Source organism: Ochotona princeps, chromosome 14 (genome assembly GCF_030435755.1).
Source record: "Ochotona princeps isolate mOchPri1 chromosome 14, mOchPri1.hap1, whole genome shotgun sequence".
In the NCBI taxonomy this organism is placed as follows: Eukaryota; Metazoa; Chordata; class Mammalia; order Lagomorpha; family Ochotonidae; genus Ochotona; species Ochotona princeps.
This window is the reverse complement of record NC_080845.1, coordinates 43,347,850-43,406,868: the sequence shown is the minus strand read 5'-3', so window position 1 is coordinate 43,406,868 and position 59,019 is coordinate 43,347,850. Positions and strand designations below refer to the sequence as shown.

Below are 59,019 nucleotides of genomic sequence, written 5' to 3'. Positions count from 1 at the left end.
GTGGGAGACCTGGAAGAGGTCCTGGTTCCTGGCTTTGGATCAGCTCAGCTCTGTCCATTGTGGCCGCTTGGGGAGTGAATCATTGGATGGAAGATCTTCCTCTCTGTCTCTCCTCCTCTCTGTATATCCTACTTCGTAATAAAAATAAATAAATCTTACCAAAAAAACCCCACAATAAACGTGGGCTTAGCACGTACATTTTGCCAGTACTGGGCTAGAGGCAAGAGATATAGGGATGAAAAGTGATGTCTTTGTTTTCAGGGAGGTTTTTATCTAATTGAGAAGGAAAGATATATTACAGCTACAGTAACAGGGGTCTGTGTGGTAGAGTAGTACACTAAGCTTTCACTGGATGCTGGTTATGATCCCAGCTGCCCCACTTCAGGTCCAACTCTCTGCTGATGACCTGAGAAAGCAGCGGAAGATGGTTCAAGGCCTTACACCTTTTCAGTCACAGGAAAGCAAAAAGAAACTCCTTGCTCCCGGCTTCACACCAGCCCAGCTCTGGCTGATGAGTCATTTGGACTGTGGGCCAGCAAATGGAAGATCTTTGTCTGTCTTTCTCTTACTCTTTCAAGTAAAATAAGTAAATTTTGATTTAAAAAAATGCAGTAACAGAAGAAGGCAGGAAGCAGGCAGCATATTGTGCAGCAGTGAAGACACTGCTTAGGACACTGTCCCACGTCAGCATGCCTGCGCGGGAGTTCTGGTTCTGCCTCTGATTTCATCTGCCTGCTGATGGACACCCTGGAGACAGCATAAAGGCTGGCCTGGTTAGGTTCCTGTCACCTACATGGAAAAGCTGGATTGAGTTCCTGATTTTCATTGGAAAATCAGATTTGCAGAGAGAAGGAGAGAAAGATCTTCCATCCGCTAGTTCACTTCCCAAGTGGCCACAACAGCCGGAGCTGAGCTGATCCGAAGCCAGGAGCCAGGGGCCTCTTCCAGATCTCCCATATGAGTACAGGGTCCCAAGGCTCTGGGCCATCCTTGACTGCTTTCCCAGGCCACTAGCAGGGAGCTGGATGGGAAGTGGAGCAGCCGGGATATGAATCAATGCCCAAATGGGATCCCGGTGCTTGCAAGGTGAGAACTTTAGCCACTAGGCTATCGCAGTGGGCCCTTGGTCCACTTCTTATCCAGCTTCCTGTTAACTTACCCAGGAAAACAGCTGAAGAAGTACTTGGGCTCCTACCCCCAATCTGAGAGACCAGGTTCCTGGCTTTAGTCTGGGCCAAGCCCAGATGTTGCAGACATTTAGGAATTGAATCAGCAGATAAAAGATCTCTCTCTCTCTCCCCTCCCCCGCCATCACTCTTACCTTTGAAATAAATAGAAGAGGCTTCAAAAACATTCCCTTGACCCCGCAGCTTCCTCTGGCTACCATTTCTGACTGAATCCTCCCCACTTCCCTTTTACTAAGACTAAAAAAAGAATGCTCTATTTATTATTTCCACTTTCTCACTTGTCACTTTGTCTTCTAAATAATTTCAAATTTTAAAAACAATGAAAAGACATGTAGTTTTTCTTATTTCACCTTCCAGTTTTCACCTCTCTGTTTGCGGTTAGCTAGTCTTATTAGGTTTTTTTATATATCTGAAAAAAACAGAAATGTTTTTCTACTCTTTTAATATAAGAAACTTAAAAAAGTTTGAGAAGATAAATTATGAAAAAATCTATACATGGATTTCAAAATTTTCTGTGTTAAAATAACTTGGTGTTTCACTCCATTTTCCAGGAACATTTGAAATGCATTGGCATCCATGGCACCGTATTTTCCTATACTTGTTATACTGCTCCTTAGGTAGATTGCATGGAGGTCTTAAATACAGGAAGATCATTGCCGTGTGTTGGTCTCCCCCTAGTGGGCATTTGGGTTATTTCCAGTCATTCACTGTTGGAAAGCTACTGTTACAGGAATAACCTTGCCTGAAGCTCATTTCCTATGTCTGGAAGTATGAATGCAAGATCATTGCTAGAAGTAGAATTACCTAATCAAAGTGCAAATATATGTGTGATTTTGATGATAAAAACACATAGTACTAAATTGTGCTTAAATAATCCTGTAACTATTAAGGAAATTGAATTAGTAATTAAAAAAAAAACCCTAGATGTATTTTCATCCATTTTCCATGCCTATAACAGAATACCCAAGACTGGGTAAGTTATTAGGAAAGGAGATTTCACAATACAGTTTTGCACAGTTGCGGGAGCTTGGCAGTTCTGTGTGAAGGTGTCAACGTCTGATTAAGGCCTTCTTGTGTCATCCCATGGTGACAAGTGCAAGGACAAGGCAGCATGAGAGAGCAAGTGTGCAACGGGGCAATGAAGAAGCTTTTTATAATAAGCCACTCTCTCTTTTGTCTTATTGCTGTAGATTTAAAAAATTTTTTTGAGATGATATATTTTGCTCTTATGGTCCACGGCATGATAATTTACTAAATAAAGAGTTCACCAAACAAAAAAGCCAAAAGATTGTAGTGCAGCAGGAGCAGAGCAAGGGCCATAAACAATGCTATGAGGTGGCAGCTCACTACTACAGCAGGAAGCCAGCAAGCCTGCTGCTTGGTGACTCCTTGGTGTGATGAGGACCCTAACCCTTTCACGGTGGCAGCTGGGTTCTCATGGCTGAATCACCTCTCCATTTCCAACACCTGCACTGGGGACTACTTTTCTAAATTATGAAATTTGGTTTTGCTAGAGAAACAGGCTAGATATTTGAACAGAAAATAATAGCAATTCTGCATCCTGTCTTCCAGAAAACAGCAGAGGAGAGAACATTTCACTAAACACATAAACTTAATTTTACAAAGCTAATATCAAAAGCAGAGAATGACAGCACAAAAAAGAAAACTACAGACAACACTCTTCATGAATATAGATTTTCAGAATCTTTAACAAAACATTGGTATGTATAATTGCTCTATAAGTGTAATCAATTACATAGCATGCCCGTGTGAATTTCACTGTAGAGATGCAAAGTTATTTAAATTGTTTAAAGACATTTATTTTTATTGGAAAGGCAGATATAGAGAGAGGAGGAGAGACAGAAAGAAAGACTTTGTATCCACTGATTCACTCCCTGAGTGGCCACAACGGCTAGAAAAAATTTAAACATATGCAAAGTAGAGAGACTAGTTTAATGTGTCTACCAACCAATTTCAACAATTATTCATTTGGGGCCATCTATATTCTCAATCATTCTCCCCCATTGTTTCAAGCATTGTATTTCATTTGTAAATATTTCAGGAAGTTAACAATAATCCTCCTTTTCAATTTTTTTCCTATGAGTCAGGTTTGTAGTAAAACACCCTCTGAGATTACCCCTCTGAGATTCAGTCATGGAACCTTTTTGATCAGGATATAGAGGAGTTCTGTCATCTCCCACACTTCCCCATCCTCTCCGCAGTCTCTTCTCTTATCCCCAAGCAACTACAAATCTGATTTTCATTCTAACAATTTTATCTTTACCAGAACATCATTAAAACGAGATTGTCCAGTATGTTTTTCAAACACCATAATTTAAAAATATTTATTTATTTTTAAAAGATTTATTTATTTTTTCAGGCCCAGCAGCATGGCCTAGCGGCTAAAGTCCTCACCTTGAACGCCCCGGGATTCCATATGGGCACTGGTTCTAATCCTGGCAGCTCCACTTCCCATCCAGTTCCCTGCTTGTGGCCTGGGAAAGCAGTCGAGGACAGCCCAAAGCATTGGGACCCTGCACCCGTGTGGGAGACCTGGAAGAGGTTCCTGGTTCCTGGCTTTGGATCGGCGCAGCACCTGCTACTGCGGTCACTTGGGTAGTGAAACATTGGACGGAAGATCTTCCTCTCTGTCTCTCCTCCTCCTCTGTATATCTGACTTTCCAATAAAAATATTACAAATTCAGATATACAGAGAGGAGGAGAGACAGAGAGGAAGATCTTCCATCCGATGATTCACTCCCCAAAAGACTGCAATGACCAGTGCAGCACTAATCTGAAGCCAGGAGCCAGAACTATATCTCTCAAGTCTTTAATCTATTGGATCGTTCCTTCTTTTGTTGTGTGTAAAACCTGTTGAGTTATAATTTCCTATAATCTGAATGTTATTGATTGTGTTCTGCATGTTCTATTTCTATGGAATTATGGCCTTGTTGCTAAATAAAATATGGTCCTGGAATCAGTAGGATCACCTGGAAATTTATTAGAAATGAAGAATCTTGAACTCCACCTAAGACCTACTGAATCAATATGTGGATTTTTTTGTTTTTTAAGATTTATTTGTTTTTATTGGAAAGGCAGATCTATAGAGAGAAGGAGAGACAAAGATGCCCCACCTACTGGTTTACTCCTCAGCTGGCTACAATGGCCAGAGCTGACCTCTGGTCTAACGTCTGGGTCTCTCACGGTGTACAGGCAGTCCCAAAGCTTTGAACCGTTCTCTACTGCTTTCCCAGGGAGATGGAAGGGAAGTAGAACAATCAGGATTCAAACCAGTGTGCATATGGGATCCTGGTAGATACAAGGTGAGGATTTAGTCTCTAGGCTGTTTCCCAGGGCCAAAATGTGCATTTTTAAAACTTAACAACATTCCCCAGGAGATTCCACCCCAGTAAATTAGTGATGAGAATTAGTCTTTTCTCTCTCTTTTTAAAATGCATTTTACTTATTTGAAAGAGTGATGGAGTAGGGAAGAGGGGAAAGAGAGAGAGACAGAGACAGATTTAGAGATTTTCTATCTGCTTTCTCACTCCCCAAATGGCAGCAAAGGTCAGGATTGGACCAGTTCAAAGCCAGGAGCCTGGAACTCCATCTGGGTCTCCCACATGGATGGCAGGGGCCCAAGTACGTGGCCATTCAAACAGTGGATAGAAGATGTTTCTGTCTGTCTCTCCTCTCTATAAATCTGTCTCTCCATTAAAAACAATTAAATCTCAAAGCCTACAACAGCTGGAGCTAGGCCTGGACCAAAATCAGAAGCTGGAAATACAATCCAGGTGTTGCATGTGCGTGCCTGGAATGCAATTACCTGAGCTGTCCCTGCTGCCTCCCGGGGTGTACTTCAGCAGGAAACTGGAGTGGGAGCCAGAGCTGGAAATCACAGTCTAATACAGGATTGGGTGTGCTTTCACTTTTTTTATTTTTGGCAATCCTTATTTTTCAGGCCTGGCCACCTGTTCTCTGGCTGCTTCTGTAGCCAGGATTATGTCTCCTCATAACCCTGAAGCCCCTGGAAAAGCTAAGCAAGGGAGATGTTGTTTGCTTTGGCCTCCTCCCACTTGCACCCACACTGTTTTCCTGGCACTACTTTTGGTTATCTTATCTACCATAATGATTCAAACTTCATCCCAGTCACTCAAAGCCTGAGTATTTTGCCTCTTATATTTTCTTTTGGGTTGGTGCCCTCTTTTCTGATTACTCAGGCTTGACTGAAGTTGTCTTCTATTTTTTCAATCACTGTTTCATGCCCCATCTTTTAATTAGTAGCTTAGCTTCATTAATTCTCCTTCTGTATTTGCCAACATTAAAAATATTTTATTTTTTTAATTAGAAAGATTTACAGAGAGAAGGAGAGACAGAGAGGAAGATCTACCTTCCGCTGGTTCATTCCCCAAGGGCCGCAATAACTAGAGCTGAACCAATCCAACGCCAGGAGCTTCTTCTTGGTCTCCCACGCAGGTGCAGGGTCCCAAGGCTATTGGCCATCCTCTAGTGCTTTCCCAGGCCACAAGCATGGAGACGGAGGGGAAGTGCAGCAGCTGGGATATTAACCCGCACCCATATGGGATCCCAGCAGATGCAAGGTGAGTATTTAGCTGCTAGGCTATCGCGCTGGGCCTCTATTTGCCAGGATTTTGTGTTAGTGTAAGAAACAATGCCCTCAGATCTCAGTGGTTTACAACAACTTTTTTAAAAATTATTTTAAAGATTTATCCATTTTCATTGGAAAGACAGATTTACAGAGACAAGGAGAGACAAAGGTCTATCTACTGATAGACCTATCAGCTGATCCAAAGCTGGGAGCCTTTTCCAGGTCTCCGATGTGGGAGCAGAATCTCAAGGACTTGGCCATCTTACACTGTTTCCCAAGACACAAACAGGGAGTTTGTTGAGAGGTGGAACAGCCAGGACACGAACTGACACCATATGAGAAGCCAATGCGTGCAGGTAGCGGATCAGCCAATCAAGACATTGTGTCAGCCCCTACAACAGCAAGTTTTATTTTTTGTTCATGTTATATATTGGCTGTGGATTGAAGGCAGCTCTGATCCACTCCATAGCTCATATTTATTGCAGGATCCAGGCTGAAGAACAGTCCTGATTTTGGGATTTAGCAAAAGGGAAAAAGGAACAGGAAAGCTAGGAAGAGCTCTCAAAGTCTCTGCTCAATCCTGGTGCGAATCCATTGCATACACATTCTTGTATGGCAAGGTAAACCCCATGTCAGTGGGTTGGGAAAGTGTGTTCCATAGTACTCATCAACAGTACAATCTATCACAACTCCCATCTACACCTCGATATTTCAATTTCCCTTAACCCATGACCCTTCACATGGACTTGAGCTGTATGTTTTATGCATATGCCTCCATTTTAGCAACTATCATTGTGTTGTTCTCTGTTTCTTTGTGTGTCTCTAGTAAAAGGTGAACGATTTATACAATCTGCAGAGCAACCAGAGCATTCTCTGTGTGTCTCTAATAGACTAAGCTCCATCAGGCCCAGAACAGTATCTTACTAGTTTTTACATTATTTAACACTTAATATGGAAATTTGTATGAAGCAGATGTTTCACTTTGCTTGTTATACCTTCTTTACAGGTTACAGTCAGCTCATCAAAGGACATGTCCTCTTTCTAGAAGCACCAGTCAAAATATACTTCACCTATTCCATGCTCTTCAGGCACAGGCAAAGCTGTCCGTTTCCTGTCAGAACCCACTTAACTTGATCATACTCCTAGTCGTAACCCTGTTTGTGGTTTTGTGGTGCAGGTTAGAGAAAGCAGACAGACACTTGTACGTTGAGGTTTAGTGGCAACACCAGGCAGTGTGCTGGCTCTGGAGGGCCTGTCAGTAAGCAAGAAGGCACCTGATCCGGTAAACATAGGTACCTGCTCATAATGTTAGTAATACTGTTTTCTTGGTGGGAATTTATTTTGCACGGGCCTCTCCTGCATTTCTGAGCCCTGAGACTGCTTTGCATTTAAAAAACAAACAAATAAACAAAGAAAAGCCACAAACACATCCTTGCTGTCTTACAGCACCTTTGTAGCTGAAGGAGTGCAGGCAGACACAGAACCCCTGGTTCCTTTCAATTGGGCTGTTCTTTTCTCCCTCTCCTTGGTGGTAGCAGCAGTCTTGGCATGGATTTGTTATTTGGGGAAAGCAAAGTGTACAATTCATGGTACATTTTTTGCCCTGTCACATGTGGACTAAAACAGTAGTTCTCCAACTTCACATTATTCATAATCACCTGAGGACTTGTTAAACTGGATCACTGGGCTCTGCCCAAGATCTTTTTATGACGCTGGCATCCCTATTGGGTGCTGATTCTAGTCCTGGTTGTTCCATTTCTGATCCAGCTCCCTGCAATCGGCCTTGGAAGGCAATGAATGATGTGTCAAGGCTTTTTGGTCTCTACACCCACTTGGGAGATCTGGAAGACATTCCTGGCTCCCAACTTCAGACCCGTTGAACCTGAACACTGCAGCTTTTTGGGGAGTGAACCAGCCGAGGGAAGATCTCTCGGTTTCTTCCTTTCTCTCTGAAACTCTGATTTTCAAGGAAAGTACATGAATCTTAAAAAAAAAAAAAAAAAAAAAAAGGAAGTTTCCAGATGATATTGATGTTTCTGGTCTGGGTTTCATAATGGACCCCCAAAGACCACAGTGTTCCACTCTGGACAGACAGAAACTTACAGAAAATTTCATCTTTGATCAGGCAGGGTTAGTTTCATTTACTCGGTGCCTGTATTTGTTGTTTTGTTTTGTTTTGTTTTTTTCCAGTGAAGACTTTGTGACTTATTAACTCCCACCTGGGAAACCAGTTGAGCTGGATATTTCTTATCAGGTATTTAGTCATGCCAAGCAAACATTGTTAAACAAAGTGTAAAAATGGAAGATGCTGGCATTCTTCCTTCTCTCCAAGGCTGCTCTCCAAGGCTGCTCCCCTAAAGGTGCTTTCTCATGTTCTCCGTCATTGACTGCTATCAAACTCAGATCCAAAACGCCAGAGGCGCACACCTCTTGAGGCTCGGCTGTGCACTGTCTCCTGCTGCCACAGCACCCCACTCCTTCACTAACAAACTCTGTTTACAATAAATATCAGAATTTCCTACTGAACACTTGGAGTAGTAGCCCAGGTGTCATAGAAACCAGTTTCAAAATTAACTACTCAACAATAGACCCTCATGTTAAATTACAAAGGTTATATTGAACCTAAACTGCTAGCAGTGGGGGGTTGGTGAAAACATCAGAAAAATGTCTGCAGGCAGAAGGGCCAGGATGATGGCTTTGGAGGAACCTAACTTGCTTCTCCTTAGCTTCAGCACTCTCTCTGTGCAGTTATAGTTGGAAAAAACCAAGATAGTGAACCTTGACATTGAACCAGAGTTGCTACTAACCACAATAGTTTCCTGTGGAGGATGGGAAAAAAAAAAAACCCACTAATCAAGATTGGAGAGAAGGATGAATTACAACCAGTCCATTTCATGTTCTCACTGACCCAAACTAAAGGTTTTGCATCTAACAGCTCCAAAATCCCGATGCATCTGCCAAGGGGTGGCTTTTTTTTTTTAAAGATTTATTTATTTTTATTGAAAAGTCAGATATACAGAGGAGGAGGAGAGACAGAGAGGAAGATCTTCCGTCCGATGATTCACTCCCCAAGTGACCGCAACGGCCGGTGCTGCGCCGATCCAAAGCCAGGAACCAGGAACTTCTTCCAGCTCTCCCATGCGGATGCAGGGTCACAAAGCTTTGGGCTGCCCTGACTGCTTTCCCAGGCCACAAGCAGGGAGGTGGATGGGAAGTGGAGCTGCCGGGATTAGAACTGGTGCCCATACGGAATCCCGGGGCGTTCAAGGCAAGGACTTTAACCCCCAGACCTTGCGCCGGGCTCCAAGGGGTGGCTTTATGATCACATTTGACCCAACATTGGTTGTGAGGTGCTGTCACTGCCTGTACAAGCACCAAATCGAAGGTTGTTTTTGGTGGGAATTCTGTAGCTAAAATTCTCAATGGTTTTCTCCATCAATTGTTTAAGGACCGCCTGGGAAAGAACACGCTGCCTGCTGTTCGATACCTTTCACTGATACCTTTGGATGAGACCAAGGAAATCTTGGTATCAAAATGTGAAGATGTCAGTCACATGCAAGAAAACATCTGTGATGTGCTCTTAGGAAATGTAACTGATCAGTATGTGGTAATTAAAGAGACAGGACACTGCTGAGTGGAACGCACCGGCACCAGTAGCTATGAGTTGAAAAATGATTTGGAACAAGATCTTGAATGTGAAAATTTAGTAATTCCTGAATCAATTTGTGCCTATGTTCGTTCGTTCTTTCTTTCTTTCTTTCTTTCTTTCTTTCTTTCTTTCTTTCTTTCTTTCTTTCTTTGTAAATACACAAGACAGAGACTATATGTCTAAGTCTGAGAGCACCAACTTGGGGCGAACATTGTGGCATACTGGATTAGGCTACCTCCTGCAATGCCAGCATCCCATTTGGGCACTGGTTCATGTCCTGGCTGTTCCATTTCTGATAGATCCAGTACCTTGTTGATGCACTTGGGAAGGCAGTGGAAGATGACCTGAGTATATGGACTCCTGTCACGAATGAGGGGGACCCAGATGTCATTCCAAGCTCCTGGCTTTGGAGCCATTTAGTGAGTCAACAAACAATGGAAGATCTCTCTGTGTAACTCTGCCTTTCATTTACATACATAGGTTTTTTAAAAAAGTACTCATACTTAATTTGAACTGTAATACTACAACAACGTGGAGGAATCCACCATGGGGGGAGGGCACAGGAATCCCAGAGCCTATGAAATTGTGTCACATAATACAACGTAATTAATTTTAAAAAAAGCACTCATTCAATGAGGATTTTAAAATTCCAAGTACAAAGCATTATAAATAGGATCCAGCACAATGGCTTAGTGAATAAATTCTTGTCTTTCAACGCTGGGATCCCATATAGGTGCCAGTTCATGTCCGAGTTGCTCCATTTCCCATCCAACTCCTTGCTTGTGGCCTAAGAAAGCAGTAGAGGATGCTTCAAAACCTTGGGACACTGCACCTGCATTGGAGACCTGAAAGAAGCTCCTGGTTCCTGGCTTTGGTTCAGGTCAGCTCTGGAAATGCAGCCACTTCAGGAGTGAACCAACTGATCGAAGATCTTCCTCTCTGTAAATACTCTTTCTGTAAACATGCCTCTCCAATAAATAAATAAATCTTAAAAAAAAAACCCACCCAGAAGTCTAAGGTGAGATTTTTAATGCTGACTTATACACAAGCACATATTCCATTAGCTGTTACAGTTCAAGTCCCATAGCTTTGGAAAAATCACTGTACCTTGGTAGATCATCACATCGCTAACAGGGAAAAGAGTTTTGGCCTTGCAAACCCCCCACCAAGGCGGACAGGCCTGAGCAAGGATATCCTCAGGACAGCCAACCACTGTCCAAGGCCTTTTCTGCCACTGTCCTCATCACCTGCCAAGGAGATGCTCTTCATGGCCATGTTCCTGTTCACTCTGGATGACCTGGAGACGTTTCACCTGCCACCGCATGCGTCCTCTGGAGGCTGGCTGAAGTTTGTCGCTGTGCTTGAGCTCCTACACCGAAGACTCGATGTAAGTCTAATACCAGGTGAGTGAGGGTTGGCAGTGAGTGGGGAATGGGTGGTCCAGACCTTGTGGTGGGATGTGGGGAGAGGGAGCTTGCTGAGTCTGCCTTTGCAGCCCAAAAGGCCTTTCTGCCCTAGCGACTGAGTTGAGTCACTATTGGGTCAAACCATCCCTCCTTGCCTCGGAGAAACCCAAATCATTTCCTTGGCGTGAACACCTGTGTCCCATGTGTGGCAAAGCCCAATCGGTGTCACCTCTCAGAGTCTGGTTTCTCCTTTTACATTTTTGCCACGGGAGGGCTCTGGTGGTTTTCACATCATCTGGGGGACGCCTGTGAGTTGGAGCCAGAAGGTAAGTGCGAGCCGGACCTAAGGTCTTGGGCTGGTGCCCCAGGGTGGGCGTGACTCCTGGGGGCGGGGCCGGGGAGGGGTCCGCGGGCGGGTCACGTCCAGCAGACGGGGCGGAGCGCTGGGACGGCCAACGGGGGAGGCGCCACATCCGGAGGCTGGCCCGTACTGCATAAAGCCGCCGCGGCCGCGGGTTGCCTCTGACGGCAGCTCTGGGTTTTTCTCGCTTGCAGGAGCAGCTGCTCCAATGCCCCAGAGCTACCATGGGCGCCCCGCACTGGTGGGACCAGCTGCGGGCTGGCAGCTCGGAGGTGGACTGGTGCGAAGACAACTACACCATCGTGCCTGCCATCGCCGAGTTCTACAACACGGTGCGGGTCGCGGGAGCGGGCCGCCGGGAGGGGCAGCCCCCGTGCGTCGCGGCGGCAGGGGGCTGGACGTGGGTCTCTGCGTGAGTGTGCGGGCGTTCTCGCTCCAGGGCCAGAGGGGACCCACGCCACTCCTCTGTGCGTCCTTTCTTTCTCCACCTGCCCTTTCCTGTCCCTGTTTCAGACGTTTGCGCTCATCCTCCTCTGCCTGTCAATTCCTTCTTGATGGCCCTATTGTCTTGTTTGGTCCCTACCGGTTCTGAAGCCTGGGTTCCAGGTCAGCGTATTCTCTCGGTAGGGTCAGTTGGGGATGGTTGAGCAGCCGGGACAACTCCCTTCCTCGCCAGGATGCCTGTGGCGTGACGCACTTGGGGCACATTGTGCGTTTTTGCCTTGAATACCTGTTCCCGGAGTGTGGGGAAATGTGGGAGGGCCCTGGCAAATCTCAGGGGGCGGGGCGCACTCCCACTAGGCTAATTTGCCCTCTCCCAAGAATACCGCAGTAATACAAGTTCTTTTTGTTCAGAGTCAAGTTAGTTACTACTGGTCCTTTTCTTCTTCTTACCTTTGTTTTCCAGTCTCCCACCTGCTCTGCACACAGTTCCTCAGGCTGTGTTCTCTCTAATTCTGAAACCTGTCGGAATGCAGGGCAAGCGTGGGAATGACGATGTATAAGTTTTCTGGACTTGCCCAGGCCCTTGCAAACGAGCAAGCGCAAACTTCTCTGCTGGAGACTCCTTCGTACTTTCCGCCTTTATGGGAGGGAAAAGTTCGTTTGGGGGAGAGGAAATGCCTTTTTTTCCCCTGTGAGGGGAACTCACTGTTCTGGAACCCAGTGTAGTACTTCACTGGGACATTTCCGTGGCTTATCTTTTCACTGCCCAAACACGGAAAACAGGAACTTCTGGTTTGTGTCATTGTTTGAGGTTGTTTTTGAGGATTTTCCTCCCTTGGATTTGCAGGAGAGAATGTTCTTGGAAGGAGTCAGGTGCTTGTTGTCTAGAAGGATCTGGGATTGTCTGCCTCCCGGTCTTTAATGCACTCAGGGAGAAACTGAGGGTCTTGAAGAATAAAGTCAGACCTGGTTTCTGGCATGACTGAGGTTCTTACTATCCTTCCCGCTCGGAACTCCATTGGCTGCCCTCCTGTTTCTGTTTTAGGACCAGGTTAGTTCCTGGAGAAAAGCTGGCCCTGTGCGGTCTGTGGTTAGGGGAAAGATGCAGATGGTGGCGGCCCAGCTTCACCTGCTGTAGGGCCTCTGAGGGCAGCCCATCAGGTGTAGACAGCTACACACAGAGGGCTGGGAACTTTCCACAAGGAGCAACACCAGTGCTGCCTCACTTTCTCCATCTGTAACTGGCAGGTGCCCTGGGATACTAAGGACTTCATCCGAGTTAGAGAAGGGAGGACAGCTGGAGTGACAAGTTCTTGTATCTGAGGAGTCTGAAGCCTTGCAGAAGGCCCAGCCCTCGCTGCTAGGGACCAGATCTACTAGAAGGCGCTGCTCTCAGCCTGCCTTGACAAACTTCAGAGTGCTGAGTGAAGGGAAGATTGGGTCTTTAGTTTTAATCTGGTCCCATTGGAACACTTTCGTAGTAAATGTCAAGCCTGTTTTAGATATGAACTGCTCTTCTTCAGTTGCAGTATTTGTGCTCCGAGCCTGGCGGGTCCGTCTGACAACCGTGTCTTTGGGAATTGCCAGGGCCGTGTTGACAGCATAAGGTCTCGGAGCCATGCTTGGGGGAGGGAGGCTCTCTTTGAGTGTAGATCCAGAGATTTCCTCCTCTCCATTCCCAGGACCTTTCTGATCTTCTGATGCTTATCACAGGACATGCCAGTGTTTGTCTTACTGCTCTGTTGAGGAAGAGGCTGAACTGTTGCTTGGTGATATCCATCACCTTCGCGCCTATAGCAAGACCTCAGTGTAAATTATCTGTGATGTAAGAAATTGATAGTCAATATTCATCTGGAGAGAAAATGAAAGGAATTGACTGTGTTGGATTGAGAAATAATGGGGACAATGATCTAGAACTTTCTTATTGGATTTCAGGGGAACACATCAGTGCTGGAACTTGGGTTGCATCTGGTTGCTCTCTAGGGTGTGCTGTGAGTTGAAGCTTGGCTGGGTGTTTTGTTCTTACTCAGACAGTAGCTGTTGTTTCCTATGTCCATTCATTAAAGGAGGAAATTGGGGCTTGGGTGGCTTTATAACTTGCTGAGGTCAAGAAAATGACAGAACTTGAATTGGAGCTTGGTCTTTTTAAAAATTTACTAAGATAGCTGTCTTCAATACACTTGAAATGCCACCAACTACGTCAAGTATATTTGGTATAGTATAGGTGTGTATTATTCAGTAATCCTTTTTTTAAAAAAAAGATTTATTGTATTTTTATTGGAAAGTAGGATATACAGAGAGGAGGAAAGACAGAGAGAGAGAGAGAGAGAGAGAGAGAGAGAGAGAGAGATCTTCCATCTGATGATTCACTCCCCAAGGGACCACAATGGCCGGAGCTGAGCTGATCCAAAGCCAGGAGCCAGGAATTTCTTCCAGGTCTCCCAAATGGGTGCAGGGCCCCAAGGCTTTGGGCTGTCCTCAACTGCTTTCCCAGGCCACAAGCAGGGAGCTGGATGGGAAGTGGAGCCGCCGGGATTAGAACCGGTGCCCCTGTGGGATCCTGGCACGTTCAAGGCGAGGACTTTAGCTGCTTGGCCACGGTGCTGGGCCCAATTATTCAGTAATTATTTCTTTCTTTTTTTTTTTTTTTTAAAGATTTATTCATTTTATTACAGCCAGATATACACAGAGGAGGAGAGACAGAGAGGAAGATCTTCCATCCGATGATTCACTCCCCAAGTGAGCCGCAACGGGCCGATGTGCGCCAATCCGAAGCCAGGAACCTGGAACCTCTTCCAGGTCTCCCACGCGGGTGCAGTGTCCCAATGCATTGGGCCGTCCTCAACTGCTTTCCCAGGCCACCAGCAGGGAGCTGGATGGGAAGTGGAGCCGCCGGGATTAGAACCGGCGCTCATATGGGATCCCGGGGCTTTCAAGGCGAGGACTTTAGCCACTAGGCCATGCCGCCGGGCCCTCTTTTTTTTTTTTTTTAAGATTTATTTATTTTTATTGCAAAGTCAGAGATACAGAGAGGAGGAGAAACAGGAAAATCTTCCATCTGATGGTTCACTTCCCAAGTGAGCGCAATGGCTGGAACTGAGCCAATCCGAAGCCAGGAGCCAGGAGCTCTTCTAGGTCTCCTGCATGGGTGCAGGGTCCCAAAGCTTTGGGCCATCCCCATCCGCACTCCCAGGCCACAAGTAGGGAGCTGGATGGGAAGCAGAGCTGCTGGGCTTAGAAGCGGCGATCATATGGGATCCCGGTGCGTGCAAGGCGAGGACTTTAACCATTACACTATGGAGCCAGGCCCAGTAATTCTTGAGCTCAGTAATTCATGTGCTCAAAGTTCCTGTATTGGGATAATTTGTCTATAGGATAAAGCCCATGATGTTTGCTATAAAAAAAGCTTGTTTAGTTTTTGTGGTTGTTATTGTTATTGGTCAAACAAGTAATAACATGATCTTGTTTTAAAAAGTTTGGAGCATGGTAATTATAAAATATGAAATATCCCTTTTCCTATATCTTCTGGACATTTTCTAGGTACATAAAAAGCATATGTATGTGTGTTTGCATGTGTGATTTGTATGTGTATTATGTATATAACACACTTGAAGATTTTCAACCCAATCAAGATACTACTATAGAATCCTGTCCATGTTTTGCTTTTTTCACTTAATATCTTGTAGGTCGTCCCATTTTGGCTCCTATAGACCTGCCTTCCTCTTCACAGTGTCTACACAGCACTTCATGAAGTGGATTGGCCATAAAGTGCCTCACCAGTCAATCCCTTATCAATGGACATTTGCAGTAGTATCTCTTTTGTGGTTTGCATGTCCTTATTGATGCATCTAGGTGTCCTTTTGCAAGTAGCAACTGTGAAAGGGCAATTGCTCAGGCAGGGCAGTGTTAATTTTAAACGCTGGTAAGTTTTGTTCAATGGCCCACCCGAGAGAGTACACTGATTTAACTCCCACAGACAGTATTTGGGTGTACGGAGCATTTTGCTTTTGAACTTTGCAAATCTCTGTTGCTGCAAATCATGTCATCATTTTTTGCTTCAGCCAAGTCCAAATATCTCTTCCAAGAATATGTCATTTCCTTTCACAACCTTGTATGTCTGTACATTTTGTACTGTTTCTTTTACATGCAAGTCTTATTGACTTGTTTTCCTTTTTATGTTTCATGTTTCAAGTCCCTCAGCAGCTGGCACTAACTGCACTAAGTCTAGGATGTGCTATTTACTCACCAGGCTTGCCGTTTGGGGTCTCTGATGTTGTGAGTGACTCAGGGCACTAGAAAGAGATAAAGTGGTGGTGGAAAGTCTTGAAAATAAAATATGCACATAAAATCAGCTCACGATTTGTGAGCTCTGCCTGCAGTCAGGAGAAGCTGGGGTGGAGTGTTTGTTGAAAAGCCTGTTTGTGGTGCCTGGTTTCAGTCCTGACGCTGCTTTCTGTTCCAGCTTCCTGCTAATGTATACCACAGATGTGACAGCGGTTGTTTAAGTAGGAGCTATCCATCTAGAACAAATAGACCAAGTTCTTGGTTTTTGGCTTAGCCCTGAACCAGCCACGGCTATTGTAGGAATCTGGGGGAGTTAATCAGTAGACAAAAGTTTTGTCTGCTTTTCAAATGGGGATTACATAAAATGAGGAAAGTAGAGCTCTCTTTATATGGTGAAGTCTATGTCCCAGGGCTGAATCTGTCCATTTATGCATTAGCTGGGTGTTTGCTGTCCTGCAGTGATGGACTTGCTGCTCGGAGCCAATAATAACACATGTGGACTACCAACTGATGGTCAATAGCCAAAGTTTATTAGTGGCATCAGGCTTTCATAGACTGAGGGTCACAGAGGATGAGTGAGTATTGAGGAGCTTACATAGTTCCTATAAGCCTGTCTACAGAACCCATCAATTGTTTCCACACCCTTGTCTGAAAATATCTCTCTTTGTTTTGTGTATCCAATTAATTGTTCCCATTCAGATGATATCCAATCAGTTGTCTTCCTACAACTGGGCATTTCTGTGTGCCTGTCCCGGGGAGAGAAGATCTGTGCGTGTCCTCAGGCTGGTCAGGGCCATATAGTAAGGGGCACAAGTTGCTGAGAGGTCAGTAGAACCCTGGTGGGATCAAGTGCGCTGTAGTGCTGGGGGCTGGGGACATTTACAAAACTTCTCAGTGATCCATCTTCTTCTGGATTTTTTACCTGAGGCTTTTCTGATTTTAAAACAAAGTCCATGCTTGGAGAACCTAATTCAGTCCCAGGTAAACCAGGACAGTTGGTTATCCCCGAAGCAAAAATGTGCCAGTGGGAAGAAGGGTTATGAATCAGCTTGCCAGTGACAGCCCTGGGCTGGTGATGGGCCTGGTGTTCGCAAAGTCTGCGGCCTGCTTGTCAGTTGTCTTCCTCTCGCTCTCCTTGGGAAAGAAAGTGCATGTTCAGATGCATCAGGATGAGATTGCAGTGTGTTTGTGAGATTATTTTGGAGCAAATATTACATAGGAATTTGCAGAAATGAGGTGTTTCTAGAGGAAATAGTTAATGTATTTTAAATTTGTGGTTTCCTATTGATTAAAAACAACAACCTTGCAGGCACTTATCAAATTAATTTCCCCCAGGGATAAACCAACAGCAGACTTTCGAAACACCCCTGGGCTGCACTATTTGACATCACTGACCTTCCCCTGCCTCTAGTTGGAGATCAAGTTTCATTTCTCAGAGATGGAGCCATTGAGTCTGTCTTTTAATCAAGACTCGTTTACTCTTTGTTCCTTCCTCTTTTTGTCTTGAGGAGAGGCTCCCTTTAATTTGACATTTCCTTTCTCTGTGTTGATGTTTTTAAGAAACATGGTGGGGCCCAGCTGGCTTTGGTTGATGGGCTGTGTAGAGGCAATAACGGCTCTCAGGGATATTTGGCAGCTTATGCCAAAATGGTGCTTCTAATGTATGACTTAGAACCTATTTTCAGAGTATCCAAATTTTACTACTGGTGTAATAACTTTGTGTCTTTGTGAACATTATGTGAAAATATCTACTATGTTTTATGTCTAAAAAGGTTTGTTTACTGATTTGAAAAAAGGAATCATAGAGATAACATAAAAGAGAGAAATCTCACATCCTTTGCTTTACTTCCCAAATAACTACAACAGCCCAGACTGGAGCAGGTTGAAGCCAGAAGCCTGGAATTTGATCTAGGTCTCTGACAGGGGTGGCAGGGCCTAAGTCCCTGGGCCATCTTCAGTGACTGTCCTATGTGCATCAGCAGGAAGCTGGAGTGGAAGGAAAGCAGCCAGGACTCGAACCAGTGCCCATATAGGATGCTGGTTTTGCAGATGGCAGCTTTACTTGTTGTGCCACAATGTCTGCTCCATAAATTCAAAAAGTGTTTATTGTGTATATTGTTGATGGTAGCATACTGGTGAATTGAGGGAGCTGTTTGGGGACCATCTTGGCAGTAGCTAATTGCACTTACCTATAGTAAGAGAGTGAGAAGATTTAATGGTAAAAATAAAAATGTATTATAACTTCCTAGCATGGTAGTTGGAATGGTAAATTAGTACTCCTTTCACTGGATAATGGATAAATAAATGCTACCACCCATAGAACTTAGGGGCAAGTGAGCTAAAGCTATGCTGAGTTGGAAAGGTTTGTAATATTACTGATGAGAAGAGGAAGTGGCAGAATAGTGTTGTAGTGTGTGACGCACTACCAAGGAAAGTGGAATTAAAATATAAATTTATTTTGGAACAAAAACTTTGAAATACATGCATAGCTTTTTATAATACTTATTTTCGGGCCCTGCACTGTGGCCTAGCAGCTTGAATGTGCCAGGATTCCATATAGGTACCAGTTCTAATCCCGGCAGCTCCACTTCCCATCCAGCTCCCTGCTTGATGCCTGGGAGAGCGGTGGGGACGGCCCAAAGCCTTGAGACCTTGTGCCCGTGTGGGAGACCTGGAGGGGGTTCCTGGCTCCTGGCGGATCAGCACTGGCCATTGCAGTCACTTGGAGAGTGAATCATCGACGGAAGATCATCTTCTCTATCTCTCCTCCTCTCTGTATATCTGACTTTGTAATAAAAATAAATAAATCTTCAAAAAATGATAATAATACTTATTTTCTGTGAACTTTCAGAAGATCCTTTCTACATGTCATATTCATGTAAATGGAAAGAAAATAAGTTGCAGACAGAATCTAGTGCAGCAGTTCTTTCCTGGGAGGAGGAAAGAAAGGAGACTAGATTTGTACCCTACTCCTTGTTTGTCTGTTTGTTTTTAAGATTTACTTATTTTCATTGGAAAGGCATATCTTTACAGAGTGAAGGAGAGACAGAAGGAAAGTTCTTCCATTTGCTGGTTTACTTCCCAAATGGCTGCAACAGCTGGAGCTGAGCCAATCCAAAGCCAGGAACCAGGAAGCTCTTTGGGGTCTGCCATGTGGGTGCAGGGTCCCAAGGCTTTGGGCCATCCTCAATTGCTTTCCCAGGCCACAAGCAGAGAACTAGATAGGAAAAGGAGCACCAGGGACATGAATTGGCAACCATATGGGATGCCAGTGCTTGGAAGTGAAGGGTTAGCAAGTGAACCAATGCACCGAGCCCAGGTATTTCTTGTTGTGCAAGGAAAGTCACTGAAGTGAGGAGGATCAGGTTTTAAGTTAGCTATGATGTAACAATTCAGTTTTCCCTCTCTTCTCTCGTCACCTCCATGCGCTCCCTTTTTTTCTTGCTCTTTTACTTCTATAGTTTTTTTTTTTAAGAAGAATTTTATTTTTATTGGAAAGGCAGATTTACAGCGAGGAGAAGCTAAGACCTTTCATCTGCTGGATCATTCCCCAAATGGATATCCAATGGCTGGAGCTGAGCCAATCCAAAGCCAGGAGCCAGGAACTTCTTCTAGGTATTGCACGTGGATGCAGGGTCCCCAGGTTTTGGGCCATCCTCTGCTGCTTTTTCAGGCTACAAGCAGGGAAGTAGGTGGCAAGTGGAGCAGCCGGGACATGAATCAGTGCCCTTATGAAATTGCAACACTTGTAGAGGAAGGATTACCTAACTGAGCCATCATGCTGGGCCTGACTTCTATGTTTAACAAAAGGAAAACCCTAAACTTTTAAATCATACAGTAACTCATGTGTACAGTTTGGGGCGAGAAGTTAAGCTGAGGTCTGATTGTGGTGTGTGTGTGTAGCTGGGGTTGGGTATCCGTCTGGGGTACAGGAAGGAGCAAGAGGCAGCGTGGCCAGCAGCCCAGCTCTCTGGCTGATTACTTTGGGGACGTTGGGCATCCTTGGAGCTCTTCTGGGCAGTTACCAGGGAGTAGTTTTGAAAATCCTTCATTTAGCTCTTTTGGATGTCCAAGTTTTAAATGATTCTACTGAAAGTTCAAGGCTGTGGCCCTAACAGCAAACAAAAGCCTGATATTCACAAAGGTACTTAGACTTCTCCGTATTCTTCCTTTCGGTCTTTTTTCCTTATTTCCAAGACTGGAAGTTGAATACTACCTGGGATGTCACCAATATTTTGTCTGTATCCTCACCCAAGTTCACCATTAGCTCATAGAGCTCCCACATGGGAGAGGGAGGAAGATTGGATCAGAGTTGAATGGGAAGAAACATCACTTTCTCCAGAGTGCTGTGTCCTCACTAGGGATTTTTTTTTTTTTTTTGTGAATAGAATTTGTAATATTATTTGTTTTAACTCCACTGTGGGGCCTATGATTTGTACTCACTAGGAATTTTAAGCCTGGATTTTAACCAAAAGTAGCAGCAACACTGTGCCCATCCTGCCTGTAAAAAGATCTGGTCCTTTTTCTTATTTATCTCATGCTGTATTTTCTCCTATTCCCCACCCCTTTTCTAAAAATTATGGTACCTCTAATCCTTCTTGTACACAGACAGTGGTAGAGGTAGGCTGAGGGTGACATAGCTTGGTCATTCAGGCTGCAAGTCTTTGCCTGTATATTCTGCCCCACGGTCTGAGGTTTGCTGAAGCATTTTATTCAGTTGTGTGTCTGTATTTAAGCCCTTCTGTTTTTTGTGCTCCAGTTCAGTTTGGATTCTTATGCTCATGTCCCTTGGAGGCCTCCTCTAGTGCTGCCTAACATGGGTGGCCAGGCCTTTGTGCTAATGGCTCTCCAGGTTTCATCAACTATCCCATAAGCCTGATTGTTGATGTTCTTCTTTATAATTTTTGTTTGGTGGCCCCCTCATTGTCTTCGTAATGGTGTTGCTCGTTTAGACTTACTCAGTTTTTCCATATTCTGCTCACCTTCTCTGCGTGCACTGTCCTGCTTCACTCAGAATTAGAGATGGGACTTGAGCTGAGTGACCTTACCTTTTCATACTTTCTAAGAATCTCTTAGTTTTAAGGTCAAAACCAAAATCAAACAAAACAAATAACCCAGAACATGACAAATATTGGCAAAGATGTGAAGAAATTAGAATCCTTGGATATTGCTGGTGGGAATGTAAAAAAATCCTCTGTTGAGAACAGTTTGGCGGTTTCTCCATAAGACAGAATTTACCCTTTCATTCAGCAACCCTTAATGGATGAATGGTTTAGCAAAATACAGAGTATTCTTGAACTGGAATAGTATTCAGCTATACAAAGCAATGAATCTGGATGCATGCATGAGTGACCTCAGAAATGTGCTGGAGGAGATGATTGGCTCAGCCTGTAAGATGCTGCTTGGGCTGGCTGCATCCCCTGTCGGAGTGCCTAAGGTCTAGCCTTAGCTGTGCTTCCAGTTCAGCCTTCCTGTTGATGTGCACGTTGGGAGGCAACAGGAGGTGACGCAGATTGTTGAGTCCTTGCCAGCCCCATGAGAGACCTGGATTGGGTTCTGTGTTCCCGGCCCCTGCCAGGCACAGCCCCAGCTCCCGCAGGTATTTGGAGAGTACACGGGAGGATGGAATATCTGTTGCTCTTTATGCCAATCAAATAAGGTGAAAATAAGTATTACATATTAAGACTTAAGAAAGAAAAAGAAAATGTTATGCTAGGTGAAATAAGCCAGACACAAAAGATCACTTTAGGTATGGTACTATTCACTTGAAATATCCAGAACAGCAAAAAAGTAGATTCTGGTGGCTAGGGGCTACAGAGAGGAAATGGGTACTGAATGTTTAATGGGAATAAGGTTTTTGTTTGGGGTGATGAACATATGCAAACTAAATAGAAATGATTGTTGTCATTTTGAATATAATAAATGTTACTTGAAACTGGCTAGTTTTTTGTTTTAAAGATTTACTTTTATTTGAAACGCAGATTTACCAAGAAAAGGAGAGAGAGAGAGAGAGAGAATCTTCCATATGCTGTTTCACTCTCTAAATGGCTGCAGTGGTGGCAAGAGCTTAGTTGATTCTAAGCTGGAAGCCAGGATCCTCTTCCAGGTCTCCCACATGGGTGCAAAGTCCCAAGGGCTTGAGCCACCCTCCACTGCTTTCCCAGGCTATAAGCAGGAAGCTATATTGAAGTGGAGCAGCCAGGACTTAGAACTGGCATCCATATGGGATGCGGGTGTAGAAGCTAGAGATTTAGCCTGTTGAGCCACTGTGCCAGCCCCAAACTGGCTTGTTTTATGTTATATGGATTTTACCTGAATTTTTAAAATTCAGGAAAAAAATTATGATTCCCTAGGGATAGACAAAAATCAAGCTAACAGAAAATAAAATTTTTTAAAAAGATTCATTTAAAAAAATTTTATTAGAAAGGCAGATATACAGATAGGAGGAGAGGCAGAGAGGAAGATCTTCTGTCTGTTGATATCACTCCCCAAGTGGCCGAAATGACTGGAACTTAGCCAATCCAAAGCCAGGAGCCAGAAGCTTCTTCCAGGTCTCCCACATGGGTATAGGGTCTCAAGGCTTTGGGCTGTCCTCGACTGCTTTCCCAGGCCACAAGCAGGGAGCTGGATGGGAAGCAGGGTGTTCAAGGTGAGGACTTTAGCCACTACGCCACCGTGCCAGGACCCACCCTTAGTGATATTTTAATAGTGGTTATTTATTTGATGTACAATTTTTTTAGTATGTTGCATTAAGATATGTTTTTAAGTTTTAAAAATGATGAATATGTATTGGATATATAACAAAGGCTTTAGCCCACATAAACTATCATCAATTCATTACTTAAATTTAAGTTTTTTAGTGAGGTGATGCAGAAAGAGGGAGAGAGAGAGAAATCCTGTCCATTGCCTGCACTGCTGGGCCAGTGCTGAAGGTGGAAGCTGGGAGTCCATCCAGGCTTCCCAGGCGAAAGGGAGGAAGCCAGTTCCTTGTATCACCACAGCTCTCTCCTGGGGTCTGTAATAGCAGGAGTTGAACTTGAGTCAAGAGATTTGAGATGCAGGTGTCCTAACCACTAGGCTAAGATATCACTCCTGATATTTGAAAGGTAAGAAGGAACCTCTGCAGATTTAATGTTTACCTTTGCAGTTGTACCTCTGCAGGCTTGAATTAGGTGAGGAAGGGCGAGTCCAGAAGAATTCTCTTGATCTGGGCACAGAAGAAAAGGTTGGCTTTGCTGTCAGTATAGGAGCTGGAAAGCATCTAGCCCTTTTCACCTTTTTATGAAATGATGATAATTATTATCATTATTACTTTGTTTGGTATAGACCTTGTCCTGAAAAATAGAACTGCAAACAGGTTAGAATGCTTCATAACTGAGCTGTACAGAAACCCAGTAAGAATTCTTGGTTCTGTGAATCAAAAGAAGAGCCTTCCACTTCCTAGCCCGCTGTGTTTTCAGAGCTGCTTTGCCATCGGGAGCCCTGGAATGGTTGTTCCCGACACTGCCAGTTTTGCTGGTTTGTGTGTCTGCTATATAAAAGCGTTGCAAGAGCTGGAGTAAAGCAGAAGCCGCACTCATCCCAATGTGCAAACAATGCACTTGGAACAAGCTGCTTTCTTTTTTTTACTTAATATTCATTTTTCCATTTTATGTCCCCCCCCCCCCAGATCAGCAACGTCTTGTTTTTCATTTTACCGCCCATCTGCATGTGCTTGTTTCGTCAGTATGCAACGTGCTTCAACAGTGGCATCTACTTAATATGGACTCTTTTAGTTGTAGTGGGTAAGTGGACTCGCTTGGGAACACAGAAGGAAAGGGAGGAAGCGGGATTCTGTACACTTCCTGTCCCTGTTGAACATAATGTTTTGTAAACTAAAGTCACTCTGACATCTTCACAAACTTTGTCCCTTGCTTGACGACAGCAGAAGGACTCTTGACTGATAACAAAGTACACTGTAATTCTCACTCAATTATATTTCTAATAGCCTGACATTTTTTAAAAAATAAATATTAGATCCCTTATTGTTCTATGAAATACTTGTGTAATTTCCACGTCCTTTCCTAGGCAGGTTAGGAATGTTTAACAGTGAGGCCATGTTGCTTTTATCTACTGCCTATTTGCATGAAGTTACAGTGGATAAAGACAGAGCAATCATTAAGGTGGCTCTGCTTGAAATCCTTTCTAGACTTGAGATAAATGCCTGAGCAGTATGGGTTTGTTCCTTCAATTTTCTTTTTTCAGAGTGGGAGAGAGAAAGAGAGAGAGAGAGAGAGAAAGAGAGATTGTGGTTTTGATCGCAGTTGGCAACAGGTCTGTCCTGAAGTACTGGATAGAATTTCGAAGTCTCTTCTCCTATGGTGATTTTTTTTTTATTGGTTGTAATTGATTCTAGGAATTGGATCCGTCTACTTCCATGCAACTCTTAGTTTCCTGGGTCAGATGCTTGATGAACTTGCAATCCTCTGGGTCCTGATGTGTGCTCTGGCCATGTGGTTTCCCAGACGGTATCTACCGAAGGTTTTTCGGAACGACAGGTAAGCCTATACTAAACATTACTACATTTCCCACAAGGTGTAAGACCCAGTGTGGTGATGTCCACTCTCCTCTCCTCTTGTTTCCCTTCCTCCCCTTCCCTCTGCTTCCCTCCCTTCTTCTCCCTACCCTTCTCTTTCCCACTGTGTGTGTGTGTTTCCAGGCTGAGAGTCCAGAATTTCAGGAAGGAATGCATTTTCATATCTATCATGTTAGGATTATATGTTTACCCAACTACTAAATATTTTTGAGCACTTATTTTTTACTGTACATTTCTCATACTTTATAAAGCACTAAAGCAAACAGCAGAATCTTTTTCTTTAATGAGCTTTCGCTGAAGTTGGAGCAATTACAAATGAACAAATAGATAATTTTATTGCTAAGGTATGACAAGAGCTGTAATGAGAAGGGAGGCTGCTAAAGGTATAGCAGTGACCTGGGGTGCTAAAAGTTTGATCATGGGATCTGGGTGAGATTTGTTACTGTCCTGAGGCACATGGGAGACACAGCCTAATAAAGATGACAAATGTTCCTAGAATACATCACCCACAAGTTTCTCTTTAAGACTTGTTGATATGTGTGTGTAGGTAAATGGTTTAAAATATGAATTCAGAGAAGCGTTCTGCGTGTGCTGAGGGAAAAGTTATACCAGGAACATGGAAGAGTTCATCTCAGACTCTGAGAAAGAGCTGCAGCTAGGCAGCATCTAAGGCCTGAAGCCACTCCCGGAGGACTGGGCTGGAGCACTTGCGGGAAGTGCGGAATGTGCAGTATAGACCTGTGCCTGTGATATCCTCATATTAGAACGAATAAATACAACTCTTTTTGAGTGTTTACTTGTTTGTACCCTGAAATCCCTGGGCAGATGAGGGCATGTCCTTGAACATGGCAGTGGAAAAAGAGCTTCCACTTTCACCTGTAATCTGAATTGGCCGGAGCTATTTTATGAGGTGCACATGTGAATTTCTTATCAAAGCCTTCACATCAGCAGAAAAGGGATACTGTAAAATGTGGCCAGGCCACTTTGGGCTGTCTCAAGGTTCTAATCTTGCTTGGTTTCCTTATTGTACCTCAGGGGAAGCCTAGTGAGGCTGGAGAAGGGGACCAGGGTAAGAGCAGAGACGGAGGGTGCCGGAGACCTGCTCCGGCTGACTGAGAGCTTGCAAAGGATGTGTGGATCGGCGAGACTGTAAGAGAAAAAGATAAGACACGGACCACTATGGCTTGATGCTCATAATGGACAACTCAGAAAAGTTGCCTTCTTTATTTATATACAAATCATCACAAACTTTTGCACAATATCCAATTGTTTCATTTTTACATCATGGTTAAGAAAATGCAAAAAACAATCCTAACATATTATTTACTTTAAAGAAAACATTTTTGGCAAACCATTACTCATTGAAATCTGCAGTGACCTGGCTAAAGCCAGGAATTCCACGGTTGGCAGCACATGCAGTTACATAGTGAGAAGTAGTTTACTTATACTCAAAATTAGTCTTATACTCAAAATCAATTTCTACTAAACACAAACTAAGATTGATTAAAATATTAAGAGTACAGAATTAAAAGATTATAAATGAAAGGATCTTATAAAAGCATATAACATAGGTTCTTTGCTAAATCTTATAATCAAGTCATGCATTAATTACTGTCACCACCTAGTGCTGATTCAATTGTTTTTTGTTCTTTTGTTAAAGGGCAGTGAAAGGGATCAAGGCAGCACAGCCAATCTACAGAGGGCCTTTACAAGAAACTTCCTTTTATCTATATAAACTGTTTTCTTTCCCTAAACATAAGTGCCAATATAAGATTGAGATTTTAAGCCATTTTGAGGGGGTTCACATTTGTTTCCCTTTAGAAGATGCCCCATATACTTTTGCTTTCTGTGGTGAGAAACTAGATTGCGTCATATCATATGTTGTAACAGTTCGAGGCGCACGGTAAACAAATTCTTTGTACCTCCATTATTGCCATCAGTTGCAAGATATTATCAAGCCATTTCTTAAGGAAAACATTACTTATACTAGGGCAAATTCCAGGACAAAAGTGGGCACATAACAGGATATTTGGAAACATAGTGGGCTCAGTTGTACCATTGTATAATTTAGCTGTGTGTCATAGCCTTACATCACTAAAGATGTTTTTATCATAACATGATTGATCAATTTGAAGTGTCATACCAGTTACAGGAATCACTTCACATTAGCAGAAAAACAACAACACCACCCTCAGGAGAATTCTATGAAACATCAGAGAGGTGATTGAGTGTCCATACAATGGGCTGAGGCAGCAATGAGGTGACCAGAGACATTCCGCCGGGCCTTGCCTCGCTGCTAGAAACTCCTCGTAGCCTTGTTAACCAAGGAGCAGTGCTCATCACACACCCATGCCATCCAACCCAACTGCATGGCTCCCCACAGGAGGGCACCATGTAGGGTGTTGTGCCAGTAGGAACTGTTTGCAAACAAACCATTTCCCTTCTGGCTTTTCCTGCTATCTCAGTAGGAGCCCACCAGCACCCTCGGTCCTTCCCCTGAGCCTGGGAGTACTAGGCTGAGAGTTGAGCAGCTTCTTTCCTCTGAGATCTCGTTTTTCAAGTCTCCAATGTACGCCTTATGTAGAAACTTAGAAGACTCAACTTGGGGACTGGCATTGTGGCACAATAGTAAAGTCATTGCCTGTGACACTGGCATCCCAAATGTGTGCTAGTTCATGCCACAGCTGCTCTACTTCTTGATTCAGCTCCTTACTGATGTTCTTGGGAAAGTAGCAGAGATGGCTCAAGTGTTTGAACCCCATGGGAAACCTAGATGAAGCTCCTGGCCTCCTGGCCTGCTGGCTTCAGCCTGGCCCAGTCCCATCCAGTGAAGCCATCTGGGGAGTAAACTGGCCCATGGAAGATAGCTTTTCCTCTGTGACTCAAATAAATAAATAGATCTTTAAAGAAAATTACTCCATTTGAACACAGAATTTGGTCTGTAGTGACTGGAGAAGGGCAGGGAGGCCAAAAGGGGGAAGTTGGGCAATGGGTACAAAATCGCAGAGAAAATGGAGTTCCTCGTGGTACACAGCATGGTGAAATGATTGTAGTTCACCAGAACATATTTCATGAGTGACTAGAAGAAGGTTCCTCCAAATCCTGGAAACCATGCAAGGAGCAGAAAATCCAAGCAAGGGTTTTGTTTACTTGCTTGTGGCATTCGGGAAACCTGGGTGGAAGTTCCAAGTGACAGTTTTTATTTTATTTATTTATTTATTTTTTTAAACATATTTTTCTTGCATTTCATTTTTTAAAAAATTAATTACATTGCATTATGTGATACATTTTTTATGCACTGGGATTCCCCCCGCCCCTCCCCACACCCTCCCCCCCATGGCGGATTGCTCCACCTTGTTGCATTTCCATAATTCAAATTCAGTTGACATTCTTTCATTGGAGGTATTTACCAAGCAAAAAGTCCAGCATCTTATTGTCCTGGTAAGTTCAATGGTTTGTTGGTGAGACCATCTCTGGTCTGAAGGTAGAGCCGGCAGAGTATCATCCCAATCAATTAAAAGCCCCAACATAATATTTCCAACCATTTACAACATTATGGCATTAATTGACATGGTATTGATTAACTAGTATGTTGCTAGGAAAATGCAGGTTCTCAACCACAATCTGTGACTTCTTCATAGACATTTCAATTTTGGTTTATATTCAACCGTATTCTGTACACCTTAAAATGGCTATAGATTGCTATTCAGCTGTCTCATACCTATTTTAATTTTAGTCTTTAGCAGTTTATAGCATTGAAGCATGTTTTCGCTGAACCTGGCTGTTTTTCAGGTGGTCTAACTATATAATTCTAACAGGATATATGTCAACAGTTTAGGTGAGCATGTTTAGGAGGGGTGTGCAGAGAAATCTTCCATACCCCAGTTAGGAGTAACTAATCTTTGTGTCCCACCCAGTGAGTTACAAGTGCATCCCCGCTGACCGTTTCCTGTCTGTTTCTAAGCTTTCCTTGTTGTTCTCTGTCTATCTATTCTAGTTTTGTTTGTTTGTTTGTTTGTTTTGAGGGGTTTCTGGAGCGCTCCTGATGGTTGTTACGAGAGGGGGTGGGACCCAAAATTGGAAGCAGGCAAGGACCAGAGAAAGCTCCTCTCCCTAGTCCTGAAGGAAGTTTTCTGTTCTGTTTCTGCAGACCGCTCAGGGATCCTGGTTGTTGTTCCAATGACCTTGGATCCTGCAAGGCAGGATTTGGGCTTCTTCCATCCCATGTGGTAGATCCAAATGGGGGTGGGTGACCTCAGAGTTCTTGGTCTCCGAAGGCACTCCATTTCCCCGTGGTCTCCTTGGCAGTAGGGATGCAGTCCTCGGTGTTCATACTGATAGTCCTTGGTGAGGATCTAGGAGTCTTCAGGTTTGGGATAAAAGCCTCTTTCCCAAGTGACAGTTTTTAATGTGTTCATTACAGAGCACGTTTTTCTCTTGTTGTTTGGAGATAGGAGTAGACATGAGGAATGTTGTTATGAACAGGAGAATAGAATGACGCTGGTGACTACCACTCACCAGCTTTGATGATGACAATGGTGGTAGGCATAGGAGGCATTTGGGACAGCATCTTAAGACACTGCTTGGGAGGCCCACACCCCATACTGGAATCCCAAGTTTGAGTCTGAATTCTTCCAATTCCAGTTTCTTGCTAATGCTTGCTCTGTGATGTAGCAGGCGAGTCAAGTGCTTGAGTCCCTCCTGCCCAAGTGAAAGACTGAGATTGAGATGCCAGCCCCTGCCTTTGGCCCGACGCAGCCTGGGCTGCTTCTGACATCTGGGGAGGGAATCACCAGGTGGAAGATCTCTATAGCTCTGTCTCTCTTCCTTTCAAATAAAAATAAGCACATATGGGGCCAGCATGGTGGCACAACAGGCTAATCTTCCGCCTGTAATGCTGGCATCCCATATGGGTGCGATTCATGTCCCAGCTGACTCACTTCCAGTCTTGCTCTCTGCTTATGGTCTGGGAAAGGAGAGGAGGATGGCTTAGGTTCTTGGGCCCCTTCATCCATATGGGAGACCTGGAGGAAGCTCCTGGCTCCTGGCTTTGGATCTCAGCTCCGGCTATTGTGGCCATTAGGGAGTGAACCAGTGGGTAGATCTCTCTCCCTGTCTCTTCTTTTTCTATAAAATCTTTCCTTCAAATAAAAATAAATGTTTTTTTAAATAAGTACATAAATAGAAAACATATTTGGAGGTAGAGATGTGTGTGACAACTTGGGTTTTCCGTTGCCAGCACCCTGCAGCGTTTCTCTGGAGATGATGGGAAGATGTGAACAATGGATCCTCTTTGTGGAGAGAATCCCTCAGAGGTCCGAGCCAACATGGGGATCTAGTCTGGCCTTGGAAGACCCTCTGCACTTGAATCCTAGCTTCATTGCTTACAAAGCATACCCCTTATCATGACTGCTTTCTCAGCTGTGAGCCTAGGTGAATAATGCACTTATTTCAGGCAAGGTTCCTTTTAAAAAAAAAATTTGAAAGAATAGCAGAAAGAAGAGAGGGAAATATCGTTTATCCAATGGTTCACTCCCTAAATGCTGCCATGATTAGAGCTGAGGCAGCCTGAAGATGGGAACCAAGAACTTCCTCTTCTTCCTTTTTTAAAGATTTATTTATTTTTGTTGCAAAGTCAAATATACAGAGAGGAGGAGAGACAGAAAGGAAGATCTTCCATCCAATGATTTACTCTCAAAGTAAATTTACTCTCAAAGTGACTTCAACAGCCAGTGCTGTGCCAATCTGCAGCCGGGAGCCAGGAACTTCCTCCAGGTCTCCCACATGAGTGCAGGGTCCCAAGGCTTTGGGCCATCCCTGACTGCTTTCCCAGGCCACAAGCAGGGAACTGGATGGGAAGTGGGGCTACCGGGATTAGAACTGGCGACTATATGGGATCCTGGTGTGTTCAAGGTGAGGACTTTAGCTGTTATGCCACTGCACCAGGCCCGGGAACCAAGAACTTATTCCAGATCTTCCATGTGGGTGCAAGGGCCCAAGGCCTTGTGCCTTCTTCTGTTGCATTTCCAGGCACATTGGCAGGGAGCTTGATTGGTACTGGAGTAGCTGGAACTTGAACCGGTGCCAATATGGTGTGCTGGCACAGCAGGAAGAGGATTAGTATGCTGGCCCCTCAGGGTTCTTTGAAATGATCCTGCAGGGCACTTGACATAGGAATAAACAGTGTGGTGCACTCTCTCTCTTTTTTTTTTTTTTCCAATTGCAAGCAGAGGAAATTTCTGAAATTGTTATGGAAACTAAAGGAGAGACTGGGCCTTAGAAAGTTGGATGAGCAAAGAAAGAAATGGTGCATGAGAGAGAAAGGGAAGTAATGGGCTGGGCTCTCCTTACACACCCTCAGTGTTCCAGTGATGACGGGAGCAACGAAGCCAAATGCCTGTATGTGCATGTCTCTGTTAGTCATGCGGGACAGGTGGCAATTCTGTAGGGACGTGCCAGACCAGCCTGAAGAGCTCATGTCAAAATCAGGTTCCTACAGATCAGTGTGGTCTACTGTAGCTGCTTGGACTTACCAAATAGGCAACACTTGTCCACTTTGTGTGGAAGGGGAAGAGTGTGTGATCTTGACAACAGTATTGGCTTTGCTATAACCATCTTGTAATGATACTCCAGGGTGGGTAGATTTTGGTGGAGAATATGGGAGCAGAGTACCCCAAGCTTGTGTTCCCATCTGGGCCCATAAGGGGCTGCAAAGTTCAGCACCGGTCTGGAGACTGAGGGAGGGCTTGCCTATCATCACGATGTAGGAAGCATCTTGTCAGGACCCTTTGTTCCTGGGTATTTCCAGCTATCTTCCTCCAGTGGCCTCTGGTGACCCTGGGAGGCACTGGGCTGTCTGGCTTCCCCTGGTTCCAAAGCCTGTTTCTGCTGGTTGCAGAATTGTGGTCTTACATGATAGCCTTGATGACTGGCACATTCCTCCTTGTCCTCTGCAGCCAGTGTGGGGATGGGGTTGCTGATGGCGTCTCTGAACACGCCATGTTCCACGAGCTTGTTGCTGTTCCAGTATTTGGCAATACCATGTAGAGCTTTGGGGAGTTGTATTACAAGTTGGGTCAGATTCTCCCTTGTGTGGGATGTCAATGATATTAGTATTTTATAAAATAGTCTTTATTCTCAACATAAGGATAATGGTAATCATGGATTTTATTATCATATAACACATACCAGGTACTGAGTTAAGCACTTTTAATGTTTATAGGAATACCATGAGGTAGGGTGTTTTTATTTTTTACAAAGGACATGTTTCAGTAACGTTACCTGCCAAAAGTTCCATGGCTACTAAGTAATGGGGGTGAGTTTTGAACTCACATCTGTGTAACTGAAACACTTGTGCTTTAAAAAAGCTAATTGCTGAGAGAGAGACACACACACAGATACAGAGAGGAAAGGAAGAAAGAAAGAGAGGAAGCAACGAGTGCATGCCCATTCTCTGGATCATTCCTCAAAGGCCTGCAGTGTCTGGGACTGGGCTTAGGTGAAGCCAAGAGCCAAGAATTCCATCTAGATTTCCAGTGTAGGTGACAGGAATCTACTTGAGCCCTCACTGTCTGCATTAGCAGTGAGCTGGAGTCAGTTATTGAACCCAGGCTCTCAGATACAGGAGGCGGGCATCTTAATTGCTAGGCTAACTGCTGTTTGCAAAGCTTGGCCCTTCAATCATTGTGTTGCTTGCTCTATTCTGTGCTTGAATTCTGATCTGTTTGGTCTATAGAAGGGGTACACTTTTCTAATTATACTGACTATCTTAAAAAGTTAGATAGTATGGGCCTGGTGTGGTAGCCTAGTGGCTAAAGTCCTTGCCTTACATGTGCCAGAATCCCATATGTTCGCTGGTTCTAATCCCGGCAGCCCCGCTTCCAGTCCAGCTCCCTGCTTGTTGCCTGGGAGAGCAGTCGAGGACGGCCCAAAGCCTTGGGACTCTGCAACTTTGTGGGAGACCTGGAGGAAGTTCCTGGCTCCTGGCTCTGGATCGGTGCAGCTCTGGCTGGTGCGAACACTTGGAGAGTGAATTATCAGACAGATCTTCCTCTCTGTCGCTCCTCTGTATATCTCAATTTCCAATAAAAATTAAAAAATCTTAAAACAAACAAGCAAAAAAGTCAGATAGTCCTGGCACGTGTCATAGAACCTCAGATTCGGTGAAAGAGTTGTCTCCAAAGGCCATGAGCGTGATGACTGTGAGCCGTGGTGCTCCTCCCCAGCTGCAGTGAGCAGCCCTGTGTCCAGTGGCTGAAGAAAGCCAGCCAGGGTCAGGAGCAAGGCACAATTCTCCTGAGGATTTGCTGCCTGGATCCTTTCCCATATATATTTTTTTCCTCAGTGAGAGGTTCCAAGTTACAATGCCTATTCATTCCAGTCAGACAGTTGGCAGCTTGATCAATGATTTCCTGTGCCTTGATGACAAATGGTTTTCGTATTTAAAATAGTCATTTGTATATTTTGAAGGGTCAATGCCCTTTGATTTCTTTATAATAGAGTTTCATGCAAATTCATTTCTTGACTGTGACCTGTTCCAGAGCTCTATGCCAAAGTAAGTTGTGCTAATGAGGAACAGCAGAAACTTCAGGAAGACCATGTGCCCCCAAGTTTCAGTCATGGGAGAGGCCTTAGGAACCCTGTGGTCCAGAGTAAAGGAAGTGTGCTGCCTGAGAGAGAAGGGACATGTGCAGGATCACGTCGTCCCTTCAGCCTCTTCCCAGAAACGGCCTCCAGGGAAGGGTGTGAGGCTGGTTCCCGTGGATTTTCTCAGACTTGTCACGTCTGAACTTGCCGACACAGATCCAGGGTGTATTAGACTGGTGGCCTGTCAGTAAATACGAATTCTAGTAGATTTTTTATTCCCTTAACACCTTTAGTTTCCTATGCTAGTTACGATACTCCCCCAGAGGACATTCCCCCCCTTCTTAAGTCAGGAAGCTTTATGGTTTGTTAGTAGTCTCTCTTTTTCTCACGAAAATCAAGCATGTTCCCTTGGTAAGGTAGAGGTTGGCACACCGTGTCTTGTGGATCACCTGGGTCCTGTTTTTGCAAATCCAGTTTTCTTGGCACTGCCATGCCCCTTTGTTTACTTGCTGTCTCCTGTGGCAGAGTGGAGTACCTGCATCACAGACCTTAGGACCTGAAAACCTGAAATACTTGCTCTCTGATGCTTATCGTATTCGCCCAAACTAGCCATAGAACATCTGAAAAAAAAAAAAACACAAAAAAATGATGATAAGAAAATGACTGTTATATTTTACCCATAGAAACTTGGGTTGATTCCAGGCCACTCCTGGCAAAGTATTTTAGAAATCTCTGATGATTTCGTAAGAATGCATTCATGGAAGTAGAATTTCTGGTGCAGTGAATGGGAATGGTATTTAGATCCTTGGTTTTTTTCAGCTCTCATGATTAGCACTGTCTGTACCTTGTCAGCGTTCAACGTACAAGAATTCCTTTGCTAATGGGTTTGGTTTTATTTCCTTGGTTTTCAGGGGCAGGTTCAAGGTGGTGGTCTGTGTCCTGTCTGCAGTTACAACGTGCCTGGCATTTGTCAAGCCTGCTATCAATAACATCTCTCTGATGACCCTGGGGGTTCCTTGCACTGCACTGCTCATCGCAGAGCTGAGAAGGTGGGTATCGCCCTTGCTGCGCACTACTGAGGCTCTCCCTGTGTTGGGGACACATGAGCTCCTGGCTCCTTTGCTACCCTTGAGTATGGAAGAGGAACTGTATTGTTTGTGAAGGATTGGTTTCTGACTGCTAGATTGCATGCAGACTGGATGTTTTGTTTAAAATGTTAATGATCTCATTTGTGGAAGGAGGGGAGCAGCTGCTTAGCCCAGACAGCAGTTTGTCCCAGTGATCAAAGGGTAGCTTATCAAGAACATCTCAGTGCACAGACAACTGCCTGGACTTAATTCTGTAGAAAGAATAGCTTTACTATTTACAGAAACAAGGAGAAATCCCAAAGAAATTATTACATTCATACACACGAGGAAAAGGGAGAAAGGGGCGGGGAAAGTAAATTTGTTTACACAAGGAAGCATTCACTTCAAATGAACTATTGTTGAAAGGCACCTTCTCAGACACTTGATGTCTTCTTTACAAGCTATCCAGTAAAGCCTTTTCTATTTGTGTTTGCATTATTCTTTGAAAAGTTGTATACACAGAGTTCAGATTGATATCCAAACATGTTTTGGCACTGTGTGTCTAACTATCGTCTAGTCCCAGCTAAGATAGATCAAATTGATGCCCTTATTTTAGTTCTCTTTGAAAATGTTGCTTTTTCTTTATAGCTGCCTTTTAATTCATAATTTTTCTCATTGTTGTGGACATTGGTTTTCCCAGTTAAGGTCTGTTTCCTTGTGGGTGATAGTTACTTTTGCAAAATGTTCACTCAGCTCTTTCCCTCTCTTTGTCTTGAGAGGCAATATCACATTTCTTTCTGATTGTTTGACCTGTGGGAGTTGCTTTGCTTGTCAGCCTTAACAGGCAGGGGCAAAGGTGGCGGTGGAGGTACTGAACTTGTAGTGTAACAGCTGAAGGATGCTGTCAGCTCTGCTCTTGGCCTCTTAGAGTTGTAGCCTTCAAGGGAGCTGCAACGGGCCGGTGCGCGCCGATCCAATGCCGGGAACCAGGAACCTCTTCCAGGTCTCCCACGCGGGTGCAGGGTCCCAAAGCTTTGGGCCGTCCTCGACTGCTTTCCCAGGCCACAAGCAGGGAGCTGGATGGGAAGTGTAGCTGCCGGGATTAGAACCAGCTCCCATATGGGATCCCGGGGCGTTCTAGGCGAGGACCTTAGCCACTAGGCCATGCCACCGGGCCCGGCAAGTCTGCTTTTCAAATAAAAATAAAAGAATTTAAAAAAAATGGAAGGAGCCCCAGAGAACAGAGTGTGGGTCTAGCCAGGTTCAGTCACAACAAAAACCAGTGCACATTACGGAATGCCAAGGTGAGGTTGCCTGTACCGGATGTGACCGCAGTGCTCAAGCAGCATGCGTGAGAACTAGGAAGGGAGGGGGCAGAGCTGGCAGGGCGAATATGGAGGGGTTCCCTTGCTGGACAGCTACTCCCACTGGAGAGCATGAGCTGGGATGGGGGCAGACCAGACTAGGCAGGGCTACAACACCTGTGGGCTTCATGTGGACTAGATCAGGGAAAAGCCAGGCTGGGCTGATTGATCCTACTGGTGCAATCTACAATTAGAGTGGGTGAGGGTTGTTGGGGCTTAGCCGCAGCATCAGCTGGCAGACGTTGGCACTGGGGGCTAATTAAACCACAGAACCACCTGGAGAGTGCATAATCCAGGAGTGGGAGTGGCCTGGGAGGGAAATAGTGGGCTCCTCCCTCTTGGGTTACCACCCCCACGGAAGGGCACAAAAACTAGGACAGGGGCTGGGGTGGCTAGACAGAGAGACACCCAACAACATCCGTGAGGGCTGTTTAGTTGAGCTGGTTAGATGGAACTAGGCTTTAATACCCATTGACATGTATGAGAGCCAAATGGGATGTGGGACAGACTGGACTAGTTTGCTGCACATACTGGCAAAACAGGGCAGGGGGCAGGCCTGGTGGGGTTATTGTGGGTCGCTCCAACTAGGCTGCAGCCCACGCTTGTTTGTGTGAGGGCCGAATATGTGCTGGGCAGAACCAGGCTGGACTGCAACACCCATTGGTTCCAGCGGAAGTCAGGGCTGGAAACAGAACCAACCCAGCAATTGCAACCACCACCTGATCGGGGCGATGGACAGTACCGGGCCCTGTGCTTGCTAGTACATACAAGAATCTGGTCTGGGAACACCTCAAACAAAGTTTCCTTGGGGATCCCCCAATCGAACTGCCGGACTCAGAACCCTAACCATGAAAAGACAGGACAGAAGAAATCAATCAACCACCTCAGCTATATGTTGGCAGTGAAAAAGTGGGCAAATGGGGACTCTATGATGGACTATGTCAATCAGTGGATTCTTCAAAGACCTCATTGTGTTTGGAGTGGTGAGATTGGCAGCAAATTGGAACTGTTGAACTATCAAAACCACTTCAGCAAGAATCTTGGAGCATGCCCCACATCAGGGACCTGGGGCAGGTGGGAGACTGGGTGGGGCTTCTCCCTTAAAATCCCCTTTTACCTCAGATATATGAAGGAAATAATATGGGACTAATTGTCTTACCCATTTTCCTGTAGCGCTTGAACCTTTTTACCCTAATTATGTAAAGATTGTAAAAAAAATGGAAGGAGCCCCAGAGAACTGCCTTGCCCCTCCAGTGTGGATGGTGCCTTGAGGATTCAGCGTGAAGGCGCCATCCGTGAGGAATGAGCCTTTGTCAGCTGACAGACCTGCCTGCATCTTGGCCTTCCCCAGCTCAAGACCTGTGAGAAACAACAATGTGTTGTCTGCCATCCACCTGATCTACAGTGATTTGTCATAGCAGCCCCCAGTGCTGCAGATGGTTTTTCTCCCTTTGTGCTTGTCCTGAAAGATCTCAGCCACTCCCATGACTTTACTGGCTGTGTGTTTGCAGAGGACTCCCAGATTTATGTCTTAAACCCATCCTTTCTTTCTGACTCCACCAGCTTGCAACTGGCTGCCTACCTGGCCTTTCCACTCCATGGGCCCTTGGGTCACTGCACTTCTCGAAAACAAGATTTCTGATCTGCTTGACTTGCAGCAGCATTTGCCCAGTTGCTCAGTCAGAATGCCATTCCCTCCTCCTGCACTTCCAGGCTGACTGCTTTCACTTGAAGCTCTCCCTGTGTTCCATCCTCAGCTGTTCACATTGTTCCTATCTTCATTTGAGTCCAGCTTCTGGTGCCAGCCCCTTGTTCATTATGTCTCCCTTTTCCAACTTTCCTGGCTAGATTCTGTTCCATGTTTATATTTGCCTCAACTGTTTTCATGCTCTTCTAGCCTCCCAAACTTCTCCTATGTGCTAGTCATCGTGGCTGTAACTAGAACATTTTTCTTTAAAAAAATATTTGTTTATTTTTATTAAAAAGCAGATACACAGAGAGGAAGATCTTCTGTTTGATGAGTCACTCCCCAAGGGGCTGCAACAGTTGGACCTACATCAATCGAAGCCAGGAGCTCAGAGCCTCTTCCAGGTGCCCCGCATGGGTGCAGGGTCCCAAGGCTTTGGGCCATACTAGACTGCTTACCCAGGCCACAAGTATGGAGCTGGATGAGAAGCGGGGCTGCTGGGATTAGAACCAGCACCCATATGGGGTCTCAGCATGTTCAAGTTAGGACTTTAGCCATTAGGCTATCGCACTGGGCCTGTAACTAGAACATTTCTTGTGGTTCTGGCATTGTGGCATAGTGAGTAAACCTGCTGCCTATAATGCCAGCATACCATCTGGGTGCTGGTTTGAGTCCCAGCTGCTTCATGTATTCCTGCTCATACTCCTGGGAAAAGCAGTGGAGGATGACCCACGCACGTCCTTGGACTTCTGCCACCCTCTTGGGAAAGCTGGCAAAGGTCCTAGCTCCTGACTTTAGTCTGCTGTGGCCATTTGGGGAATGAACCAGCTAAAGCAGGATCTCTCTCTCTCTCTCTGTCTCTTCTGTCTCTCTCTGTTTTCCTCTCCCTCCATAAATCTGCCTTTCAAATAAATAAAATACTTTGAAGAAAGAAAGGACAATTTCTTGTGCTATTATCTGGCTGCGGTCTGTATTCTGTGCTCGGCACAGATAGTATTGCGAGGGACAGGTTTTTTTTTTGTTCACTGCCACATCCCAGGTGCCAACACACATTCTGACAAGGGAAAGAAATGGCTGCTGCCCTGCTTTGATCCAATTCCTAGACAAGAGGATGTCTTTATTGCCCCTGGACTTTCCTTCCAGGTCTTCCCTGTTTATCTGAAGCTAACGTCTAAGCTTCATTTGCACCTTCATTTGGTCAGAGGAAGTGGGGGAAGGAGTTTTCAGCTTTCTGTTTCTCTTCAGCCTTCATCTCTGCTTGTTTCAAGCCTTCTGGTACTTTCCTTGTGCTTTCTATACTGTCTCTCAGACCATGAGAAAACAAAAGTTGATTCTGATTTGGGGTCATGATTTGACATTTGTTGTTAAGCCACATTCTGAGTGACTCAGCTGCATTTAAAATGTTTGAAAATATACTTTCTCCCCTTGGACTGGGAGAGTGATTTTATTGTTCAGAATGGTTTTGTGAACGTCAGAAAGGTCTGGAAGAGAAGAAATGGTATCTATTCTTCTCAGTGTTTTCTGTCCTGTAACAGGACCCTTCTGTGTATGTGGCTTGTTCCACTTTGTAGTTGGCTTTCAAATTAATGTTTTGATAAAAATCCATAAACAAGGAGACCAAAACTTAGTGGAGCTCAGGTTTGGACAGTGAGCGCAGAGGCTCTTAGCAGGACCTGCTCCCTAACATAGAGGAAGATGGCACTGATGTGGTACAGCCAGCTAAGCTGCCCCCCATGACACCTGCATCCCCATGTGGGCACTGGTTTGAGTTCTGGTCCTAGTTGCTCTGCTTCCGATCCCTGCTTATGGGCCTCAGCACGTATGTTATGTTCTGCTGCTTTCCCAGGCATGTCATCAGAAAGCTGGATCAGAAGGGAAGCAGTCAGGACTCCAACCATAGATCATATGGCATGCCAGCGCTACAAGTGGCAGTTTTACCCACTATACCACAGCACCACCTGCCTATTCCATCTTTATTAATGGATTTGCTGATGTTTCTTTTAGGCAGCTGGGAGAGGTCCTGGCAAGTCGGGCTTTTGACTATCACCTACTGTGCAATAAACATGAGTTAAGATTCTCTTCATAGACAGATGTTGATCAATTGAACTGTGGGACCTGGCTGACCCAAGGGTTAGAAGGACCCTCAACCACCCACTGCCTCTGGGCTTCCTGCCCAGGAAGGGAGACCACGTTCTAGATGAGTGGCAGTTCCATGACACAGGAAGACAACAGCAGTTGAAATTTCCTTTGAATTGTTAATATTTTTTCCCCAGTGTATGTAAGAATTTGTTTCTTCCTCCAACAAACATTAACAGCCTTCCCTGTGTCTGGTGCTGCTCCAGCTGCCAGCTACTGCAGTGAGCGCCTTCCTCGCCAGCGTGGGGTGGGAGTAGAGCGCGAAATGAATGAGACCAAGAGGATGGCAAAGGGTTGTGACCGCTACAAAGCCAACCAGGGAAGGGTAGTTGGGTTAGGGAATGCTGCTTGGGCAGGGAGACGGCGTTCCTACTGTGCAGAACCAGTGGTCAGGAAAGGGCTCAGTGAGACATGGAGTCAGAGGTTGAAGACAGAGCCCTGTGGGTATGGGGGAAGAGCATTTGAGGTGGAGGGAACTGTGAATGCTAGACCCTACAGAGTATGCCCAGGATCTATGAGGAACAGCATGGATCTGCAGTAGTGTGCTCAGAGGCAGCAAGGGGGAGGTCAGGGGATCAGGGAAGCCCATAGTGTGGGGCTTGAGACCCACAATGAGCTCCTTGACTTTCTGCCTGGTTGAAGAGGAATTCATGGATGACTATGGGGCAGAGTGCTGGGAATTGAGTGTACAGGCAAGTGTAGGATGTGGTATGGGCCCCGGTGGAGGCAAGTGGGAAGGGGCTGGAGTTTGGAGATAATTTGAGCATGTTGGTGGACTAGATGTGGGATTTGTGAGCTAAAAAAAGCACCGGGAGCACAATAGGTTTTGGGTGGGAGAAAGATTAGGAAGTCATTGCAGGCAAGCTATATTTCATTCTTTCTTGGACATGGGGGTGCACATGTCAAGAAGCAGGGCTGGGGTGTGGATCTGGGCTCGGGGAGAAGGCTGGGTGGGAAGCATGACTTTGTGATCCATTGGTACACACATTTCCCAAAGTTCGTGGAAAATGAGATTAAAAGACAAATTCATTTTGGTATATGAAAGTGTGACCACATGTAGTCATGGTATCACTGTGAAGCTGGGGTGATGTGTGCTGGATAGGAACACTGATTACAAAGAGCAGGGGAGAAGAGAGGGAGAGTGAAGAGGCAAAAGATAGGTGGAAACTGGGACTGACTGGTGTGCTGTCTCACCCACCCCTGGGCAGGTGTGAGAACGTGCGTGTGTTTAAGCTGGGCCTCTTCTCGGGCCTCTGGTGGACGCTCGCCCTCTTCTGCTGGATCAGCGACCGGGCCTTCTGCGAGCTGCTGTCGGCCTTCCATTTCCCGTACCTGCACTGTGTGTGGTAAGTCGCCCGGAGGGGCGTTGGCGGTAAGAACAGCGTCAGCACTTGCTCGTTGGGCCCTGGGGGCCCTGCTGGAGCACGGGTGTGCTCAGGGGGCCGGTACACAGCACAGGGTATGTCTCTCCACTACTTAGGCAAATGTTCTCAAAGCCCAGAAGGTATTGTGAAAAAGCGAAATTGGCTCCAGCCCCAGGCGTGGCTAGAACAAAAAAAAGACTCAATTGTCATGCTGTGTGTCTTCAGCCTCCCAACTCTGGCTCCATGATTAAAACAAGAGGAGTTTGGAAAGAAAATTTGTAACCTGAGCTCTGGCTGGGGATGCAGAAGGTGGGGAGAGGGGGAGGTTGAGAGCAGCTGTACAGTGGGGTACACATCTGTAACCTGAGCTCTGGCTAGGGATGTAGGGTGACGGGAGCAGTGTGGGATCAGATGTGCTGTGAAGACCACCTGCTGCTCTGGAGGAACCACGCCTTCATGAGGAGTGAATTATGTGCTGAAAGATCTAAAAAAAAATAAATAAATAAACAAAAATAGGAATATTCTACACATGACACGTGCATCCATGATCCTTTTCTAAAAAAACTGAATGCTGGATATTGGACCTCACTATTTTATGTTGTGTTTTATTAACTCTCCCTGACATGGGTGCTTCATAATTCATCTAACTAGCCTGTCTGTTAAGGGACATACGGATATACAGGTGTTTCTAGTTTTTCCCTTTTGCAAAAAATCTGTAATGAAAATCTACAGTGATTCTAATACCTGAGTATTTCCATGGTTTAAACTGATCTATACATATAGATAAATCTAGAGGGACTGACCAATGAACACTTTTACTAATGTCTGTGGGAGAGTGTATGAATTCTTTTAAATTTCTGTTAATCTGATTGAAAAAATTGTGTTTTTGTTTTCATTTTTTTAAGCAAATCGCTATTGGACATCTTCTCAGATGCAAATTTGTGATGTGTATTTTCTCTTCTGAAATGTGCCTTCAATTTTTTTTTGTCTTCTTTCTATTTTAAAACATTTAAATCCAGCATTTCGTGCCCAGCACAGAGTCTGCAGGCACTATTGTCTGCCCAAGTGAGTGCAGCTTCTTATGCAACTTTGCAGAATTTTCAGAAGTGCAGAGAACAGTGGAGCCACTACATGGGCAATGCCCACTCCCCCCCACACCTGATTACTGAGTCGTGCATGGCAGCCTCACCCACTTCAACCCTGGCTGTGTGGCAAAGCATGTGCCAGATCTGATGGGAAGTCATTGGTTCTTTCAGTGAATTTGGTCGGTGGGAATACTCTCTTATTCACATGGAATGAGTATTTCCCTCTCTGGTTTCCCAGGTCCATTTTAGTATGTTGATGCTATTTTTGTACCTTATTTTAAACTTTCATGTTGACACTTTCTGTTAGTTTCTGCATTTTGTGCCATGTGCTAAGACACACCAAAATTTATAAAACTATTTTATTATGTTGAAATAGATTTTAAGCTATTTAACTGGAACTAAATTTTATTATAGAGTATAAGGAAACATCTTATGCCTTCAAGCAGACCATTGCTTGATAGAAAATTATACGAAAACTTTTCACAGGCCCCATAAGGATAAGTTAAGACAAAACAAAATGAAACAGTTTTGAAAGTTGTTTAATCAATATAAAATTATTGCTGAAAAAGGACATAAAATATCTTCAGTCAGGTGATGGGACAATCAGGTGTGATAAGTTATTTCATTTTAGTACTTGTTTTTTTTTTTTTTTTAAAGATTTATTCATTTTATTACAGCCAGATATACACAGAGGAGGAGAGACAGAGAGGAAGATCTTCCGTCGGATGATTCACTCCCCAAGTGAGCCGCAACGGGCCGATGCGCGCCGATCCGAAGCTGGGAACCAGGAATCTCTTCCGGGTCTCCCACGCGGGTGCAGGGTCCCAATGCATTGGGCCGTCCTCGACTGCTTTCCCAGGCCACAAGCAGGGAGCTGGATGGGAAGTGGAGCTGCCGGGACTAGAACCGGCGCCCATATGGGATCCCGGGGCTTTCAAGGCGAGGACTTTAGCCGCTAGGCCACGCCGCCAGGCCCTGAGTACTTGTTTTTTCTTTTTTCATCTGGAAAGCAGATAGAGTGAAAGAGGACAGAGAGAAGCACACGTGGATTGGTCAGCTGGTTCATCCATCTTCCATCTACTGGTTTACTTCCCAAGCATCTCCCACAGCTGGGCTTGGGCCGGAGCAAAAGCTGAGCGCCTGGAACTCAGTTCAGGTCTCCCACATGGCTGGCAGGGACCCCACTACCTCTGCCGTCACCCGCTGCCTCCCAGGCTGCATGTTAGCAGGGATTCTGGGCATTGGAAGTAGAGCCCGTACCTGAGCCCAGAATCCCACTGTGGCATGTGTGTGTTTCAAGTTGCATCTTAATACCCACTGCAAAGACTGTTTTAAATCTGTGGGCCTCAGTCTTCCAGGTGGAGCCCCCAGGCATTGTTGTCCCATTTGTATGCTAGGTTGCTCCCTAAATTGCTGAAGATTCATCATCACTGTTCACTTTGATCCCTTCCTAATTCTACGATTACAGTTGAGACAGGAGGGCTACCTGGAGGGAGGAGCAGGCTAAACCGACCAGTGGAGCCTTCTCACCCTTGCTCTCTTTTGCAGGCACATCCTCATTTGCCTCGCCGCCTACTTGGGCTGCGTGTGCTTCGCCTACTTTGATGCAGCCTCAGAGATCCCCGAGCAAGGCCCAGTCATCAAGTTCTGGCCCAGCGAGAAATGGGCCTTCATTGGTGTCCCCTATGTGTCTCTTTTGTGTGCCAACAAGAAATCACCCGTGAAGATCACGTGATGTCAGGTGGCGGCTGGCTTCTCTGCTTGTTTTCCCTCATGCACTGGAATTCGTTAGCAACAACAGCCTAGGGGCTTTGAAGAGTTGGCGTGGGTTCTGTCTTTTTACAATCCTGTTCCTGTGGGCTCTAACTGCCAGGAGTCCTCTGCGCAGGTGGGGAAGTGTCTTTTCCTTTGTCAAAGGCAGATGGTAGGGGAATTTAGGGACGTGCGTGTATCTTGCTTGACTCCATGGCTTGCTGAACTACAAGCTTGCTGGGCCTTGCGCTGCACACTGCCTCTCTCTGGGGAAGACTGCTCTGCCCCAGATCCCACCATGCTCAGGCACTATTGGAACGGACTGGACTGTTGATGGACAGACAAGACCTCCTGATTGCTGGAAGGTGCCAGAGATGTACATCTGGGAAGGAATGTCTGTAAACAAAACCAAACGAAACATGCGGAGGGCGGTGGCTCAGGAAGCTAGGTTTCCATTTGCAACTCTTAACTAACCCAATTTTACATGCATCTGTGAATCGTCATACTACTACCTCTGTGGAGAGCTGGAAACTTCTGAGGAGGGAAAAGCGAATGAGCAAAAAGCTCTCTGCCAAAAGCTCCACTGCACTCTAAGCCATTTTTAGCACAATTTTCAAGGGTTGGCGTCATTTCCGTCCCTACTCCTTTGTCAACTCAGCAGCCTCAGATGCACAGAGAATAGCTATGCTGAGAAAACGGACCGCCCTCCTGAGGGCTTGAGCTCTCTGGAGTGGCCAGAGGGCTTCTCACCATCGTGGTGGGGATTCTGGTCCAAACTCTTGGGGCAAACATGATGTTGTTTGAAAGTTTTTCTCCTTTGAAGCGTCCAGTGTGCTGTGTTGTTCTGGACAAGCCTTCCAGGATCTGGCCTCTTGTGTCTCCCCCATTTCCTGTGGGGCCCACGCTCTGCCCTCTCAGAGAACAAGGTGCTTCCTGTGGCTGCGCAGAGTGTTTGCCAGTGTCCTCAGGCACTGGCCCGCCTGCTGGGCTCACTGCTGCAGCCTGCTGAGTTTTTCCCACCTAATCTGAATAACTGCTGAAACTGTCACGGGGCCTAGTGGGAGACTGCAAAACCTTCCTCCAGGGGTGTGTGGGGTGATGGCCTTTCTTGACCTCAGGGTTACCCACTTTAGCTCAGGCATCTTCTGTTTCGGAAACATTCCACTGATGGAGGAGGTTAGGGCCATGTGCCCCGTGTGCGCAGGAGGTGGCTCGCTGTTCTCAGGTCCTAAGAGAACACCCAGGAACTCATTCTGGTTAGAATTTGCACACACTCCAAGGATAAAATAACCAACAGGCAAGGGAATTTAAAGTTTAAAAAGGAATGACCTTATTCTTCTTTGGTCGTTTTCATATTCCCTTAGCAGCAAAACTGTGTTTGTCATAAGGAATCTCTCCGGAACCCAAGGTGTGACATAAATCTGTATGTTAGTGACTTAAAGTTATTTTAAGGTTAGATTTGGTAACGTTTGTGGCAGCAGAGATGCAAATGAGAAACTTGGCAATTTCCAAGGTGGGAAAATTTGGTATTGAGTGAGTAGACATGTCACTTTATTGTAGTTTGAGATGCATTGTAAAGATAATCTGATTATGATTTATGGAACTTCATGTATTCCTAAGGTTCAGAATGGTTTGTGGAAAGGAACAGCTGTTAAGGTTCAAGTCCAGAATGTCTTAAAGGGAAAATACAAGAACCTTCTCATTTCACGTGGTCCTTGCTTAGGTGTGAATTCTAATTTCACCCCTTTGCTGCACCACATTGCTCCACAGTTAGGAGTTTTGTGTATTTTAAGTCCACCTGTCTTAGTGTGGAAGCACAGAGAGAGGAAAGCAGGATGTAGGAGATGATTTTTTTGTACACGCTTTAATTTACCTCGAGGATTCCTGGGGAACAGGGAATGTTGTGAAAGGGGCCACTTCTCATCTGTGGAAGGACTTAATGCTTGGGGACCTGTGTGACACTCCCAGCTCCAGTCCCCAGAAATGGGGGAAATACGAAGAATGGGCGGAGGAGTGAGGCAGGGAGTGCCCTGACTCTGTGGGCTATTCCAGCCATCTTCCACAAGGCGGAGCACTGAGCTGTGTCATCAGCAGGATGCTGTTCCTGTAAAAAGCAAAATGCGCTTGTAGAGACTGGCTCTAAAGAGGACTGAGACAAAAATGTGGAATGGAGAGTTTTTCAGAAGGATGAAACATACTGCATTTGAACCAAATTGATCATACCTTGCTAGCATGAATCGAGACAATAGTGGGGGTGTATGACACATTCATATCTGTGGGAAAAGCACTACATGCTGTCTTGAGAGAAAATTGGGAAACGTCTGGAAAGTTGAAGGATGAACAAGAAATTACCCCATTTCAATTAGTCAAGGTTTTTGTTGTTGTTCTTTAAGATTAAAAAAAAATTATTGGAAAATCAGGTATACGGAGAGGAGGAGAGACAGAGAGGAAGATGTTCTGTCCGATGATTCACTCCCCAAGTGACCGCAATGGCCGGTGCTGCGCCAATCCCAAGCCAGGAGCCAGGAGCTTCTTTCAGATCTCCTACACGGGTGCAGGGTCCCAAGGCTTTGGACCGTCCTCCACTGCTTTCCCAGGCCACAAGCAGGGAGCTGGATGGGAAGTGAGACTTCTGGGATTAGAACTGGAGACTTTAAGGGATCCCGGTGTATGCAAGGTGAGGACTTTAGCCGCTAGGCTACCTCACCATGCCCTATTGCTCAAGTTTACCATTGGTAATACTTTGGCAGTTGAGTGGTTGTTCTTATATCATTCTTTTTTCTCCGCTGATACATTTGTAAATAGGTGTCTTCTAAAACTGACAGTTTACCCTGTGACTTCAATGGAATATAATTGCCAGGCATGTTTTTTTTTTTTTTTCCATGAGAAACAGGTTTAGAATACACTAGAGCAGTGATCCTTTGAATACTTGTCACTGGAGTCCGATTCTCACTACTGAATCTTCCTTTGTAAGCTAGCCTGACCCAAGTCATCCGTAGGACTTCATGAACTGAATTCTACTTTTGACAGACTGCTGCGCTTGGGTTGATGAGTCAGGGTAAGTAGCTATGAAATGTAACTCCACAGACTTTGATGTGTTCAGATTTTAAAAAATAGTTTATTTCAGTAATTGATACGCAATTACAAATGTTCTTTCCCCTCTCCCCTTTGTAGATTCAACATTTAGGAGTTTGTGACAGTGGAAAATGAGCCTGTCTGGTTTTGTTGAGGTTAGAGTTTGCCCATGATTGGTACCCAGCAGGAAGTGGTTTTAGGATTTAAGAAACCACTGATGATACCAAGTGACCATTTCAATGAGTGGTTTTTTAAAAAGATGTCATTAATTTTTTTTTTATTTGGAAAGCATAGTTAGAGGAGGAGACCGATATTCCATCTGCTGGTTCACTCTTCAAATGGATGCAGCAATTAGGGCTGAATCAGGCCAAAGCCATGGGGCTAGCACTCTATCCAGGTCTCCCACGCGTGAGCAGAGAACTGGAGTGGAAGTGGTGCAGCTGGGATCCGAGCTAGCGCTCATGAAGGTCAGTGTTGCAGGCGGTGGCTCAGAGCTTTGTGCCACAACACCAACTCCTCTCGCTCATTCTTGATTTTCAGTGTTTGATTAATAGTTGATTTCAGAAAAAGAAACATTCCTTCCCCTTTGTGATTATATTTTTAATTAGCAAGCCCTCCAGTGAACTTCTGAAGAACGTGGGGAAGCAATGCTTACATGCATCTGGTAATGGGCTACCTTTAGAGCAACTTGGAGCCTGTCCAGTGATGAGTGCCTAAAACATTAACTACAGATATAAGATGCCCTGTTGGGGATCAAGGCTTGATGGTCACCAACACAGACTTTGTCAACACTGCCACCTGCACCATTCATAGCACTTCTCAGGGATCTAGAAAATTCTCTGCCTATTTCCTTGTGCTTCTTTCCAGTCAGCAGGGTCATGCTGGGGCTCCAGGCTGGGGGCTGAGCCTGAATCCTCATCCTTCAGTCTGACAAGGAGCCCCCTGGGGGATGAGTGGGAATGATGCTTGCCCAGACAGGACCCCTGTTCCTTTCATTCCCAAATGAACTTGAACCTTGATAGCCAGGGCTTTGACTTTGTGTTGTTGTTCCAGCTGTCTTCGGCCAGTTGGGATTCTCTATGGATTTTTACACATCACTCTCCTACTGAAGAAAAAATGGGACTAATTGTTAGAATCGTGTCTTTCCCTGTATATGTTAAACCAGACTTAAGATTATTTTATAACCACAGTTTGTAATCAGAGAAAATATGTACCATGTGTTCTGATGTAAAGCCTATTTTATACTTTATATAGAGTGTGCTGTATAGGGGTGCTTGCCTGCTGGCTGTGGTAGCATTTAATCTCCGTTGCTTTGGGGGTGTTTGAAGCCTTTGCACTTTATGCTCTTTTTATGATAATTATGTTATTAAAGCTGTATTCACATTTTCTGTGAATAAATATGTGTGTTGTGTCTTTTTAAAGTGGTTTGTGACGTATCTGCAGGGAAAATGCATTTCATGGATTGTGGAGCAAAGCACATTTGCCTAGGTTCATGACTGTGGGTCTCATTGTTATTAAACAGGCTTAAAATAAGCGTGATAAGTGTCGGTTTCTTTTCAGGACAGTGAAATGCATGCATCTCAATATGCCAAGCATGAAGGATGGGAAAACAGGTTTTATTTATTACATGTTCTGTAATTATGTTATAGATCCAAATCTCAAATATGAAAAACAGTTCATTGGTGCTAGGTTTTACTGAATTACTGGATGAAAAATCTTGTGACATTTCATTACTGTAAATGACTTTTTAAAAAAAATTTGTTTTATTATTGCAAAGTCAGATATACAGAGAGGAGGAGAGACAGAGAGGAAGATCTTCCATCTGATGATTCACAACAGTCAACGCAACAGCTGGTGCTAAGCCGATTCGAAGCCAGGATCCAGAAACCCCTTCCAGGTCTCCCACATGGGTGCAGAGTCCCAATGCTTTTTGAGGGGGGGCTGTCCTCGACTGCTTTCCCAGGCCGCAAGCAGGGAGCTGGATGGGAAGCGGGGCCGCCGGATCAGAACAGGGGCCCACATGGGATCCTGGCGCGTTCAAGGCGAGGACTTTAGCCACTACGCCATGCTGCCGGGCCCACTGTAAATGACTTTTTAACAGGAAAAATGTATATCTACTTACTGTTTTTTGTTTCTCGTATCAAACTACCAAATTAAAAAAAAATTTACTTATTTTTATTGGAAAGTCAGATACAGAGAGAAGAGGAGAGACAGAGAGGAAGATCTTCCGTCCGCTGGCTCACTCCCCAAGTGAGCCGCAACAACTGGAGCTGAGCTGATCTGAAGCCAGGAGCCCGGAGCTCTTTCGGGTCTTCCACGCGGGTGAAGGGTCCCAAGGCTTTGGGCTTTCCCAGGCCATAAGCAGGGAGCTGGATAGGAAGTGGGGCAGCTGGGGTACAAACTGGTGCCCATATGGGATCCCTGTGCGTGGAAGGCAAAGACTTTAGCCACTAGGCTGCCACATTGGGCCTTAGGTTATCAAATTAAAAATAACATGACCATCAACAACAAAAGACTTGATGGACAGTACTAGTCTCATCACATGGTCTTTTTCCTAGCTGGGGTGAAGGGACTGTGGCTGGCCTGGAGCCCTGTGACAGCCAGCTAGAGGCTGTCATTTCCTCAGAGATCCCCAGCATCCTGGCCAGCCAAGGAAACCCTGCATGATATGAGCTAACATATCAACCCTTCCTGGGCAGACACGGATGTCTCAATCCTTAGGATGGGTCCATATTGAGACTGTAGTCAGGGGCAGTGATGGAAGACGTGGATGGCTCTGCCTTGGAGGGGACTGCTGCTGGAGTTGTGTCATTGCAGGCCATCCTTGCTTCTCTCCCCGTCAGGCTCTCTGCTTGCCTGTGCCTGGTACCCCGTCTCTGAGGCTGGGTGGAATGCATGCACAACTCGCCTTACACCAGAACCAGGATCCCAGGTGCCCCACCTGTCTCCATTAAGAACTGTGCGTTAAAAGACTCTACATTACATTCAAAGAGGTTCAAGGTTATCCTTTAAGGGACGGAGAGGAGTTGGTCCAAGGCATTGCCAAGTTCATCTCATGAATCCTCAGCAAGCCAGGAACCAGCCTTGGCCAGGCTGTCTTCTGCTGTTCTGAGTTCAGGCAGACTTTCCCAGGCAATCTGGGTTTGCTGGCAGGATTCTCTGTGTGTTGTTTATTGAATCTTCCATAATGTGTGTAAGCACAGTATTTGGATTGTTGTTTTCTCTAGGGTGTATGTAGCTCAGCCCCCTTTCCGGTCCCATTCAAAAGGTCTCGCATTTCCTCTTCCCAGTTAATGAGTTATTTCTGTAGTAAGTGGCACTTCCATTTGACTGCTTTCAAAAGATAAACCTGTGGCGTCTCCTCTCTGATTATTAACTCAGAAAGGAAAATATACGCCGCATGGAGATTTTTGGTTTGTTTTATACTTCTCGTTGAAACCAACATTTGATTTAGCTGCTTTTGCCATTGATAGTAGAAATCATCACACGTTTTTAAAAATGTAAAACATAGCAACAACCAGTCGAGTTTATATTGTTTGTTAGGGCTGGAGATTGGAGGGTGCAGACAAAATCACGAGTCTGAAACAACAGATCACGTGCAAGAGCATTCAATTGCTGTGAACAAAGACCACCGAACGCTCTGGGGATGGGAAGAAAGAGAGGGACGAGAGATTGCTGAGGTAAGGTTGCCACCTTGTGGCTTTTCTGAGTATTGCTGTGGAACAAAACAACTTACCATCTCAGAATTCACGGTACTATTTGGGCACAGGCTGTCTCCCTGTGACTTTTCAAGCATCTTTATGCCTTCCTATTTCCCTATCCCCTCAGAAACTCATTCTGCACTTGCTCCATTAGATGTCTGATTTTATTAAACTTGAAAAAAAAGTCTATCCAGTATGATAAAGCTAATATTTTCATGTTTATTAGATCAATTTAATAAGACATAGGAGTTCTTAACATCGTAGAGTTAAATTTAAGCTTTGGAATTAATAGGTGCATTTGTATCAGTCAAATGCCATCACAACCCAGATTTCTTCCTGATTGTGGTACAGCCGGTTAAGTAGGTTAATCCCCTCCTGGAATGTGTTGATTTGAGTTCTGGCTCAACTCTGGCTATGGGTACCACTGGGGGAGTGAATCAGTGGATGGAAGTTATTTCTTTCTCCATCTCTCTCTCAGTAATTCTGCCTTTCAAATAAAAGTAAGTAAAAGTTTTGAAAGTGTTAAAGATGAAAGCTCTGAAGTGCCTTGAAGCATGCTCCTCTACCCCAGGGTTACTGTTCTGAGCAGCAGCAGATCCTGACCCAAATCTTCTGACCTTGAGCCTGGGCCCTGTTCTGCTCCTTGGGCAGCTTCTCCAAGAGTCCCCTAGCAACGGACATCTCAGGGTTGGTGTGGTTCGGGAATTCCGGAGCAACTTGGCTGGCAGCTCTGGCTTAGTTCTTCCATAAGTTCCAGCCATTTGTTACCCAGGGTTTGCGAGGTTTACTTTGGTAAACCTTAATTTTCTCATCTTTAAAAATGGAGAGAATACGAACTAGTACATAAGGCTGTTATAAGGATTCATGAAGTAATTGTTAAGTGAGAGAAACTGTCCTTTGCCTACTCTGTTTTTGGCGCCCACTCTTCCGGAATCTCTGCTGCTAAGCAGTCAAGATTGCTTTAAGAGGCTGGCTACTTGCTATAAAAACGCATTTTTCATGCCTGAATTTATTTACTTATTTTTTGCAGCCAGTTCTGCTGGAAGTATATAAGTAGAGGAGGTAGTTTATGAACGCTCTAAACTTTCTTTTCTTTCTTTTTAAATTTTCTTTAAAGATGTATTTATTTTTATCTGAAAGGCAGATTTATAGGGAGAAATGAAGAGTCAGAGAGAGAAAGAGAGAGAGATAGAATTTTCCATCCTTTGGCTCATTCCTCAAAAGCCACCCTCCCCACAATGGCTAGAGGTGTGCTGATCTGAAGTCAGTAGCCAGGAGCTTCTTCCAGGCCCCCACATGGTTGCAGGGGCCCAAGGACTTGAGGTGTCCTCTGCTGCTTTCCCAGGTCCATTAGCAGAGAACTGGATTAGAAGTGGAGCAGCCAGGAATAGAACTGATGCGCTTACATGATGCCAGTGCTGCAAGGCAGAGGATTAGCCTATTGAGCCAACACCTAGGCTCCTCTAAACTTTCCTTAAAATCTACAATACAGTCAGCATTTGGCGGAGTAGTTAATATATTGCTTGGGATGTCCACATTTCATTTTGGAGTCTCAGCCCATTCATTTTGGGTTTCAGTCCCAGCTCCACTTCGGATCCAACTTCCTGTTGTACCACATCCACAAAGGTGAAAGATAATGCCTCCAGTACTTGGATCCTTACCGCTAGGCTGGAGACCCAGACTGGGTTCTGGGTTTCTGAGTTCAGCCTGACTTTGCTTCAGCTTTATAGAATTTGGGGAGTAAATCAGTAGGTGTAAGATCTGTGTATCTCTGCTTAAAATAAATAATAAACAAATATTTTTAAAAATTAAAAAAAAATCCTAGCATATCTCCATTTGTTACTTTTATTTGTTGTCCATGGAATGTGGGTGTGCTAGCTGGAGCTTGCCATCACAGAACATGAAGACGAGTATTCTCTTGGAATGTTGGAGTGATGAATTTAAAGGATCATGGGTTCCTAAAAGTTTTGTGGATCTTCTGGACCAATTTTACACTGCCTAGAGAAAAAAGCTTTTGTCCTGGTTAAGCAATTGTTTCCTGGAGGAGTCCCAGCTCATGCGAATGAACTGAATATCCCATCTGTTGACACCTTAGAAGGTGCCTGGTGGCATTAAGTGCTCAGAACTCTAGGATCAGTTTTAATGATTCAACACCAAGGTTAGACCAGCCAAACGTCCTCACCCGGGTATGGGGAGAGTGAAGACACAGCCAGGGCACTGCAGGAGTGCTCCACCATCTGGTGACCTGTGTCCGTCGCAGCTCTCCTTTCTTCTTTTTAAAATAGTTATTACTTTACATGACACAATTTGTAGGTATAAGAATTCCTTCCTCCACCTCCCCTTCTCCCCTCCTTCCCTCCTCCTTCTCTCCTGCCACACTATTTTCCTCCATATTTTACAACAGTATAGTCCTTCAGCAACACTCACAAGTCCAATGTTCTGCTGTGTAAGTGTATCATGGCTTTGTAGGTATAGGCAATTGTAGAAAATCTTGTACCATATTGTCAAGGATATTTATTTGAAAGGAAGAGAGAGAGAGAGAGAGAGAGAGAGAGAGAGAGAGAGAGAGATTGATTTTTCACCTACTGGTTCACTTCTCAAATGGCTGCACCAGCTGTGGCTGGGTCAGGAGTGCAGAGCGTCTTCCTGATCTGCTACGTGGACTCAGAGGCCCAGGTACCTGGACAATTGTCTGCTGCTTCCGCAGATGCCTGGTCAAGAAGCTGGATTGGGAGTGGAGCAGTGAGAGAATGAATTGGAGCCCACATGAGATGCTGGTGTTACTGGCAGTGATTCTATCTGCTATGACACAATGCTGGTTCATGGTTTTCAAATTTCAGAGCAGTAGAAATTGTTCTTCAAACGGTAGCCAATATATACAACAGAGGTAAGTGAGCTTCAATCCATCCAATCTTGTTGGTTCCACCCTCAGACTTCCTTGAGGTCACTCCCAGTAGTTCTAAAGTGTCCCGATGAGCTGGTGGCTCCATCCTGCAGGGACAGGGAGCTCACCAGTTTCCGGGCAGGTGACCTTGGGCGGCTTTTCTTTTTGGCAGCTCTAAGCTATCTGTTACAGTGCATTAGCAAGAAGTCAGTAGGCATCATCAAAAGCAGCAGGGAGGTGTGAAATTTCATTTTGCTGTTGCCGCAGGAGTGAAATGTCAGCTCTCCTAGCCACTGAAGCCATTGGTGAGGGAATTATGTCATGGATCGAGTAAGTGTGGATGACAATATTAGCCTGTCATTTGAAAATTGTGCATTACTGACTTTGCTGTAAAATATAAACATTTTGCTTGTGGTGTCATGGTCACTTCATCACTGGGATCAACTGTGTGAGTGGGTCATGTGAGGACAGGATGAGGTAGTGCGAGAACACTCAGTGGATGGCTGGGTCTTCTTTAACAGTCAGCCATGAGGCCTCAGTGCTTTCTTACTGAACTCTGAGACCTTTTGGCCAGAGAGTCTGCCTTTCGGATATCAGATGTGCTGTAAATTTGCTCCAGTTTATTCTTTCTTTAAAAAAATTATATTCACTCTTTTGAAATGGAGAGAAAGAAACAGACACACAAAGAGGCACATGAACACAGAGGCGTGCACAAGTGCACGTGTACACACACAGAGCTGCACTCCCTGCTTCCCTCCTTCATCGCTCTCCATTGTCTCCCACTGCTTGGGGAGGGGCCAGCTGAAGCTGGGAGCTGGCAACTCAATCCAGAATCAGGAAGCACGGTTCTTTGACATTAGAACGCACTTGGTGTCCCATCTCAACTGCTCTGTTATCTGTTGGCCCCATTAGAACTCTCTTTTGCTCCAGACTCCCACTGCTTCAGCCTGGGGCCCAATGTTACCAGAAAAGCTCTGTGGCTTCTTTTCTCAGCTTTGCAAGGAATAAAAATCCGGGAATTGGTTGTAGGCAGAGACGTTTTATTTGTGAAATGAAAACGTGAATGTGAAAAGAAGAAGGAAGGGGAAAGCACCTGCCAGGAGAGATCCAGAGACGGAGTGGCTCCTGAACAGACAGCAGGAGACACTGAGGTTTTCCAAGTGTCCTGGGTTTTTAAGCGTTCCCTGAGTCCTCCTAGTCTGGGGGGGAACCCGCAGAGAAGACATTGCCAGTTGATGATCTCCGAGCCAAGTAGGAAATGGCTGGCCAAGTCTTCTGCTGCCCACTTGAAAGTGTCATTTCCTGGCTAAGATTATAACTGGCTTGGACAGACTCACCCAGAACGCCTCCCGCCCCCAGTCCCCACATTTCCTTTTGACACCCCCAACCCAAACACTCTTGCTTCATTTTTCATTCCATCCTCCCCCAAGATTATCATCCAACAAACCGCGTGGTTTAGCAAGCTAAGGCTGGAAGCCTGGTTTGAACTTGTAGGGCCCTGGCCCGTCTATGCAACAGCTTGGGGCGTGTGGGCATGTGGGCTGCTTTGCCAACTGCAGAGGCCTGCATGGAAAAGACCAGGAACTTCCACCTGCTGTGCTTGGTCTCTCCGCTGGAGACCAGTGAGAGCCTCACTTGCAGCTGCAGCCCTGGGCGCTAACTACCCTAGACGCTCTGCCTGTGAATGCATCATGCTGCTCTCCCTTTCCTGCTTTGTGCAAACTGTACCGACCCACTAACTACCCTCCTCTCTCGAGGCCCTGGCATTTTCATCCCCTTGGCCCAGTACAGCCTCTCCCTCTCTAGATTACTGAAGTTTTTTTTTTTTTTTTTTTTTTTTTTCAGACAGAAGAATTTATTTGCGAAGGGACCAGGCGAGTAGGGAAAGAAGAGGGAAGGAGAAAGCACCTCCGAGGAGAAAGCCGGGAGGTGAGATGCCTCTTGAAAAGACAGAGGGTGAGACACCCGATTAGTGAAGATTCTATAGTGCACACCATCCCCTTGCCTTGCGCCTTAGTGAGCCCATGGCTGGAACGGTGACTTTGTCCCTCTATTGTAGCATGATCTTGAACCACTTACTTTACTTCTCTGAATGCGTTCTCACACACGGACCAGAGATTTACCATGGATAATCTACCAAGAGCAGAGATTTTGGAGTTTGGTGTGGAATCAAGGTGGGATTAGGCAATTCAGAATGAGGCAGCTGATGCCATTGTCATTAAACAGCTGTCCTGGACCCAAGGTACAGTTGAGACACCGATGTCCTTGTGGGGCCACTCTTCCGTGTGAGTGCCAAGAGGGGAGTACTCATTCAGTGCCCAGATTTATCCCTGCCTCCTGGGAAGGGCCTGGCACATTGGCGGCATCTGGAGACCTCAGGGGATGGTGAGGCTTTGATGGCCTGTGCAGAGACCTGTAGGCTCAGGTCTCTGTTTTTCTCTCAGATGAGCCTTCCGTTAGCTCCAGGCAGCGAATCCCAAATATTTCTGCCAAGCATCTTTTCTTTGCCATCATGTTAATGGGGAAGTTATTCCATCTTGAACAGAAAGCAAGAAGGGAGAGAACATCTTGTCTTAGCCTGCTATGATAAACGCAGCCTGAATCACACCCGCCTACATGGACCTTGCTGCTGGGAGAGCGGCATCTGCAAAAGCCCCAGTTCCAGCCAAGTTTGTGTCAGCTCCTTCCCTGTCAATCTGTGCTTTTCTGCTGAGCGAAGTGGAGAAAGATGACAGTTCTCCCCAGTTTTATGTCTTCTCATTTTTCAGAAGAATACTGTGATAAAATCATACTGAATAGGCAGGCGTTGTGGTGCGATGGGTTAAGCTGCCACTGGGGATGTCTGCATCCCATGTTGGAGTGCGGATTTGAGTCCTGACTCCTCTGCTCCCAATCCAACCTCTGTCTAATGCATCCTGGGAGGCAGCAGATGAAGGCTCACGTGCCAGGGCCACGGGCACCCACATGGGAGGCACGGGCTTCCTGCTTCCTGGTTTCTGCATGGCTCAGCCCTGTTGCGATCATTTTGGAAGTGAACTAGTGGATGGAAGAGACCTTTCTCTGCCCCTGTCTCTCCTTCTGCTTTCCAAGTAAAAGAAATAAATCAACATTAGAAGGGTAATATGTAGGACATTTGAACAACAACAAAAAAATTTCTGGTGCACAGAGCAGCACTGCCCATCATAGCACCCTGTGATGAAGACATGTGGCCTGGAGAAAGTGGCTGGGACAGCTGCAGAGGGGTTTGTAGGGTAATTTCAGTGAGTGCAATGTATGGGCCTTATACAGCTGCAGCAATGGGGTCTGTCGGTGATGGCAGTGCATAGCAGGATATGTGGCTTACAGGAGGGGATCCAGGGGGAGCTTCAGGCTGGGTCTGACCTGGGAAGGCTTCACTTGGCCCTTTTGGAAGATTCAATTCAAGAAGAATCCACTAGGGGCTGACTTTGTGGCATAGCGGGTAAGGTGCTACCTATGACACAGGCAACCCACGTGGGCGCCTGTTCAATGGCCTGGAAAAAGCAGCTGAAGATTGCCCAAGTGTTTGGGCTCCTGCTACCCACATGGGAGACCTAGATGAAGCCCCAGACTCCTGGCTTCAGCCTGGCCCAGCACTGGCCACTGTGGCCATCTGGAGGAAACAACTGATGAAGATTTCACCCATCCTCTGTGTCTTCCTCTCTGTAACTTCGACTCCCCACCCCTCCCTTTAGAAGAAGATTTGTTTATTTATTTATTTTTTTTTACTGGAAAGGAAGATACATAGAGAGGAGGAGAAACAGAGAAGAAGATCTTCCATCTCTTGATTCACTCCCCAGGTGGCTGCAACATCTGGAGCTGAACTGATCCAGGAGTTTCCAGGAGCTACACCACATGGGTGTAGGGTCCCAAGGCTTTGGGCTGTCCTGAACTGTTTTCCCAGGCCACAAGCAGGGAGCTGGATGGGAAGCGGGGCAGCCGGGATTAGAATCAGCACCCATATGGGATCCTGGCATGTGCAAGGCAAGGACTTCAGCCGCTAGGCTACTTTGCTGGTCTGAGGGTCAATGTGATTACTCTGGAACCAGGAAGAGAGGAATTCTGACTCTTGGCTGCTATTGTCGTTGGGGCCACTAGGTGTCACCAAGAGTCCCACAATGGAGGCAGGCCTCGTGGGGCAGGTCGGGGACAAACCTGGAGGCTGGAGGTGGGACTGAAACCTGGATTTGCCACGTAGTAAAGGTGCCAGTATTGTTGTGTGGGGAATGTCTGTGCGAAGCTGGATGGGGCCCGCACACTTTTGCCCTGTGATTTTTCTTTCTTGCAATGCTTGGCTGTGGCTTGTGGGATTGTTGCTCTCTTGCCTGATTGTACCTAAGCAAGCAATTCCCCTGATAAGGGAAAATCATCGCTCACCTCGGAGTCTTCTTATGGTTATCCCCAAGAAGGGAAAGTGGTCCGGAAATGGGAGAGATAGATAGCTCTGAGTCCTGGCCCTTGCACCACTGTCCTCTTCTGCTATGTGTCAGGGAACAGCTTGCAAGTGCCCTCCCAAGCACCTGTCGCACACAGAAAGTAGCACGTACCTGCTACGCCACTTGCACGTCTTTGTTCTGGAGTGAGAGTTGAAGGTTCCTGACAGCTCAGGGCATAGTGGTGGCCCAAGTACAAGCTAGGTGGCTGAGGGTTAGTGAGGTAGGGAGGGGGAGGACCGGGCTTGTGAAAAGTACTCCACCTCCCACCTTCGGGAGGAGTGGGTTTGTTTGCAGCCTGATCTCCAGTCAGCCACTTAATTGGGTAGGTCGCTTAATTCCTCTGAGCCTTACCCTCCTCTTCTGCAAAATAGGGTAATAGCTGCTGCGCAGAGGTTTAATAGTTTAATGTGTCAATTTGGCTGAACCGCAGCAAGCCCTGATAATTGGGGGTGTTTGATGGCAGGGTACTTTTGGGCATGAGCAAGTGGATCCTGAGAGGGCAGGCCTCATTCCACCAACTGAAGCCCTAAAGAGAACAAAAACCCGTCTGACGTAGGCTAGAGAGCATTTTCTCACAGAGATCTTCGGAGCTGGTGACAGCATCAGCTCCTCCTGGTTCACCGGAGCCTCAGCCCTCCAGGCTTTCCGGTCTACCAGCCTTCAGTGGGAGGGACCACAGCACTGCCTTCTGGGTGTCCAGCACACTAGCTCCTCCTCCAGATCTTGGACTGTCAGCCTCCGTAACAATGTGAACCAGTGCCTAGTAGTAAACTCAACCTCCTACCCACCTCCTCTGCCACATTCTGTTGGAATCTGGACTAATTAGAGGGCCACCTGTGTTCACTTAAATTGAATGTAGAAGTATCTAGCACAGTACACTACTCAGCTGGTGGTAAAGCAGACGCTCCCTAAAAGCTACCTTGTGATTCAGCTTCCTAACTCTCCTGGCCAAGTAGTAAATAGACACCCCAGAAGTAGGAAAATACTTCCTCCGGATCTCCGAGTCCATTGGCCAGTCGGCCTGAGTTTCCTACTTTCAATGGCTGCCTGGCCTTGGTCAGATTCTTTCTTTGTAGCCAACACTCCCCAGGACACCACCCTTCCTCTCCTGGCTCTTGAGTCCTAGAATCAGTAGGCATGTGGCTCTCCTGGTTCCCTATAGTTAATCACTTCTAGGCAGGTAAGAGTAGGAAGAAGATAATTCCCTCCCAGTCCTCCTCCTCTTCAATAGTCCACTACGCCACACACGTATTTGGAGACTGCAAGGTGAGGGGGTGAGTTCAGATGCATGCTCAGGTTCTTACACCCTCTTTTCAACTCAGTGCCTCTTATCACCTGAAAGTGATTAG

General features: G+C 45.5%; 1 protein-coding gene across 1 annotated transcript; it reads left to right on the top strand.

Annotated features, from left to right (window-relative positions):
- The first annotated feature begins 11,233 nt into the window (after positions 1-11,233).
- On the top strand, positions 11,234-43,549 carry ACER2 (alkaline ceramidase 2). The gene is made up of 6 exons (XM_058672465.1): positions 11,234-11,544; positions 23,610-23,724; positions 24,336-24,477; positions 34,013-34,150; positions 40,564-40,701; positions 43,353-43,549. Exons 1-6 carry the CDS (start codon positions 11,437-11,439, stop codon positions 43,537-43,539), a joined length of 828 nt encoding a protein of 275 aa, XP_058528448.1. The 5' UTR covers positions 11,234-11,436; the 3' UTR covers positions 43,540-43,549.
- Positions 43,550-59,019: the final 15,470 nt, after the last annotated feature.

Bases quoted from the DNA above. Each gene is read 5' to 3' on its own strand.
- ACER2 (XM_058672465.1), top strand. From the start codon at position 11,437: ATGGGCGCCCCGCACTGGTGGGACCAGCTGCGGGCTGGCAGCTCGGAG. The intron at 34,151-40,563 runs GTGGGTATCGCC...ACCCCTGGGCAG, and splicing joins CTCATCGCAGAGCTGAGAAG to GTGTGAGAACGTGCGTGTGT. The intron at 40,702-43,352 runs GTAAGTCGCCCG...TCTCTTTTGCAG, and splicing joins CCGTACCTGCACTGTGTGTG to GCACATCCTCATTTGCCTCG.